The following is a 58,585-nucleotide window of genomic DNA, read 5'->3' on the forward strand; positions in this document are numbered from 1 at the left end:
CCGCCCGGGACAACGCGGGAGAGGGGGAGGGGCGGGACGGGACGGGACGGCCCTGGTCTTCGTGGAGCTGCGATCCGGGCGCTGGAACCTGGGCTAGGTCCACACCCTGGCCGGAAGTCTGGCCTGTACCCGACAGGGCGCCCAGCATGTGACTGACTGCAGCTCCCGAACCCAATCATCGCTCTATGGTTGATTATATTTTTCCAGGAAAAAAGAAAACAAGCTAAATATATTTACTTAGTGGCTTCATAATTTGATTCTGTATGCCACAATCTAATGCAATATCTAAACAACTGAAATTCCATTTGGAGGCTTCTCACCTCTTTAGTTCCTTGGCCACATAGTTCAAGCTTTAAAAACCCCGAAATTGGTGGTTTCCAAATTAGAAATGCCCTGATTTTAGGGTGGCAACCTTTGAACCCAGAATCTAACCTTGCGTGGCTTTAACGCTGCACCAACTGGAGAAGACACAACTTCTGTGGATGGATTTTTTTTTTGGGGGGGACATAAACTAAGAAGCTTATAGCATCTTCTAAAAATCTTCAACCAATGATTTAAAAAATCTCAGAAATGTAGTGGATACTGTAAATTATTAGATTGATCCCCGCGAAATCACTGTGTTTTTTGGCTAAAACTAACTGGTCCTTTGATAAGGTATGGATCGAATTTATCTCCTTGAAGAGAATCAACGCATTAAATTAAAGTCACTGAGTTGTCTGGCCACCCCTGCCCGGGGAACTAAGTGAACGTCTGCTGCACACCAGGCACTTCACAGAAGGAGACAGGTCTAGTGAGTTACCACAGCGCAGAGTTCCTGGGGAGCCTCACGTTCAGGGAGAAGCGAGACACACAGGCTTCACATTGCATGGTTTCCTTGCCGGGAGAAATCCGAAGTATACATAAGTTAAAGGGCAAAATAACAGAAAGATGATAAGAAACGGAGAGATGGGGGTCTTTTTGCAGTTAGTAAGGGGACGGAGAGGCGCAGGGAGGGGCAGGGGAAGGAAAGGAAAAAAGAATTGAGATGTGTTTTTATGTACGTGGACCAACTCCCCATGATGAATGTCGTCTTTATATACATCACCCGTGGACTGGTAAAAAAAATTTAATTTTTTTTAAGTGAAGAAAATTGTAGACTGACTGCCAAGTGGGGAGTCCTTCCTTATACTGCCTTAGGGTTACAAACAATTCACTAGACTGATGGAAACTGGGCTTGTGAGGAGAGTAGGGTGTCAACTGACCGTCCTTTCTAATCATGAATTGTCCGGTGGCAGCTCCCTGCGACTGAGTCCTTATTTGTCAGGAATGCATATGCCTCACCTCCGGGTCTCCTGTAACTGTGTGACGTAGGCATTCTGGGTGTGGGGCTGGATAGGACAAGTTAAGGCAGAAGTCGTAGCTGGTATGGGTGCCAGTCATCTGCATCTCAACCTAGTTAGCACTGCTCCTTTGCATATTAGAGCGGTGTGTAGTTCAGTCTCTGAACTTCAGCCTGACTGTGAAAGATGTAAACCAAAAAGAGCACAGGGTCCATTAGTGCAAACACAAAAGGTGCTCCACACCCAATCACCCCAAGGATGGCATTGCTTTCTGGGCAAAGGAAATCGCAGCCTCCAGCTCAGGAGCTCTGGGCTCTCAGCAAACTGTCGACCTTCTCAGGAGGGGGGCGTAAGAAAGAGATGCGGTGAGAGGATTACTACTGCTTCAGACATGTTTGCCGGTGCCTTGTTTGTCTTTAGAGGACCGGTCTGAGTCACCATCTCATTGTTGGGATACAACATCCAACAGCCACAGTGTGCAGGAGGATTGGTTTGTTTTGGTTCGTGGTGTTGAGAGATTCCAGTCCACAGCTGGAGGCCCCAGGGCAGGAAGCACATGGGGGTAGGGTCTGGCGGAGGACAACTGCTCACAGAATGGCGGATAGGAAGCAGCGAGCAGAACGGAGTCAGGGAGGGGATGGGATGCACCTTCTGGGTTGGGACCCATGCCCAGCCTCTCCTGGACTGACACTGCATCTGAAATGAGCAGCCAGTCATCTCTGCATTTTGGGGTGCATGAATTCTCTGATAAGTATAGCACCTCGACAGTCCAATCACCTTCCAAAACACCACATCTCAACACCCAAGACTTCAGAGGGACATTTTAGATCTGCACCATAACAGAAGCCGAAATAATTTTTATTTTTAAAATGTATGGAGAATAAGAAAGTAAAAATTAAAAGTCAGAACTGGAGGTGATATCGATATTCTTTTCTCCTTAGATATCCACAGGAATGGCTTCTGTACACACATCTGGCTTCGGTGTTGTTTTAGAGGCGTTTATATATGGATATCTCACAGTGGGTTCGTGGGCGGCTAGCACTGAAGACCCTAGGCAATGGTAGTGAACTGCAGCACGTGGGTCATTTTTTTTTCTTTGAAAAGATGTTAATGTATGTGTTGTTTTTTTCTAAACTAAAGCTTCACTATTCGGGTTCAACTGCAGTGTTGGCACTTTGAAGTAGTAAGTGGGTTTGGGGTTGCAGCTTGGGCACGGGTCTCCAGAAGGTTTGCTCTCCCTGCTGTAGGGTTTCCTATTTCTCATCTGTGTGGTGTCCTCACAAGGCCCCTCTGATCTCTGACTGCAAGTGGTTGTAGCAATCAATCATTTATAGTCAGGGACGGAGCTGTCTGGTTTTGTTTATTGTTTTTTTTTTCTTTGTGTGATTCCACATCTATTTAGTTGAATCTGAGAACATAGATGTATGTGTATTCAGGAATTATATATATGGTCTATTGAAGATGAGTGATTATACTAAATGGAAAAATATTTTAAATTAAATTTTACTTATAAGTTGCAACAAAATCTGAATTTTTATAAAGAAACATTTTATAACCATTTTGCTGGAAGAAACATGATTAAAGCTGTTTCACGTTGCTCCGATATCGTGCTATAATAAAGATGAATGCTTCAGTTGTTTACATTGGGTATTAAAATATTTTCCAAGTTGACAAATATACTTCACAAAAATACATAAATCTAAATAGAAGGACATCATTAGCTGTATTTTTTAAATTTTGGGGTCACGTTTCAATCCCATTCAGCAGTTACACAACATGACCTGCTGCTTCTCTGAGTTTGTTAAAATTCAGTTACCAAATTTCTTTTTTCCTCAATAGTAGTCTGTTCTTTCTTCAAGTAGTAAAAATTTGTGGTATTTTTGAAATTTTGTGAAGGGCTTTCAAAACATTATAGTTTGGAAAATTTTGAACAGGCTTTGTACATTTTTAAAATACATAGATTGGTTTTGTTTTGCTACTGACATATATTTTGAGGATGAGATCTCATCACGGTCACATAATTCCCCAGCATCTAATTCTAATGCCGCATAGCTAACCCTTTCTCCTAACTTGAGTGTCTCTCAAGCAGCTACTTTCTCGTTCCATGTTTTAAAAATACCTGTCTCACTTACTTTATTCAAGACCGAGACACAGTATCGGACACCCACAAATTAAAGGAGAGGTTTATTTTGGTTCAGGTTTTAGTTCATAGGCGGCTGCTTCAAGGCAGGGAAGCATGGCACAGGCATGCCCCTGTTGTTCATTAGACAAAGCGACTGGTCTCCCTTCCAGAACATTCGTCCTCAAATACTATTTTGTGAAATGAATTGTTTGGTATGCGGAGCCGGATCACTCAGCTCCGACTTTCTTTACAGATGGTGAAGAAGTCGTCCTTTGTCTGTTCCATGATTGAAACTGAACTTAGCAAGTGCCAGAAGCTGGATATATTGCACATATCTGTGCTCTAAGCCTACCATACCTCCACCCTCACCCAGACATGGGACTTCACTTATATGTTGCCTTTTCCTATCTTCAGTAATTTTCTTTTCCTCTATTTTTTTTTTTTTTGCAATGCTGGGGATTGAAACCATGGCCTTTGCACTGAGCTGCATCCCAATCCCCACCTCTTTTTTATTTTGAGGCAGCGTCTCATTAAATTGCTAAGTTGTCTAGGCTGGGCTCCAACTTGCAATCCTCCTGACTCATCCTCCTACATTTATGTGATTATGGTGTGTGTCATCATGCCCTGCTAGTAATATTTTATCTCCCACAATTGTGTATGCAGCATATCATTTTCTCCTTGCTGTTTCAGCCAGTTTCACTAGAGCAAGAGGGAAAATTACTTTATTAATGGATGTGATATTTTGTCCTTGTTTAGCAAGAAAGAAAAATCAGAAGAGACTTGTGCATGTACTCAGTGGTGGTTGCTTGTCTAGCAGGGGCAAGGTTCTGAGTTCCATCTCCAGCAAAACACTCACACACACACACACACACACACACACACACACACACACACTGCTTTTAATAAAATAAGGTGACTAATAAGGAACTTCCATTGAATCTAGCACAGTTCTGAGAAGGGTAGGATCGAATGGGAAATGTTCAGCATTGCCAAAATGTGATCAGCGCTGGTCTTGGAGTCTGGATGCTTGGCACCGAGTGGCCTACTGTGTTGGGTTGTGAACGTGCCCGGATAATGTGAGGCAGGAGAGCGAGGTTTATTTCACCACAGTGGCTGAAAATCTGTTTCCAGTTCTCCTCGTAAGGCTGAGCCTCCCTTGTGTGCAGACCTTGGTGGGCCTGAATCCCTTTACCCCGGCTTGGGGAGCAGCCTATGCCTGGCCCCGTTACCTGTGTCCACCTGTCTTCGAAGTACTGATACTGACAGAACGCAGAGACATGTAGAGGAATGATTTCCTGGTCCTTGTGCCCATTTGGGAGAGCTGGTGAGTTTAAAGCCAGATAAAGTAACCGGCACAGGGACTTTATCCAAGCCAGGGCCTGGAAGCAAAGAGGGTGTGGGTACTGCCATGGATACCCCGTCCTGCTCCTGTGCTGTGGACGTGTCACTCTTGTACCAGGTGGAGCAAGTGCGCTGGTGCACAGTCCTGCTCGAATGCTTGTCATCACGCCTCCATTTGCTTCAACAAGGTTGGTATGTTAGGAAAAATTAGGAGTAGCATGAATTTGGGATTTGCACGTGCATGATTTCATTCATAAGAAGCACTAGGTGAACACAGAACCACAGGAGAATGACTGACACTTAGGAAGATACAAGTGCCTGCACACACACACACACACACACACACACACACACACACATGTGCATGCACACTGGCCAGCCTCCCCCAGTGTGTTAGGAGCCAGCCACGCCTGCTGCTAGAATTTCCTCCCATTTCAGGTCTCCTTCTGTGTCAGTCAGTGCTGCTGTGTAACAAAGCACCTGAGATTCAGGAGCTTCCCAATCACAGATGTTTAGTGCTTACACTTCTGGAAGCCAGGAAGTCAAAGGCTGAGGCAGCAGTAGGCTTGGTGTCTGGTGAGGACCTGTACTTCATGGATGGCGCCTCCCTGTGCCCTCACCCTGCAGGATGGGGGATGAGCCCTCCTGAGCCCTTCTGTGAGGACACTAATCCCCACGATGAGGGTGCATCCTCCTGACCTAATCACCTTCCCAAAATCCCACCATCCCGCGTGAATGATCAATGTTTGAATTTGGGAAAGCACCAGCACTCAAGCCTCCATGCCCTCCTCAATTCCTCACCACTGCAGCCCTCAGGGCCCACCCGCTCTGGAAAGCATCAGGGCCTTTCCCGCTTCTGCATGTCTTCATCGTACAGTGTGTGAAGGTTGATGAGAAATACTATGGATCTGTAAAATTTACCACAGTAAAGAATGCATTGTCATTAATCCTTTTCAAGGTTTTCAAAATACTTGTCTTCCCTTCAAACACACTTATGCTATCATTCTTGGCAATGTGTTTTTTGCTACAACGAGGGGCTTTTTACATTTTATAAGTTTTTCATATTGTTCACTTAGCCCGGTTTATATCACTGCATGCTATCTTTATAGGTTGCAGTTTTTGTGTCCCTGACAGATTTACCACGATGTGTCCCTCACCCCATTTTCCCCTGAACCCTGTAGGTTTTGTTGCCCAACGTCACATGTGGTGCCGGCTCTTGGAATTGATTTTTGTAAACCTAAACTTTCTCTGTTCTTATCTTTTCTAACACTTGTCAACCGAAAGCATCCTCGCTTTTTCTGGGAGCTAAACTGGACTTGAGAGCCAGGAAAAGTTTCCCTGGAGCAAGTGGAATGGAGCAGAGAGAGAAGGGCGGGAAGGAAGAGGGTGCCGGGCCCAGAAACCAAGTGCCATCCAGGCCGAATCAGGTGCTGCATCTGCGGGAAGCCATTCACCTTCCCAGCGGTCTGGGATGTGGTCTGAGTGTCCCCTGTACTCAGGAAGTGGGGCCCTGTGTTCTCAAGGATGTGGCTAAGGTCATGCAGCTCTGTAATATGGATCACCACACCCAGGGCCACTGTGCTCCCTGTGCTGGGCTGGCATGGCTCACCATAAGTAACCTGGGGACTGACCCTCCCAATCGCCTCAGACAGCTACTGCCCTCCTGCTCAGAGAGTGATGGAAACACAGCCTGCTGCACCTCTGGAAGTGGGCGTGGCTTCTGCCGGCACTGCTCACCTGTCCGTCCAAGCCCTCTCCTGCCATGACCAGTGGGGGGCGGGGGGCTCTTGGGAACACAGGTGTCCACTGATGAAGGGCTGGTGTGGGCTCCTGAGTCGCACTTGCACGATGGCTTTGCTGACAGCACTCTTGGTACCAGCTCTTGCTGGAGATTCGTATGATGCCCACTGTCTGGGGTGACTTCCGCCAGGAGTGGATTCCTGGATTGCTCAAGGAGAGGTAAGAACACCTGGAAACAGAAGCTTCCAGTGCCCCAGTTTTCCCTCTGGCAAAACAGATGTTTTCTCTGGCTGCTGGCCAAGTTGGAGACTTCTTCTGGTGTGGCAGCAGGCACCAACTGGGCACTGAGGATGGTGTTTGGACTCTCAGCTTCAGTTTCTTCTGACAAGGATAGGAATAAGGTGGGACAGGATGGGATGGGATGGAAAGAACCAGAATAGATTAGAAATGGAAATGGAATGGAATAGAATAGAGTGGCGCAGAACAGGAGTTAAAGCTGGTGGGCAGTGGGAAGGTGGTGATGAGGCTCGGAGAGGGTGTGGCCATCAGAGACCCTCCCTGGACCCCACGCAGAGGGTGCACACGTGTGTGTGTGTGTGTGTGTGTGTGTGTGTGTGTGTGTGTGCTGGGGAAGGAGGGGTGTCTCCCCTCCCCCATGAAGGCCTTCTCCAGGGCAAGGGCTCAACTTCTCCCGTCACTCCTTGGTGACTCCACAGAGCACTCCATTTTGGTCAACTGCATTCTTTAGTCAACATTTTTAATAAAAGTGTATTTCCCACACACACACCTAAGAACATAATTCAAGTCTTTTCACTGCCACAGCAAAAAGAAGCAATTTATGGTGCCTTTTTCAGTATAGTGGGAATCCCCATGGGGTTAAGCTTTTTACAAATATCACTCAACCATTGGCAGCTCTGGAGAATGAAAATCACGCCGTAAATCACTTTTATGAAAAGAGAACTCCTTAGGAGGCACCCAGGCTTTCAGGGAGCACTTAGCTTCTCCAGGTGTCCCAGCCCCGGAGCCGCCATTTCTCCTGAGAGTCATTATCGTCACTGGAAACAGCAGCCCCAGAGCAGTGTGAGAAAACCCAGTCTCACCCACCATGTAGCCATGAGGTGTCTGTCACTCACGATGTCACTTGAACGCGTCCCTCCTCTCAGCATACACGCTGCTCAAGAAAAGTCCTCACACTGACTCTCTGAGAGTTACAGTCCAGCCAGGCACACTGGTGCACACCTGCAATCCCAGCCTTCTGGGAGGCTGAGGCAGGAGGATCACAAGTTCTAGCCCTGCCTGAGCAACTTAATGACACAGCCAGAACTTGTCTCAAAATTTTAAAATTTCAAGAGGGCTGGGGCTATGCCTCAGTGCAAAGGCCCTGGGTTCAATCCCCAGTACTGCCCTCTCCCCACAAAAGCTACTGATTGATAAATTAAGACATGAGGAGCCAGACACGGAGCTGACATAAACTATCTGTTGAATGAACTGTTAAAGGGCTAGACAAGAGCATTGTATTCACAAGTCAAAAACATTTTTAACAGGTGTACAAACTAATTTTCTGGTTTTATATTTGTATGAAATGCCAGGCCTTCTCTTCTATCATTATTCCTCACCTATACAAATAAAAGCCAGAGAGAAGACAACAAAATGAGAAAACCCTGATGAGTGTGAAAGAGAGGAGGAGCAGGGATGCCGGGCAGTGTGTAGTGGGTGACGTGGACCCATGGTGTCCAGCTCTAAACCCAGCTGTCCCCAAGGGCACCTCATTTGACCCTCACAACTATTCAACTTAGTGAAAAAAAATTTGCAGAGAAATCTGGATATTCACGTGTAGCTTTAAAATAATCTCAATGTCTCACTGTGGTGGACTAACTCATGGCCAAGTTGGAACGCCCAGCTGAACAGAATTAGCGTGGTCGGGGCATGGAAGACCCACCTGAGGATTGTTGCCAATGACATAAAAGAGAATTAGAGCCGAAGATCGTATGCTATTGATTTTCTAGGAGAAGCTTGCAGCTGTTGGTTTTCCTGGTGCAGACTTGATTGTTCTCTCTTTGGAGGAAGAACTCGGGGCCTCACTTTCACTGGGAACAGCTGCCATTTTTGTCAGGGGAGTCCTGGTCTTCACCAGGAGCATTACTTCCTGGCTCTAGTGCAGGGCACTCAGCCTGGTGCAGGTTTTCTGACTTTCACCACTGGCCTTTGAACATCCCTGGTGCAGATCCTCAATATGGAAAAGATTGAGGCATTGCCATAGTCTCTAGGTCACTGGCTGGGCTCGTGGAGGACATGGCTGTGGGCTCTAGGCCTTCAGCTGGACTTGTGTGGGACATTGCTATGGGATCCAGGCCCTTGGCTGGATTCTTTGGGCCTCTAGTGTGCAGTTAGATCTCTTGTACTCCTCTGCATTTGACTTTTTGGGTGACTATTATAAAATAATTCTATGAGTTATTCCTGTATTAAATCTATTCCCTTGCAAGCCCTGACTTCAACACTCACCTTATACAAAAATCAATTCAAAATGGACCAAAGGTTTTAGTACCAGAGGTTGAACTCAGGACCTTGTGCTTGTCAGGCGGGCATGATGCCACTGAGCTACATCTCCCAAGATCTATAACTTTGGAATTGCTAGAAGAAAATATGGAGGAAAAAAGTCATAGGAACAGCCAACGACTTCCTGAATAAGACTCCAATAACACAGGAAATATAGCAACAGTCAATAAAGGAGACCACATCAAATAAAAATTTGCTGAACAGCAAGGAGAACAAACTACAGAATGATCTACAGAAAATCTTTGCCAGCTATTCTGATAGGGAATTAATATCCAGAATGCATAAAGAATGCAAATAATTTAACACCAAGAAAACAAACAGCCTAGTCAATAAACAAGCAAAGGCCTTGAATGGACATTTGAAGAAATACAAATCATCAATAAATATATGGAAAATGTAAACATCTCCAACCATTAAGGAAATGTACATCAAAATTATGTTGAGATTCCATCTCACTCCAGTGAGAATGGCTATCATCAAAAATAAATAATAATAATAATAATTAATGATAATAATAAATCCTGGCCAAGAGTGCAGGGCAAAAGGAACTCTTCTATACTACTGATGGGAATGTAAATTAGAAAAGCCACTATGGAAATCAGTATGGGGGGGTCCCCAAATTCTGAAAATAGAACTACCATATGACCCAGCTACACCACTAATTGGTATATCCCCAAAGGAATTAAGGTCAGCATACTCTAGGGATGCATCTGCATGTCTATGTTTCTTGAGGTACAATTCCCAACCAAGATATGGAAACCACTCAAGGCCCCCAACAATGGATCCTTGGATAATGGAAATGTGATAGATAGATAGATTACATACATGCATATAACTGTCCCTCTCTGTGTTAGTCAGATTTTTATCATTGGAACACAAAACCTGACACCACAACTTAAAGCAGAAGTTTAATTTGACTTATGGTTTCCAGGGATTCAGTCCATGGCTGCTCCAAGGCAGGAACATTATGACAAAAGGATATGGCAGAGAAAAGCTGCTCAGTTCATGGTGAGCAGGGAGCAGAGCTGAACAGTGCCCCAGAGGAGGGAGCCTGGGGCCAGATGGAGAAGCCAAGGTCATGCCCCCATGACCCACCTGGACACACCCAGAAATGTGCTTGACTAATCCCCTCCACAGCTTCCAAGCCAATCAAATTGACAGGAAAATTTAACCACCACTTGTGCTGAGCTTCCCTTGCAGCTAACCCTGGGACAGAGCCCCATGGTGTGAGGGGAACAAACAGGAGGCTGTGTGTAGATATCTGAGCTCCCTTCCTGGCACTGCAGCCCTCTGAGGGCTCACCCTTACTCTTATGTATGAGGAGAGGCAATACCTTTCTTGCTTTCTCCTGGCACAAAGCGACTGAGTCTGTGGGGTGCCCCAATCCAACCCACTGGGGCGCTTGCTCCCTTTCATTTCTCGTCACCTGCTCAGGAGGGGGGCAACTGAGCTAATCACCAGCATCCAATTTCTCTCTCCACAGCCATCACCTTGTGGAGTGTGGAGAAAGTGAAAGTTTATATGACTTCCAGAACTGAATGAAAGCCACAGCCCATTAGGAAGGTAAATGCACCCAGTGACAGCCAACATACACAGTGGCACCATAGTGCCGACCCACTGAATTATCTGCCAGCACCTTGAAGAGGAGGTTAGCTAGGTCCTAAACCTGAAGGCTCCAGGAGGCCTGGTGGCTTGTCCAAGGTCTTATGAACAAACCGGCCAGGGTGAGGACACCGCCAGGCCCTGAGCTCCAGGCTCTTACTCTCTGCAGCGCTCCACCTCTGATGTTTACCTGGAATTTTTAGTGACTTTTGGATCCCAGGTAAAGAAATGGTTGTGTAGATGATGCATATAAGACGCCATGAGTAAAACTGATGACATTTTGTAAAAAATCCATGCAATCTCGGTGGTGAAAATACTTTGTAAATGATGACATGTAAACCATGATTGTTGCTGGTCATTGTTTCTTTCTTCCTGGTTGGCTCTCATGTGGCCTTTTGTCCCAAGGGCCCCAAGGGATATAGAACGGTTCGTTTGCCACCCCACCTTCAGTCCTGCACCCCATTCCCAGGCCAATCGAGGCCTCTGCACCCATCCCAATTGCGGATGCACTGCCACTCTACATGTGGTTGGCATCGCACAGTCACTGGGCATTGTATTGGGAGGACACAGCTGTGGCATGAAAAGAGAGGAGGCTTAGGAATTGGAGCAAGATGTTCTGCTGGGGTGGGGCTACCTCGAGCATGATTTCTGACAGCGAATGAAAAACCTCAGCAAACGCATGTTGAAAATAACAGTGTACTGTTCTGATGTGGAAATGCCCCTCTCCGCGGAGCACGCTTTACACCAGGGAGGTCCTGGGAGTCCCAGGCAGGAGGAGAATAATGAGGAGGGCTGGCCGCATGAGGAGCAGGAAATCCTAACGCACAGGGAAGGCAGTCAGCCCCTGTGCCTCAACTTCCCCACTGGCTTAGCTCTCTGGAGGACGCGTGGAGAGCAGCGTCCTGCAGGAAAGCCAGCTTTCCTTGCCCCACACAGACCAATCTGATCCTCCTCATGCTAACAGGGGCCGGGAATTCCATGCAGAATTTCTCCTGGCATTAGCAAAGCACTCATGCATCCCTCAGCGGAATTACAACCCTATTACATACAATTGAGTACATATTACTCCGTATTTTCATGTCATTAGCCTGGATAAGGCCATTTCTGAAGCAGTGAACTATGGAACAGTTAAATATAGACAGGAAAAGCTGAATTGGAAACCGACATACAAAATTTGAGTAGAAGCTGTTTTTTTAGAAATGCATTTCTGTGTCATCTGTGACAATTAAACACGTTATAGAAGGAGACAAAATGTTGCTTACCTATCACCATTCTTGCTATTGGCTGTCAACTCAGGATCTGGGTCCCATGGTCCCACATATACAAGACTTTGCTCCTTTCTCTGAGAAATGCAGGGATTTTTACTGCCTCCTGAAATATCTAGAAAGATCTCTTAGAAGAAAGAACAAGTCTCAGGGGCCAAATCAGAAGGTAGAGTTCTCCCCAGTGTATATAACACTAACTTTAGAAACGACAATAGCAGTATGTCCATTTCTGGAATGTATTTGATGCAGTGAGTAAGAAAATGGACCACAGAGGAAAGTTATAGTTCCAATCTTGGAACTATATTGGAACCTCCATCAAGGTTCCAATCTTGGCCATATCAGTGCACGTCTTGTCTTTATTATCTGCAAAGTGGGGCTAAAGGGTGTATACTGCATAGACTTCTTTGTTGCAAGGTTGGAGGAGGACTTGATCCAAGCGCCCTGCACATGGCATCTCGGTGGGCCCTGTGCCCAAAGAGGGGCAGAGGTCATGTCCCGAGCTCAAAGGGGTGGCAAGAGGAGCACAGCTGGGTAAAACAAGAACAGTTAGCCTGGTGTGCTTGGGATTCCATGCACAAAGGAGGTAGGGAACTGCCTTTGTGTACAACACAGCTCTCCTGCCGAGTCCTTCTTCTGCATCTCTCCAGGGCCTGTTGCCCAGTGGCCTCAGTGACACTTTGACCCATGACTGCTGTCCCTGGGCCCACAGGATGTCCAGAGCCAGGGCCCTGGCTTCCTAAGAGCTCCTGCTGAGCAGGTGTTCTGAGTTGCTGCTGAGGCAAGTGAGGGCTGGGGTCACCACCAAGTGCAGCAGAGATGTGGCCGGGGTCCCTGACCAAGGTAGTCCCTGGGCTGGGTACAAACACAGGGAGTGGACAGGGCCTGCTCTGGTTTCCAGGAGGAAAAGAGTTGGAGAGTTTTTCTTTGTTTTCCACGATCTGAAACTCTCCGGTCTGTTGGGCAGGAGAAAACCAAAACACAGTGGTGCACAGTTCCCCTAAATTTCCATTCCAAGCCAGATTTTCTGGATGCTCGGCTACCAAACTGGAAACCTGCACCTATGGGCATCTGAGGTGATGTCCCTGGCAGGCCGGGGCACAGTTCCCATCCTGGTTTGAGTCACACCCGTCCAAGGGCTGACCGGAACTCTGCCACACCTGCTCAGAGACGCTGCGAATCAAACAACCATGGCAGAATATGTGCAAATAGAGGAACCAAAGGCAAAATACAACTCCCCAGTGAGAGACTTTCTGTCCCCCTCAGTTTTCCAACTATGAAACAGTCTTGAAGGGATGCAAGAGGGAGAAACAAGAAAAAGAGAGACAGACAGGAAGAGAGATCATATTGTATCGACACAAGTTTCCACCAAAATTACCTGGTGATTTACCCTGGCAGTGAAAGGAAAGTCTGTTTGCCATTGTCACATCAGAATGTCCCTCTGCGATTTGTCAGACAATTGCAGAAGACGCCAACAAGAGTGTGGTGTGGAGCCCTCCGTCAGCTGGCAGTGGTGTGCGGCATATCACACACTCTTACATCCTGTAATTAAATCAGAGAGCCATTCTGCCTCTAAATTACACAAAATGAGGGCCCTTGCAATCACCACTCACATGCAATTTGTTGCTGTCTCTCTCTGACTTGAGAATGGCAATGAAAGAGGAGTCCATCGGGGAATTTTATTCAACCAGGAAATGCCAACGGATCGAAAGCCAGAGAGCTCTAAACAAGTTTTATAAATAGGTCCTCACTGGTCTCTGGCCCTGAATAGATGAATGTAAGAAGAAAGGATTTAGGATTTGCTTTCTGGTGCTCATACTTTTAAAGAAAGGGCCCCTATTTCATTTTGCATGTAGCACATTGTTATCCCCGGTAGCAGATGGAGGGTTCTATATGAATTATTAAGAATCCAGTGCAGAAAACTCTGGATAATTGCTTCAATTTGTCAGTGCAGTTGCAACTTGTGAGCTGACCAAAAAGATTTGAGATGAAAATCACAGAGAAAGGAGATTATACAGCACCACATTAAAAAGATAAGCCTGTTACCTATGTCAGACGCTAACACTACCACTTATTAACTCTGCCACCTTAAGCAAAAGCTGTTTGATTGCTCTGCAGTGTAATTCCCTTATCTGTAAAATATGACTTGGAGGAGTCGTTTATAAACCGCTCTCCCGAGATCTCTACAAGGTGTAGGATATATAGTAAGCATCCATGGTAAGGGCTCCACAAATATCATCTATTATTAAACCCAACCAGGTTTTAATAAATAGGGGCAAGTAGGAGACTTTCACAGAATTATGAAAAGGGCTTTGGTTTGTCACAAAGACAGTCCACAATTTAAATGTTGTTTCTTCCACTTCTCAACCTGTGGCTCTGGGCAAATTAAACTTTCTGATGAATTTCCAAAGTGGGTAGAATGATAAATGCAAAGAACGATCCCAACCTCTAAGGGTTCGCTATAATGGTTAAATAGATTGTGCTAATTTCCAAGCAGCAACTGGTACTCGTGTCTCTCTCTTTTTCTCCTTCATCAGTGGGAACAGGTGGGAGCTAAAGCAAAGCCTCATGGGTCTCCACAGAAGAAGAAGGGAGCACAACAGGATTTGTCTGCTTGTCATTCTTTAACATCGAATTAAATTGTGGCGACAAAGGAGAAGGCTCCTGAAGGACCTCGAGCTTCAAGGACTTCACCTGCTTCGTAGGCTGATCTCTCTCTCTCCTGCATATTTCTGATGCCACATGTCTGCAGAGGACTGCTCATAGCCTTTGAACAGCATCCCCAGTCATGCACACGGATCGACCCTGAAACTGCAACGAGGGAAAGAAACATCACTAAAATACATTCCAAGGAAAAGCGCAGGACTGATCTGAAAGTTCCTGCTGCCCACTATGTGCTTCCTTTGTGTCACAGTTACCTGGGATTTGAGCAAAGACCTACTATAGAGCCTCTGAGCCTGGATGCCCAGCCAAAGTCTAACACATTTCTCTGCTCCGAAGGAGGACCCAGGGCCTGTATTCCACAGCTGTGTGTCTGGCTGTCCTTCTCTCAGGCCTGCTGTCCTACAACCATTTTTCTTGATTAGATCTATTACCTGAATTTGAGGTGACAAACAGTAACTGTGCATATCCTGGGTGATTTTCTGGTCATGCGATCGTGGCCCCACACTGGGCCCTATAACTCTCAGCCAAATCCATGGCAGTTGCTCACTAGGTCCTGCTAGGTCCGAAGTGCTGGCCGAAGTGATTCCGTATAACTTTCACCATCGGATGGCTGTGACGGAGCCACACCTGCAACACGTTCAGCTCATAGCCCTCCCAGGGGCTGGGGCAGAGGCCACGTTGTCACATAGCACATACCTTGTGACTCAGTCTCCCCAGTAGTCCTACTGAGTGCCTTTCTTCCGCATGGGCAGGAGGAGCCTTGTGAATGGTCAAGCTAGACGACAATTGGGTCTCACAGCCTCAAAGCCCAGAATGTCTGTAACTCCTCCCTGCATGACAACACATCATGCACCTAGAACACTCATGCCCAGAGGCCGCTTAGGATTTAGATTTAAAATATTTGCCAAAAGTCTCCTGTGTGAAGCCGATGGATCCTGGGGCTTTATGCTCATCCGTGGATCCATCCATGGGTGAGGTCAGGGCTGACTGTGCTGTAGGAGCTGGGGCCTGGCTGGAGGAGGTCACTGGGCGTGACCCGGAAGGGCGCCTTCCTGTCCCCAGTGCCTCTGCTCTCGCTGCTTCCTGGCCGCCATATGGTGAGCAGGTTCCTCCACCAGGCCCTTCCGCCATGATGTTCCTGCCTTGGAGCAGCCGACCATGGACTAAAATGTGAGTCCTAAACCTCTCCTCCTTAGTTGTGGGTGTGGAGGGTCAGGTATTATACCTCAGCTACAGGAAGGTATCTAAGACAGTTCCCTGGGAGCTGGCACATTCACCCCCACAAAAAAGAATCCTAGAAGTTCAGCACCAGAAAGAACTTACACAGCCAGGAATGCAACCCCTTTACACTCAAGGTAAAGAAACAAAGTCTGGAAAATGTCCAGTCTTCTGATGCCTGCTATCCACAAGGAGAAGAAAACAAGAACCATGAAGAAAAGCACCACACAGAGATTGTTGGATAACAAGGGAGCCACCAAAGCCCACAGCCTATCTTTGCATGGTCTCCATCTTTAAAAATGTTTCTTACATTTACAAAAAAAAACCTGTAAAAAAATTAAAGCAAAAAAAAAAAAAAAAAACATGACAGAAATTCATTGTGGCTCACAAAATTCAAAATATTCAGTACCTGGCCTTTCCCCAAACATTTCCTGGGTTCAGGTGAGCTCCATGGTCTGCTAGAGATGATACATTGCAATTAAACTGTCCACCACTGAAAAACAGCAATGTGACCAGAGATGTTGCGGAAATTCCCCAGGGCCTCTAATAAGTACCTGGAGTGGAGGGGAAGGGAGCCCAGAAGAAAGGCCATGGCCACTAAGGGGAAGGGCTGCTGGTTCATTTTGGTGAGAGGCCTCCATGGGCTGGGAGAGGGCCAATGTGGAGGCATCGAAGGTCGGCACGAAGAGGTCTAGACCACAGGGATGAACTCATCTGCACTCTAACTGTGGCCTCCTCTCCAGGGCATGGCACACAGGAGAAACAGGGTGGGAGAAGAGAAGTTTTGAAAGAGGCAACAGGCTCATCGTCTGGGATCAGACTGGCCCAGAGAGAATCACCCAGGAGGATAGCCTGGGACAAAGGGGCTGGATCTCCAGGGCCACCTCTCACCGCCCTGCTCTTCCAGGGCATAGAGTGAATCTCCACTGCTTCCAAACTATCAGAAAATGCTACCCCACCGAGCCTGAGCCAGTGGGGTCTAAGGAATTGGGGGAGCGAGGGTCACGTGTTGTGACAGAGGTGAGTGGCTATGGACACAGGGCCCAGCAGGTAAAAGCTAGAGAAACCCCAGGGAGGAGCTGTGAGCACCCAGATGGGGGCATGGAGGGTGCAGCTTCGGCCTGGAGCATTGTGTTGGATCTCAGGGAAAGGGGACCCGAGGAACCTGGAAGCTTGGGGACACCAGTTGCAGAGGTGGTCTGTGAGTATCAACCTAACCCACCAGACTTCTCCCTGAGGCTCCATCCCAGGAAAGGCTTAAACTATCCCTTAAGTGATTAGAAGGACCCCCTTTCTTTCTCTCTCTCTCTCTCTCTCTCTCTCTCTCTCTCTCTCTCTCTCATCTGGCATATATATTAAATAGAAAGGAACCATGTGCCCGCCTCACTTCTCAGGAAGAGAGGGAAAGCAGGAGGGCTTGCTGAAGCTGGGTAGATTTTGAGTGTGCCCAGAGGTACCCAGCAGGTGGGCATCTAAGACCACCCACTGCATCATTAGGCTGAACTCTTTAATGATTTTTTTTTTTTTTTTGGTACCAGGGATTGAACTCAGGACCTTGAGCTTGCAAGGCAGGCAGCAGAACCACTGAGCTAAATCCCCAGCCCCTTCACTGATGCACAAGTGAGAATCACCAGCAAGCATCAGCACCTGAATAACTGAATAACTAGCTTATCAGTGCCAAGCCTAGTTAAGTAGTCAGGGACGTTTAGACTGATGTAAAAGAGGAGTCTACCATCTGGGAGCAGCGCTACAAAACCATATGTCAAGAGTCTTCCTAGTCACAATTTTTCAGTTAAATTCTCAGGTTTCAATGTCCCTCCCACCGATGGCCATCTCTATCCACAGCCCACAGAATCGATGCAGCACATCCCACGCACAGCTCGGTGAGAGCTCAGCTATAGTTGTTATCAGCAGAGGAGAACAACCAGCTCCTGGATCCGTCCCATCACTGTCATCCTGATATTTCTTGTCTCTTCCACACAATGCCATCCTGAGCCTACGCATGGGCATCCACACACTCACACCCCACAGCACATAACACCACGGGGACTACACCTGTGCATGTGCCTCGCTCTGGCATCTCACTCCTTTCTCTAAGGCTAACATTTGCACACCATAAAAAGCTCTCATACCTGAACATTTTTCCTTCCCAGATCCATTCCCCAGAGAATTCTGGGATCAAGAGCACATGAAGAAGCTCTGTCAACCCTTTCTGCCAGATTTTTTTTTTCAGAAAATAAGAAAGCTCTGTAAATGCCAAAGCACAAGTGCATCCCCTCTGAACCAATGGATTCCATTGAGATGGAGCCACACCAAAGCATGGTGGTTACATAGTACTGTCTTCTCCAGAAAGTCATGATGAGAGCTCTGAATTTCTCTAATCAATGAGATAGATTTGAACAAATGAAGAACAGGAAGCAGATTGATGAGGTACAGAGTCCTGGAAGATAACACACATTGATTCATAGGATGGTGGAGCAAAGAAACGTTTTGAAACTTAAAAATAGTGATGTGAAGGGCAGGAGATGTAGGTCACAGGTAGAGAACATGCCCGGCATAAATGAGGACCTGGTTCAATCCTCAACACTGCAGAAAAGAAAGAGAGAGAGAGAAACTGGACCACAGTCCTCTTCCGGGACACCCCCATATGAGCTTGGTTCATACCAAGCAACACTCCTTGAAGTTACCACCACCTCTTCCTAATAGTGCAAAGCTGGGGGCAAATCTTTAACCCAAGACTGTGGTGAGAGGCATGACAGACCCCAAGTGTAGCAGCTGTGTTTATTTTATGTAATAATGTGTAGGATACTGGGATGTGTATTTCCACATAAGCACTTACAGGAAGGTGAACATGAGTATCTGGCCAGCTCATTTTTCTCTCCTACAAAGATTGGGGTGGCTGTGCAGTCAGTGGAATAGCTCCACTGCAGAATAAAACCTGGGCAAGTCACATATCCCAGAAAGGGAAGCATGTGTCTTGGGCTAAAGGATGGTGTGCTAAAAGGTGTGAAAAATGTTTTTCAAAAAAATAACCTTCTGGGGGAGTGGAGAGAATTTTGACAAAGACTAGAGACAAAGGTTCCAGAAAGAGGGAAGCAGAAGTGAGAAACACAAATTAGAGCAAAAATCTCTCTGTGTGTGTCTCTGTGTGTGTGCATTTGTGTCTGTGTGGGTCTGTGTCTATGTGTGTGTCTGTGTGTGTGTGTGTATATGTGTGTATGTGTGTGCATGCGCACATGCATGATTATAAAGGCTACCAAGAGGTTCTAGCTTTGTTCTGGATATCAGGCTGCTTAAGAGATGAGGGAGCCACAGCCACTTTTCAGAAACTGACAAAATGCTCTGCTCTTTCTCTGAGAATCAGGGAATTAGCATCCACACAGTCTTGCAAAAATGTGTACGCAATTTGCAATGTTTTACAGTGCATCTGAGGCCAGTCTATGGACTCCTCCTCTAAATCTTCCTGTATAAAATCTAACAAGATAACATGACACCAACAAAGCAGGAAATGACATATCTAAAGATGACTATCATTAATTCACAACTATATGTTCAAAATTTTGTTATTTACATTTATACATTTCTGATATCCGTTGTTGCTATTTCCCAGAGAGTGAAACCTAAGGAACGGTTCTCTTCCTGAACATCTGGATCCAAAACCAAGATCCCTGATTCTTTCCAAAACTTCAATATACTGTGATTGCAATGGGAGAAGAATCAGGCAACCTGAAAATTGGAGGTTTAAAGTGAATATGAAGAAATAAAGACATTGCCTTGTGATGAGATAATGATTTTTAAATTTCCTTCACTGTCTTATGAATTTACAAGTTATATATTTTTATTTTTATCTGCTCTTCTATTGCACGCTACTAGAAAAAATAACCAGAACATTTCAAAGTCTAAAGTGACACTTAAGAGGACTTTTATCCAAAAGCAATAGCCCTAGATATATTTGTTATATAAAGATCCAGATGAACACCTATACAGGTAGACAACTTGCTTCAAATCTGAGTTCTCCATGGTGGAATGCATACTGTCCAGACCTGAAATTTTTCCCTTAATCTTCTTTCAAAAGTATGATTTGGTCCTTCCCACTGCAAATCAGAGAGAATGCACATATTTCCTATATTGTCTTAAAAAGAATAATAATATACCAGTTATTTGCAAATTTCTGTCAGAACCCACCTAGCCTTGGAAAGGTCTCGGATCCATTACCCACCAAAGTTAAAGCAACGGGCTCCCACACCATTTCTCATCTTGCCAAGCCCTCGTTTTCTGCCATATTGATTTTACTGTACTAATTATCCAAATGGGTGCATGGAGACAGGTACTCCCAGGCAAATACGCCCATCTTATTTACAGCTTGAAACTTCAAGAGGAGAACCTGCGAGTACATTTGATAAACAGCACTGGGACAATGGCGTAAATCAAAAGGGCCAGGGGTTCTTTCAAGCCCACAAGCAGTTTTATTGGCGTATTCTGCAATAGTCAGTCTTCTCCACTTCTCCTGGGTAAATTGCAAAAGCTGAAGCCAGCACTTAAGAGGTCAGAGTCATTCAGGGTGAACCATTCATAATGTGACTGGCAACACTGGGGCAGCCACGCGCAAGGGCACAACAAGGGCACCAGTGTCTCAGCCCCCCACTAGGACAGAGGGTCACCCAGGAGATAAAGACAGGACGAATGGTTCAGATGGCTTCCCTGTGCCCTGCCCTGCTCAGGCCTTCTGCACTCTGGCCACTGCATAGAGAAGAGGGGAGGGACTTGGGTGATGTCTTCCGCTTCCTCCTCCTTCATTCCACACCCGCAGCTCACTCTCTTCCTCTTTCACGTCTTTTGGAGGACCCCACCTACCTCACTGCTCCCTGGAACTGCAGGAACCTCCCAAGGAGAACACAGGAGGCTTGGAGGCCAAGACTTCAGTGACAGGCTAGGTCCCCCAGACCAGAAACCCAGACCGAGGGGAACCACTGAGAATCCAGCCAGATTAGGAAAAAGCTGGGAGGAGGACTAACGTGAACCCCAAAGCTGGGGAAATCTAGAAGCAAATGTCAAAGGTGAGAACCCAGGTTAAGAGAGGCAAGGGGCAGCAGGATATACCTTAGTGGTTTCGTCATCTGCCTTGCAAGCGCAAGGACCCAAGTTCAATCCCAGTACAATAGAAAGAAAGAAAGAGAGAGAGAGGTAAGGAGGGAGGGAGGGAGGGAAGGCAGGCAGGCAAGCAGAAAAGCAGGAATGCAAGAAAGAAGGCAAGGCAAATGGGTCATCACACTGCGGAGGGGCTGAGGGACCTGCATCTTCCTCTTGTTGGGACAGAGGCCTCAGGGGCCCTGGAAAGGAAGACCTCATCCGGGAGAAGGACCTGGCTTCCCTACGCAGGTCTTGGCCTGTGGATGTGTGACAAGCACATGGGCTGCAGCCCTGTCGGTGCTGGGATGGCTCCACTTCACCCTTGTGCTTGGGCAAAGTCCTCACTGGGTCCCAGTGCTGTGGACTCAGAGAGGAGCCCTGCCTGCTGGGTGTTTCCCTGTGATGAGGCCGAGGGCTGTGGTTCAGACCACAGCTGTCACGGCCCTGCATCACCATTTCCTTTGCTCCCCTCGGTCCCCCCGCAAGTATGGACTGAGACAGCTTGCCTCAGTGTCCACCAGGATTTCCAGGGGACAGGAGACACTGCTGGGCTGTCTGCCCTGCCTCTCCCCTCCTCCCACTGTTCCTGCTTGGCTACCTTTTTGAGGAACTGCCCATTACAGTGGCAGAGATCAGGGAGGGATCTGGCCTGTTACTAATGTCCCCGACCTCACCAAGGAAACTCAGGAACACAGGTAGCCTTCCTGAGATTCCCACCATTTAAAAAAATATTTTTAAAATTAGCATATGTTTGTGACACATAATGAAATACATTCATCATGGGGAATTTATACAGCACATTTTGATACTTTTAATTTCCCCTTTCCCATCCATTTCCTCCTATCTCCCTTTACTGTCCTGATACCATTTTTCAGTTGTCAATCAAAACTGTTCTCTCCATGTTCCCAGGAAAGGACACCACGACTATCCAGCTGTCCTTCACACCTAGAACCAGCAATGGAAGATGTCTACCCTGAAACAATGGGCTTGATTTGAACCAAGCAGCAGAATTGAATTTGGACCAATCAGTAGCTTGATTTGTGTTTAGACCAATCTGGACCAATAAGCAGGCTCTAATATGAACCAATCACAGGCTTGAATTCAGACCAATCAATGGGCTTGAAAATGGACCAATCACAGGCCTGCAGATGCTATAAAAGAGCACTCCTTTTCACTTTTGGAGCCGCTCTAGGATGGGTTCTCTTTGGGAAATGTTAGTCTCTGCTGTACCCTATACACCCAAGTGTTCTAGTGAGCCTGTAAATCTGCTTGTTTTGGGTATTATAGGTTCAGGAGGGCATTCTTACCCGGAGTGGTGCGGGCAGAGCAACTGCTTTACAAAAGTACTCCAAACACCAGGGGCTGCTGTCCCTGCAGAGTTCTGAAGACCCGAACCTGATGAGTGGTGCAGCAGCCTGCACAGCTGACTGCAGAGTCTGTCGTTAACTTGCGTCAACCTGTGCCAGAAGAACCCAGAGCTGTAACCCTAAAGGCAGCTTGAAGCAGAACTACGCTTTGCCAAGTCATGGTTCCCATAGGAATCGAACAAAAGAAACCTCAGGCTGAGGACAACACCATCATCTTTATTTACCTGTGTCTGACCTGGAGCAGATGACTACTTCTGCTTAATGTCTCAAAGTTCCCCATGTCGTGCTTGTATTCCTCAACTCCAATTCCTCTTCAGGCTCAGCTACATTAGCTGAGTATTGAGGACTTCCAGGGAGAATCCTGACTACAAAAACTGCCCCATTCTCTCACGAGTAAATGTCTCCACCCAGGTTTTCCGACTTCAGAAAGCAAGTTCTTCATATGCCTGATCTCTGAGGGCTCCCAGTTGCTGGTGCGGTAGACTAGATGGCCCCAGAGCCAACCTGGTCACTGCCAGTGCAATGACCTGGGGAACGTTGGATGAAGTGAGGAAGAGAAAGGTTTTGTCGAGTAATGGGGGGGTGCATTTTGGCTGACCTGAGCCCTGGGAGCAAAGACAGGGTGAGAGGGGCAGGGCCATGTCTGTTAGCCATCGTGTGAAATGTGGGGGCAGGAAAGGCGGGGATCTTGGCTATAAGCGGAGTCTGGACCCGAAGGAGGGTCAGGTGTAGTCAGCTGGCGCTGGCAGGAGAGCTGGTTACTGCTTTGCCTTCACCTAGCCCCATGTCTTCTTGGCAGGCTCTCTAAATGGTGGCTTCTGTGCCATCTGTGCACCTGCATGATCCTCGCACTGCTTTCCGTGGCTACCTGATACTGATGCAATTACAGCCCTTCAGCAAGACGCCTCAGGGATGGCAGATACTGACAGGTGAGTGGGTGCCTGCGGGAGCTGGCGGTGTCTGGGTTAGCAGTACGTGAGCAGTGGCGAGAGCTGGTGGCCGTGTCCCAGACCCACAGAGTTTAACAGTCCATGTAAATAAGAGAGACAGAGAAGAGGGGAACTGCTGAAGAGTGTACCATGTTTGGGAGTCAGGAAGTTTGTTTTCTAGCTGGAAGTGGTGTTTCACACCTCTAATCCCAGCATTCTAGGAGCCCGAGGCCAGAGAATTAGAAGATCATGCCCAGCCTGGATGATGCAGCATGACCCTGTCTCAAAATGTAACAGAGGCTGGGAATGTAGGAGAGAGAAAGCAAGTAAGGCCACGTCCATTCATTAGTCACGGGTGTCTGCACGGGGTTCGCTCCCCAACTACATATGAGGCAATGTTCACAGTCCCTCACTGTGGAAAGGTGGCTTAAGCAAATCCAGTTCATAATATGCCAACAGGATTTTCCATTCACTTCTGCATCTTTCTCTTTACAATGGAGGGAAACTGAGGTAAGATAAGTGATGATGATGTTTCCATGCTAAATCAGCACCCTACAATCCTCTGTAGGACACAAAACTTCCCCACAGAGGTCTTGAACCTGTGCGCACTTAATATCTTTCAGAAAACCTTAATAGATTTTCTTTCTCCATCTTCAGAAGGCATTATTTGTGACTGACAAATCGTGGGGAGTTTGCATTTGAATATACAATGGCTTTTCAGCAAAATGCCCGCTCCCTACACTAAGACACCAAGACACCAGCCTGTTTCCCCTCCACTGAATAGACTAGCACACAAGGTTCCCAGGAAGGACCAAGAGGATGATCAACATGCTGCAAGGAAATAATAAAAAATGCACCATATTCTGAGTTGCATTTGAAAGAGGGTTCAGGAGAAACTGATAAAATAGTGAAGCATCCTAGATTTTAAAATAAAACAAAGAAAGATAAACTCCAAACTAAATCTTTTGTTTGACAAAGACTACTTTCCTCTGACCTGTCCTGACCTGCCCGCCTACCTATCCTCCTCCGCCCAAATCCTGGAGGACTCCACATCCATCCCTTCTCTGTCTTTTTTTAGGGCTTCACTTCAAATTTTTTTCTTTTTTAGGAATCCTCATCCTTTTCCCATCTGGAAGCTCCCTTCCCTGACCCTACACTTTCCCTGTTTTCTCAGTCCTTTGGTTAACTAAGTTTAACTACTTTTAAATCTGCGTGGGGTCTTGATTCTTACCTTTCCTGTCTTTCTTCTGATTCTAGAGAGACGACCAAAAGACAGAAAACCCAAAAGCACTAAAGTCAGCAGAGGGGCCAGACATCTCAGAAAATGGGCTTCACCTGCTTTACAGAGAGCATCCCCTGGGCACCCTTCCTCCTTCTGACTGGATCCCCATCTAAATCATCAATGTGTGGAGGCACTTAGCCAGAAGGGAGAAACAGCCAAGAGGCAAGGAGACCCAAAGCGGCCTTTCCAAGATGGCGCCATGCCCTTCTCTCCTATTCACCAATTTTTGGGGCCAGTGAGCACCTCAACTGTTCAATATTGGGGCTGCAGATATAGCAGTGGAAGCCAGGGGCCTGTCTGAGGGAGGAGCCTGTGTGTAGGGGGATAGACAGAGGTGGTCCAAGGAGCCCAAGGGAAGCCTGGAGGGTGTGGCTGGGGGGCGTCCTCACCTGACAAGGGACTTCCATGCAGGAATACCCAGGCTTTCTAAGGCCCCAGGAATAGGGAGGGCTAAGAAGGAGGAGACTACAAAACTTGTAAATAGCCCAATTGCTCACCAACAGGAGGCTGAATAAAGAAGATGGGTTTTTCTATAGAATGGAGTACTACTCAGCCATAAAGAACAAGAAATTAGAGAGATTTATAGCAAAATGGGTGCACACTGAAGCCATACTCTTAAGTGAAATGAATAGGACACACATGTAAATAGCGAATAGTTTCTCTAGTGTGAAAAACTAAAAGTGTAAATAAGGTTTAAATTATATAATTGACGATATGAAATAGGAAAAAAGTCTGAAGGACTAGGAGATGTGGGAAGGTCAGGGAAAAGGAAAGAAGGAAACAGAAAAAATATGAGAAAAGGAAAAAAATGGAAACAAAGTCTTTGTAAATAAGGAAGGGTGCGGGGTGAAGGGAGGGCAGGGGTATGGGGAAAAATGAGAACCAAGACCTGTCATGTAAAGGTACAAGATCCCAATAATGAATGTAACTGCACTGTGTACCTAAAAAGAACCAATAAAAACAAAAAAAAAAAAACACAGGGCCTTGCTATGTTGCCAGGCTGAACTCACATTCCAATTGCCTTGGCTCAACCTAGAATTTGATACAAAAGAAAGATTTCAAAAATAAAGGTTTTGCTGGGTGTAGTGATACACATTAGTAATCCCAGCACTCTGGGAGGCTGAGGCAGGAGGACTGCCCAACCTCAGCAATTTAGCAAAGTGCTGTCTCACTTTAAAAGCTTTAGGGTTGATCTCCACTATAATCAATCAATCAATCAATCAATCAATCAAAAAAGCTTTTACAGAAAAACCCACAAAAAGCGTTACACAAGGGGGATAATGATTTTTTAGAACCAATAAACTTAATGGAAAAAAAAAAGAAGAAAAACTCCAAACTTAGCAAAAGTTCATCTAAAAGGCGGGGGGGTGGGCCTGGACACTGAGACAGGAAGAGGCAGGAGAGAGGTGTGGGCAAAAGGAGGGAGGAGCACCTTGCAGTGCCCCACCTGCGCTTTCCAACCCCACCCCTCCCCTTGAGGGCGCTGCCCTCTCCTTCCAGGGTTAGCAAAGCTCACATTTCAGCGTCATCATCATGAAGCCCTGAACGGAACCGACCAGATCACAGAGAGAAGGCACGACGCCTGCCCTGCACCTAACAAACGCCCCGGAAGTCATGCGGCAGTGGCGACCAGACTTCCGAGAGAGGCACTGTGTGTGCCCAGCTCACACCCATGGGGGCGCTACTTCGTGGAAATGTAGCAGGACGTTGTCCCATTGGGAATGGGACACAAGCACACAGGTCTTAAAACAAGCCGAGTGCCCGCTGACCAGCACAAGTCACTCCAGAAAGGTGCAGGGAAGACTGCGGAATGAAAAAATCAAGTACAGTGTGCGTCTGTCGGAGTGAAAACTCTGAGGGACACACTCAGGATATCTAGGGATCCATCAGTTTGACCAGGGCTCAGAAAGGAATGAGAAACATTTTTAAAGCATAGCAACTGGCAGTTGACAAGATGCCACCTCAGGCTGTGACAACAGGAAAGAACCCGATGGATTTCATTAAAATAGCCAGAAGGTTTGAATAATGTATGCCCCAAATTACCCCCACAGCCCCCAAACACTGGAAACATCATTGTCTTCATCAATTGGCTTAGACCATCACCTCAGTTAACAGGATAAGCGGGGATCCCTCAGCCAGCAACACATCCTGGATCTCTGAACAATATATTCACGCACTGCAAATGGAATTAATTCAAAATCTATTTTGTCTGGTCCCTACTAAATTAATGAGATTTTCATGCAGTGTATCAGGGTAACAGCTTCTCAGATGCTCGCGGCCCAAAGGGCTTCCACAGGAAAAGAGAAGAGACACCATATTGTGTACTTTTGTAAAATGTTTAACTTCCAGCCAGCTACACAGAGTTCCCAATGCCCTGCTGGGAACACTGTGAATTTGCTTGCCTGCAGTTTTTGCACTGTGGCTTTAAAGGTTCGCGTGGCCTCTTTTGTGATGAATCCTCACTCAGAGGAACTCGAATCCTGCACCTGGGCAGTGGTTAATTATACTTGGCTCAGGATGAGGTGTTTTCTCATTACTGTTCTTTAAGGCCCTGTTGTTATTTTACATGAAGGAGCCAAAAGGTAGAAGCTAGCCAATGTCTATTAAAAAGAGTGAATAAACAGATGTGGTCTATCCAAACAACGGGATAGCTCTCGACCTCAAAAAGGAAATCTTTTGTTTGTACATGTCTGCAGTGCATGCTTACCTTTGTTTTTTTGTTTTGCTTTTGGTACCGGGGATCGAAACTCAGTCCCTTACACTTGTGAGGCAGGCAGCAGCACCACTAAGCCAACCCTCCCCACTGCCGCCCACTTACATTTCTTGGGTGGACTTGGCACATGGACATAACATGTCTTAATTCTTATTTTCATTCCTTTTCCCTTTCCTCCTCTCTGTCCATCTCAACATCTCCTTCCCATTTGCAAAAGATCGGTCTCCTTACTTCCTACTGTCTGTCTTTTATTTTGCTCTTTATTTATACTTGGGGTTTCTCATATATGGGAAACCAGGTAATATTTGAGCTTGTGTGTCTGATGTATTTCACTTAACATTATAGTCACAAGGTGCATCCGTCTTCCTCCTAATGACTCAAGTTTATTCTTCTTTATGGCAGAGTAGCACTCCTCTGTTTGTAAACACCACATTTCCTTTATCCATTCATCTGTTGAGAGACATACGGGCTGCTTCCGAGATTTAGCTACTAGGAGCTGTGCTGTTATAACATGGGTATGCATGGATCACTGAGATATGACATCTTTAACTCTTTTGGGAAGATATTTAGAAGGGGACCGGCTGGGTTGGATGGAATTTCTCATTTTGGTTTTCTAGAAATCTCCATACAGTTTTCCACAGTGGTTGTACTAGTTTCTGTTTCCAGCAGCAGTATAGAAGCGTGCTTTGGAAAACTATGGTTGAACTTGCAAGCCATTATGTGGAGTGAAATAAGCCAGACATACACAAGAAGGTTCCTCCAGAGTAGCCAAGTTCAGAAACACAGAAAGCAGAAAGCTGACTGGAGAGGGCCAGGTGAGGAAGGTAGAGGTGTTTGTGAAGACGGAGATTCAGCCTTGCAGAATGGAAAGGGTACTGGGGTGGACTACACCTCACCCTACTGAACAGTATACTTGAGATAGGTGACATCCCCAGAAGGGGCCCAGCCGGCACTGGAGAGGGTAATGCAGGACCTGAGCCATGACACTCGGATGGGAGAAAGGTGACTGGGGAATCACAAGTGTCCAGTCTGCAGTGCTCAGAAGGCAAGGGCAGTTCAGGTGCGAGCATCAACTGAGAAGTGAACTGCAGCCAGAGAAAGCTCTGAGAAATGGCCCGACCACGGATCCCACAGCTTCAAATAGCACCCCATTTTCGCCACCACACACTGGAGAAGGTCTGTGAATTTTAGGATTGAAGCCATGGTCTCTGGAGGGAAAGAAAGAGAACCACAAACTTCCTTAGAAATGGAAGGGATACGGGCACCATTCCATCCAACCGGCTAACTTTTCAGGAAAGGAAATAGCCAGGAAAGGACAGCCGCAAAATCGTGGAGAAATGAAAGATGGTGTCCAGCCCCCTGTTCTGGGGCCCACACAGACTTCTGACTTCTGCATGGTTTGGAAAGTTTCTCCAGAAAGCCTGGAAGTTTGGTGAAGAGTAATGATGAAATGTAGGTATTTGAAGGAGGGATGGGAAGAACTCATCTTATTGCGTGGGCAATAAGAAAGAAATAGGGGCTGCAGTGAGGGCCACGTAGTCTTTCCTTTTTCGTGGGTTTACTTCCTCAGGAGGGAAGCGAGGCCTGGCTGATCCCACTGCCACTCTGCCCCACGGAGGTGTGGGGCCCAGGGGAAGGGGCGGAGGGCGCTGAGCCCATGGAGAGTCTAGGTTCCCATTCGTTCCCCCTCCCCATCCAGGAGGTGTGTCCCGACAGATGTGGAGAATGTTTATATTTCTTAAAGTGCATTACAGTAAAATACACGGTGCTGTGAGTCCCCCTCAGAATCCTCCTCTCCCTGTGATCACACTCGTCCTTTGACATTTAAATATTCCTCCTTTTTCTCCAAAATCGTGTTATCTGACCTTTCCACGAGTCCAGCAAAACTACAGGCTGATGGAGTGCAGCATAAGTACAGAGGATTCCTTCAGAGGGGCAGAAGGCAGAATCAAAGCCACTAGGGCCTAGGTAGACTATAAAATGACAAATGCCTAGGTCTGAGCACAAATGTTTCAGGCATGCGAGAGCAGCCAGGGAATCCTCTAGCAACTCTCAAAACAAACTCAGAAGGCAGGCGCCAGACTTCATGGGAGCGACAGAAAGCCAATCAGAAACTCTCGTTACAGATGTGGAAAATGAGGACAGGGCAGGATAAGAACTTTGCTAATTTCCCACCTGCTCTTGAAGGCAGAAGAAGTGAGGCTCCTGAAGATCTTCCTTATTTTATTTTTATTTTTATTTTTTCGCTCTTCTAACTGTGCTTCCAATCTCGGTGCAGCTCTTACAGTGCTGGTGTGGAAGCCGTGAGACCCTCGGAAGATTTCAAATCCCAGCCGAGTAGAATCAGGCTAGAGACAGAGGTCAGCCAGAGCCAGAGGGCCTGAGAGGAGGTCATTGTCTGGGACTTGGGGGTCGATGTTATTTGGTTCTTTTTTCTACTTTGGGTTTTTTTTTTTGTTTTTTTTTTTTGTGGTACTGGAGACTAAGCTCAAGGCCTTAACACTGAGCTGTGTCCCCAGTTCCTTTTTGATTTGTTTTTCTTTTGAAACAGTCTTGCTAAGTCACTAAGTTGCCCAGCAGGGATTTGAACTTGAGATCCTCCTGCCTCAGCTTCCCAGAGTACCAGGATCACAGGTGTGCACCATGGTGCCCAGCTCCCTTGCTGATGTTATCGAGTGCCCTTCCTGGAGGTGGGGGCTCCAGGTCTGCTGTGGACTGCACAGGGACATGGATGCTCCAGCCTCGGCCTGCTCGGCCCTGACCAGGTGTGACTCTGGCCCCATCCTTCCCCTCTGCTCTGTCCCTGGCTGGCCAGCATGATCTGGGGACTTGGAAGCAGGCCACACAGTGAGTAGGGTCCTCAGAGCAAGCTCATCAGAGGCTTCCTGCTTTGGTGGAGCCAGGTCTCTGAGTGTCCCAGCTGGGGCCACTTGGGACAGCTGTGCCTTCCAGGTTTAATCGTGGCTCATCCTGAAGCCAAACACGGGGAGTGCAAATGCGACCCTGTTGCACAGTGGTTCTATACACTGAGAACTACTGCAGGAGAAGACAGAGCCGTGAATGCCTCTCACATCTTCCCCGATTCTGGACACACTTGTCCCACCATCCTTGCCCTCTTCTGAAACAGCTCTGGAGTCCTCTTTTGTGAAAGTCTTTCTTATTTGTGATCAAAAATATGGCAGAGGCTGCTGCTGAGTGCCATCCATCCAACAGAAAGGCAGCTGGTAAGAACAGGATGCTGTGTCTTCATCCGCCTTAGTCACCATCTGGCACCGTGTGACTCCCGGCTCCTCCCCAAAGTCACAGTGACCAGGACAGAGAGACGTTTTGGATCCATTCAGGACATTGAGGCAGCCAGGACAGCGCAGCTAAAGACCCTCAGGAAAGAGGACCCCAGAGCTGTGCAGGAAGTGGTGAGGAGACGGGAGGAGGGTGGTCACAGTGAGGGGTGGATTCTGAGGGGGACTCACAGCACCGTGTATTTTACTGTAATGCACTTTAAGAAATATAAACATTCTCCACATCTGTCAGGACACACCTCCTGGATGGGGAGGGGGAATGAATGGGAACCTAGACTCTCCATGGGCTCAGCGCCCTCCGCCCCTTCCCCTGGGCCCCACACCTCCGTGGGGCAGATTGGCAGTGGGATCAGCCAGGCCTCACTTCCCTCCTGAGGAAGTAAACCCACGAAAAAGGAAAGACACCGTGGCCCTCGCTGCAGCCCCCATATCTTATCGCCCACGCAATAAGATGAGTTCTTCCCATCCCTCCTCACCCAGAGACACCAGTCAGATATGGCCCTCTCCCCACGCTGATTCCCAGGACGTGCCCATTCACATTTAGATGGACAGCTCAGTCCTTTTGCTAAGGTGCCCGTCACTAAGTGACAACTTCCAGGACTGCGGTGCATTCCTTACCACAAGTTAGGAGGCAGTGATCACTGGGAAGTGCAGGACAGTAGCCAACATGTGATGTTTCCGAGTCTGACCTTATCAGTCCAGGGCACAGAAGAGGTTTGAGTCCATCCAGCAAAGTACTCAGTGAGAAGTCTGCACCTCTAGGGCTGCAAACTCCAGAGTGGAACACTGGCCGGGCCAGAAAGCGTGGGTGGGAATGGAGGCAGGAAATCCAGGATTTGGGAAATACACGGACTTGAACTCAAGCCAGGTTCTGCCATTCTTAAGGCACACACTCTCAAGATTGTCCATGATTAGCTATGCACAGGTGTGTGTGTGTGTGTGTGTGTGTGTGTGCACGCCCATAATCCCGGGACTTTGGAAGCTGAAACAGGAAGATCACAAGTTCGAGGCCATCCTGGCACCTTAATGAGACCTATGTCAAAAAATGTTTTTAAAAGAAGAGACAAGCTGGGAATATAGCTCAGTGTGAAAGCTATAGGTTCAATCATCAGTACCAGAAGGGAAAAAAAAAGAGATTATGCACGATTTTACATAGAAAACAGGGATAGTAACATGTACCTTGCACAGTTGTTGGATATAAGTGTGCAAAGTATCAGACTGTTTGTCTGGCAGATAGTAGCTGTCCGGTGAGCGAACAGTAGCTATCATTAATGTGTTAGCATTCCTACCTGTTAGGGGTACTGCTGAATATTTATTAAACCAAAAATGTCTTACTTCAGTTGGTCAGTACTTAGTGCTTGCATGTGCCAAATATTTTATTACATCTTCAGAAGACTTCAAGTGCAAAATACAGCTCGGATATCAAATAAGCTTCACAAGACAGAAGAAAAGTAATGGGTATTTTAACCCTAAAATAATCTCAGATGGAACATGAAATAAAATTAAGAGAAGAAAGCACAAGCTAGAAGAAAAATAGCAGATTATGAAAATGTTCTTACAGCTGGGAGAACTTTCTCAACAAAGCAGGCAAACCAGAAGCCATTGAGGAAATGATGAATGCATTTCAGTACATAAAATGTGGTTACTTCTTCCGGAAGAAAAAATATCATCAAACCAGGCTGGGAAAATATTTATAGTATGATGGCATTTTACTGACACTTAATGAGGAGATCTTACAAATCGATATTCTAAAGTGTCAGAGATCAAATAGGTGTATGTTCAGACACAGGAAAAAAGAAATATATAAAAGAGCCAAAGACATAAATAAGTGACCAGATTCATTCATGTGAGAGATGGAGAGCAAAAAGGGGAAGGGGAGAGGGGAAGAAGTGAAAATGTGTATGTGCGTGTCTGGGTGCGTGCGAGTGTGTGCTATGCTGGTGCACCAACTTCTCATGATAAGTGTGTCATCGTGTAACTGGTCCATACACACCCATCTGGAGCAGCAGAGTTCATGACAGCTAAACCTTGGAGGAGGCCTCTATGCTACGAACAGATGCGTGGATAAAGAAAATGTGGTGTTTACACACCATGGAGAACTGCACTGCCATAAACAGGGATAGACGTGAGTCGAGTGTAGGAAAGTGGGTGCCTCTTGAGACCATAATGATAAGTGAAATAAATCGGACACATAAGCATGAATGCCGCCCGCTCCGTCTTACACAAGAAAACCAAAACAGAAACCAAGAACAACGTGTAACACAGATCATAGGAAAGTGGGAGACAGGGCTTTTGCAAAAGGGAAGGGGACTAAGAAATGGGGGGCGACGGGGATGAAAGAGAACACAGACGGCAAGAACGTTGGGGGGACCGAAAGCAAGCGGGGGGCTTCTGAGGGGTGTGGCATGGTGTCCTCTACTGCACTTTGAAAACTTTCAGCATACACCATAGCTGCGGTCACACTTCCTACATAAGGAACGTTTGCACCCCACCTCTGCAGGTGACAGAACGGCAGACGGGCACGGTTTCTCCTGTTTATGTCTCCAGAGGCTGCACGCTGGGGGCAGGGGCGCCGCCCACACACACATCAGCTTCCTCCCAGCTCACTAGGATGAGGCCTCTCCTTACCGACTAAAGAGGGGCCACGCCGGGACCTGGTCCCCGGCTTCTGCCCCGCCCTCCCTCTGGGACTGCAGCAAGGACCCCTGCCAACCCCAGGCCGGCCGCCTCTCCGCCAGAGCGGATCCGCTCTCAGCTGCATCAGATTTCATCCCTCAGATCCCGTAAATATCTCCCTGTTGTTAACCATTTTGCTTTACTAAAATTTTTGCTCCTATAAATTATGCTGGGATAAATATTTCTAGTTTATTAACTTTTTATTGCAGTTCTAATGATGTCTTTAGGGAGATTTCCTATAAATAAAATTCTTATGTCAGAAGGTAAACGCACTTAGAAAAATCTTGATACATTTTCCCAAACAACTTTCCATAAGGCTTGTTCGTATCTATTTACATTCCCACAGCAGTAGTTATTGTCTGGTCCATTTTTCTCAGCAAGCTAAGATTGTGTTTTCTTGAAATATTTGTTGGTTTTGATGGGGATAAAAAGTGTCTTGTTATTTTTAGAACCAGCTCACTAGAATTTCAGAATTTCCCGATTATGTCAAATACCATTTAACTTTCCACTTTGGAAGGAAGGAAGAGGAGAGGAGAGGAGGAAGGGAGAGAAAGGGAACATTTGTCTTACTCAACTACTTCCCAGGCTTACTGTGACAATAAAATGAGATAATATATTTTAAATGTTAAAAAGTGCACATAAATGTCAAGTGGCAAAAATGTATTTCATCACGGCAACTGGGAGTGAGCACTTATGAATCCTATTAATTAAAACGTCTTGTTCAACTCGGTGACACTTAACTGTACTACAGATAATTCACATATATGGACCCCAGGAATCTGAGATCTTCTGGGAAACTCGATAAAATGGTGATATGTGCGAGGAAGACTTCAGCTGTCTGAAAAAGATGACATTAAGCCAGAAGAACACGCGGGCCAGGTCTCAAAGAGAAAGCAGGATGCGGTGTCACGTGAGAGAGAACACGAATTCACAGAGCAGGGCCATTTCCTGGATCTGGGACGTGGACAGGGCCCCAAACCCATGACGGCTGTCACATATAAGCACAAGGCAGTCTGCAGCCCGGCACTCGTTCCACTCAGCCTGTAGAACCTGCTTCCTTTAAAAAAATACTGATGAGAGTGTAAATAATTTGTACCTGAAAATAAAAGTGTAAATCACTTTTGTTTAATTTATAAAACTTCCTACTGTGACACAGAAGCCAAATGATTGCTGAGCTTAAGGATCTCTCTGCTCCCTGCAAGGGGGGATCCAATCCTCCCGCAGAGCTCAGGCCTCCCAGCTGCCCGAGGCCTCCTCAAAGCTCCCTGTACCAAGCAAGGTATTTCTGTCACCTCGGCCTTTGCATTTACCACCATCCCTGTGAGAGTTCTGAAAAGCAGATGCTTGTCATCTGATACAGTTTATATCTAGGTGGCAAGTGATTGGATCATGGATGTGTGATAGTCACACAGGATTGGTCCACTGATGAGCTTATAGTTAAACACGGTGTTGAGAGGAGAAGCCTGGTTGGAGAAAGCAGTCACTGGGGGCGTGGCCTGGAAGGATTGCTCTCCCTCCTCCTCCCTTGATCCCTCTGCTTCCTGCCTGCCATGCTATGAGCTGTTTCTCCTCTGTGATGCCCTTCTGCCAGGCCTCCTGGCCTTGGAGCCAGCTGACTATGGACCGAGACCTCTACAAACTGTGAGCTAAATAGACCTCTCCTTCTTACAGTTGTGGGTGTCAGCCAGGAGAAAGTAACCAGGACCCATCTGAGCCTGGCTGCCCTTCCCCCTCATCCCCACAGGTGTCCACAAGGGGCCGCCTTACACACTTCCTGGTTTACTCTGCCCAGAAAGCCACATGAGGGCAGAGGTTTTGCCTGTTTCTGTCTAGGTGCTGTGCTTTCCCATCAGCCTCCAGAGTGGTTGATGGGTAGAAAATATCCTGAACATTCATTTAAAAAAAGGTCTGCAACTAAGCTGGGCATGGTGGCTCACACTTGTTATTCCAGTACTGTAGGAGGGTGAGTCAGGAGGATCTCGAGTTCAAGCCCAGCCTGGGCAAATTAGCAAGAAGTTGTCTCAAAATTAGATGACTGAATGAATGGATGGATGAATGAACGAACAAACAAATGAATAGCTGGGGGAGGTAGCTCAGGGCTAAGGCCGTGGGCTCAATCCCAACCATCACACACAGAAAAAATGTTTGTCTCTGCCCCTTCTGCACGGGGAGCTTCACTCCACTGGGTGGCGCTATCACTGCACCAGCCTACCTGGAGCTGTTTGTAAAGGAGCCATTTGTAAAACTATAACTGACCATGTGAAATAGGAAGAAAAGGGCTAAAGGTGTAGGGAAAATGGGAAGGGTAGGGGAAAGGGAATAAGGGAAAAGAAAGAATAATGTGACAAAATGAAAAAATGGAAATAAAGTGTTTGTAAATGGGGAGGGGAGGAGGGGGTGAAGGGAGGGCACGAAGAAGGGGAAAAAATGAGAAAAAATAAAATAAATAAATAAATAGCAGTACAGATGCCCTGATGTACGCATGTCAGTCTCCCATGTTTAGTTCTGAGCTTGGCTAGAACCATCACTTGGCACCAGCTGGGGGACCCCGTGGCTCACTGGCTTGGTAATGGGCGGCATCCCCCGGCTGGCATCAGACGCAGGTGGGGATTTTGGACCCGCATCAGCTGCCCCTGGCGGCTTTGGAACTGCTAAGCGCTAGAAAAGCAGCAGCAGACATGCCTGCTCTGGAGAAAAGCACTTAGTGCTGGGTGCATGGTGCTCACCTTTCAATGGCTGGAATGGATCTTCTCCCTTGGAGATGTGTTTGGTTTCTAAGTACAAATCAAAGGAGGCCTTCTTGAAGGATTGTAATTTATAAATACAGTCACTTGTGTGGTGTTGAACTCGTGCGAGCCGGATGGCGAATGTGAGATGAGCCAACCTTGTTCTTGACTTTGGGAAATTGCATTTGCCATCGCCACACTTTAAAACTCCTGTGTTGGGAGAAGCACCCTGCAGAAAATAACAGGCATTCTTAGCTTATGGAAACGTCCACAGCTGGTAAGTCTATTTGCCAGCATAGCAGGGAAAGTCGATAGTTGTGTTTCCCGCAGGGCTGGAAATGCTTGGAAATCTGATTGTGCTCCGTGAGAGAGGAGCGGGAGGCAGAGCTGACCTTGGAGGAGAAGGACGACATCACCATCCAGAAATTATAAAGTGAGGCTGGTGACGTCATTCCATGGTACAGTGCTTCTGGATTGCATATGCGAGGCCACAAGTTCAAATCTCAGTACTATGGAGAAGGAGGAGGAGAAGTGGAGGAAGAAGAAGACGAAGGAGAAGGAGGAAGGGGGAAGGAAGGAGTAAAGAAGGGAAAGAGAGGGAAAAGGAAGGAGGAGGACAGGAAGAAGAGGAGGCAGCAAAAGGAGGAGAAAGAGAAGAGGAGGAGAAGAGGAAGAGAGGAAGAAGCACAGGAGGACAGAGGGAAGGAAGGGAAGGAGGAAGGAAGAGTGTCTCGCTGAAGTTAAACAATGTGTCCATCATCACAGAGCTGACAAGAGCCAAAATTCAAATCTCAGTTCAGGACCGACAGATGCTGCGCAAAATTTGCTCATTCGTGTGGCAAATATTCACTGAGTGCCTCCTGTGTCCTGGGCACTGTTCTGGGTGCTGAAGTTGTAGCCACGAGTCCAACAGTCTCTTACCATGGCGCGTATAGCCCAGAGCAGGGTAGAAAGACACAGGTAGAGATACGAACCTGGCTATAATGATAATTCAAGCAGACAGGGACACAGGTGTCGGTGTGGCTGGGAGGCTCTGATGGTAGATGTTGGTGTAGGCATAAATACAGACTGGGTCAAGAAAGAGACAAATGGCTATGAGTTTGGGCCATGGAGAAATGGAGAAAGCAATTATTTTAGATCATTTTCTATCAGGAAGGCCTCTCTCAAGAGTAAGGCTAAACGGAGCTGTGAGGAACAGAGGTGGATAAATTAATTGGAGTGTGTTCTATGAGGAAGAACTCGGGTGCTACTCCGAGTATAGACTGTGGGTGGTGGTAGAGTGTCGGAGCAGGGTAGAGAAGAGTGTGATCAGTTTCCAGAGAAGGCCAAGAGTGCCGGACAGAAACGGAGTGGTGGTCACTTGAATGTGGAATGTCTCCAGGGAATCTAAAGAGAATTGTTTTTACCAAGAGACTGATTTACTTGGTCTGCAAAGGTACAAACACCAATTTATCAGAACTCTAATGTTCTGGTACAAATTACCCTGCACTATGATCCTATCAAAACGCATAAGAGACTCAGAGCTCTCAGTGAGCTCTCTCTGCCAGGCAGCTGAAGTCAAGGGGCCTACAGTGTCCATGGAGTCGGATCTTATTTTACAAACTGCAAATATGAAGTCCAGAGACAAAGAACAACTTCTCCACGAATCTGCTTAGCCAGGAATGATGCATCCATCTGCTCATAACCAGGAATTCCTCAAGCACCAGTCTGCATGTTACACACATCAAAGCATCATTGTGAATTGTAAGAATGGCCACCGTCCCGCCCATTTCACCGCAGAAAGTATCTACAAGTTCCCCAGCCCTGTCAGTGCAGGCTCCTCTCAAGTAAAAATAACTGGCAACTGCAGCTTGGCATATTCAGAGACATGGGGCAAATTCCTCCAAGAGAGTTCTTACTCTAGAAGATGATGAAAGAACGATTCTTGAAAGGCATCAAATAAGTTCACATTTCTTGATTTTTTTTTTTTTAACTACAACCCAACCCAACTAAAACTCAGAAAATAATCTCTGCTACCTCGGAGATGAACACAAAATGCACTAGGTCTGAAAGGTCTGATACACCAAGTTCAGCCAAAAGTGAAATTTGACAGCTCCCTAAGTGCTCTTATTCTGGAGAAATGGAGCCCACTCTCAATGACCGCCACATAAGCACCACCATTAATATCGTACATGCCAATAAAACCCCTGGGAACGTCATGGAAAAGTTAACAGTGTGTTTTCTAAACCCCATGATTTTGATGACTGCTCCATAACTACCAGAGCCAGGGCCCTGCTGGATCCATCGGCTGAATTCGGCATAAGTGGGACCCTTTGCTCGCCGAGTGATACAACGAGGGAGCTGAGACGCAGAGGTTCTAGGAGCAAATGGACTTACGGCCTCATTTTCCACAACTACTAAAGAAAGAGATGGAGTCCTACAACCACTCGGGTCTTTCGCTGAATATTTCTCTGACCCTGGGGCTGTTTAGAATTCTTGAAGCAAGGAATTAGCCACTTTTGAAGATTTGCTACTTCGACCTAGAAATGGTCTACGTTTTGTCCTTTGCTTTTCCACTAGAGCAGGCATCTAAATAAAAATGAAAGGAATCACTGCTGTTTTTCCTAGCATAGTTTGTGTGTAATGAGCAACGTGATTATTTCTGGAAAAGAGCTGCTCCCTGGGAAATGTGTAAAATTAGCTCATGTTCTCCCTCTAGTGGAGATGTCATGTGTTTGCTCTGCATGGAATTACATTTAAGTATTCATCCAACCCCCCCACCCCAAAAAGGAAAAAAGAGCTTGCATAACTAAATCATAGTCAGAGATTGAGGCAAATGCAATTTATTACAGGCTTTCCACAGAAATGTCTTAAATATTTCACTCACTTAAAGAAATTCAAGATTAACAATGAGAAGATACAAAGTAGATTTAGACCAAATGCATGATCTCTACAGGGAATACATGGGCCAAGTGAGACATTTTTTATTTAATGTATGCCCACAAGCATCTAAAAACCAGCTCAATTGTGCAAATTACAGGGCCAAAGCGGGAGAATACACAGTAAGTACTACAACGTGAATTCACTTGCTCTGGTAAGGAGGAAAATACTCAAAAACAGATCGTTGGCAAGAGATGCCCATTTCCGTTCTGTTTTCCACATGACATTCTGCTGCTTCCAGCTCCCTGGGAACTTTGTTGACTTTGTGATTGAGACAAAGTCAGTGACACCTTGTCATGCATCTATGACGGCCACAAGAGGAGGAGGAGGAGGAGGAAGGAGGAGGAGGAGGAGGACCTGTGCGTGTTTCTGCCACCCCACTGAGGGAATTTCTCACCTTTCTCCTCCTTACAGCTCGAGAGGACAAGCCCTGGAAAGGGCTCTGTGGAGTTCTTAGTTTTCTCATTAAGGCTGAGCAGCTGGTGAGGATTGCTAGAATGTGAGAGAAGTGTCTTTTCTGAAGAAGCAAACACCAGAGATGAACACATCCCCCTTCAAAGACACTGACATTTTGCAGGAAGAACTGTAAGCCAATAATAGTTAACCATTATGAGGATAACTAACGTGATTCCACCCAATAAAAAGAAGACATTAACAAAAACATCTAGGTTATGAGAGAGAAGGTGGAAAAGAAAAGAGGAAGACAGGGAGGAGGGAACAGGGAAGGAAGGAGTGAAGAGAGGAAAAGAAGCGGGGAGAAGAGAACAAGAGCCTTTGAAATGTAGAAAATTGATAACAAAAATGCAATCTTAAACAATTTTACAAAGTTGAAGCAACCTTACAAAACTGTAGCAAAGACATAAAGAAAAAAAATGAGAGGAAAATAAGCAAGTTAGAAAACCAGTCCAGCATGACTAACATCATAATTGTAGAATATACAGAAATTGAGAGAATGGGAAAAAAGTGAAGAGAAGAATTTATCAAGGAAGGAGTACAAGAAAGCCCCCAAGAACTCAAATATATGAGTTTTCCAACTGAAAAGACCCACCAAGTGTCCAGGAAGAAAACGCGTGAAAGCTGGGATTTAGCTCAGTGGTTCTGCTCCCGGCCTCATAAGTGCAAGGTCCAGAGTTTGATCTCCAGTACCAAAAAGAAAAAGAAAAAAGAAAATGTGTGAAAAGACACCCACACCAAAGGACATCATGGTGAAATTCAGCTCCTTCTAAAATTCACAACAAGAGAGCAAATAGAAGATTGTACATAAACTAAGACAGCTACAATGTCACCGGGCCACATCCTGGGTGATCACTACCATATAACTGGCCCAACACTGACTGGAACATTGCCGGCTGCTGTGTGGCCGCAGTTTCTTAATGGTCCCATGACAAAATGTCCCAAACTGGGTGACTTTTGAAAAACATTATTATTATCTTGCAGCTAAAATGTCAAAATCAAGGTGTCAGTAGTGCTAGGTTCCTGCTGAGACTCTGGGTAGAATCCTTTCTGCCCTTTACCACTTCTGGTTGTAGCTATCATTTTTTTGGATTTCAGTCACATTATTCTGACAGGTTTTCTATCATTACATAGAATTATTGCTACGTGCCTCTGACTCAGTCTCACTTTTTATAAGGATTATAATAAGGATTACTTTTAATTATCAGCATGATTTGCTTAAGAAATGAAATAAAGCACACTTCTGGCTGTGTCTGGGTGGGTGGGGACTATCTGTGGTCCCTGGCTCCTTCCTCACTCTCTGACTCTTCTCTCTGCTACTTGCTGCCGTGCAGTGAGCAACTTTCTTGCTCCAGACCCTTCCACCATGTCGGTTCTGTGTTGGAACCAGCTGAGTATGGACTGAACCCTCTGAAACCATGAGCCAAGATAAACCTCTCTTCAAGTTATAAACTTTCATATGAGTAGTTTGTCCCAAAAGAACAAAGCTGGCCAAATAAGGACACCAGTCATCCTGAGTTAGGGCCCAGTATATCCAGTGTGATCTCAGCTTAGCTTACTGATATCCTCCAATCTGTGCTTCCAAATGAGGTCATACACTGTGGTTCCAAGAAGGACATGACCTTTTTCAGGGTGCTATGCATACAGCTGTGATGTGCCTAATCATGATTTTCTTTGCATTTATCATGGGGTAGAGGCAGTTCACTGAATCTGTAAATTTCGGTTTCATCATACTGTGACACACTTCTCCATACTGTAAAAATAGTTTCTACACACACACACACACACACACACACATATATAAATTCCTCTTAGATTCTTCTCCTTTTCTTCCAGGATTCCTAATATATATCATGGGTTACTTAACCTTTGTATTTTGGAGATTATTTAGACTAAATAATTTTTATTAATTCAAGCATTTGGATTACTTTCCTGGTCTCTTCTGTTCTACTGGTAAATCCACCTAGTGATGATCTTTAATTTTAGACATAGCAAATTTTTGCTTTGTAATTTATATTTGATACTTCTTTAGCTTCTATTTCCTTGTGAGTTTTACCTTTTCATTTTTTTTTAATTTATGATGAGCATATGTTCCTTTATATTTTTGAGTGATGTTAGAAAAGTTGCTTTAAAAATTCTAGCCTGCGAACTCTAACACCCTGGGTCATCGTGGGATTGGTCTCCACTGGGTGACTGGCTTTTCTCTTGATAGTCTTCACCTTTCTTTTGCTCATTGTTAGTTGTGCCCCTTCAGATTGCACTGTGGATATCGGCAGGAAAATGCTGCAGGGACTCTGGGTTCTGTGAGGATTCCCTAAACAGTTGACTCTTCTGCTTCTAGCGAGTTCGTTAGACTCCAACTGAGGTCACCCCGCTGTCTGCTGTTGCGCTGTCTTTGACTGGAGCCTCACCAGATGTGCGTGGGGCGCAGGTGAGTCAGACATGAGGAGATCCAACATCCGGGGCATCTCCCACTGACTATCTTTGCAAGAACAGTCTTTGCTTTCTAGGAACCTCCTTTCGGAACACAAAGACTGTGGATTTTCTATTGAGTTTGAGGACATCTTTATTTTCCTCCGGAACTTACAAGTGTAATCTGCAGCAGTCCCGATATGACAGGAGCTTGCTGGGCCACACCAGGCGCACAGCCAATGTGGATTATCAGAGCAGGAAATGTATCAGCTGAGGGCTGTCCTCTCCCAACTGCAAACTGTAAACTTGCAAGCACCAAAAAGCAGAGGACAAAGAATTCGACTTAGAAAATAAAATGCCACGAAGCAAAGCTAAACTTTTCCTATCAGAGTAAGCATGTTTGTATTCCCCTTTCCTGCTTCTGTGTAACTGATTGATTCCAACTTTCCCAAGCAGTGATAAAAATGAGCGTGCATTTACCATTAGCAAGCCTGAGGCGTTTCATGTGGAATGCCACAGAGATGGAAGGGGGGAGGCTTACGAGTCTCATCCTCTGGTACCCACGGAACCCGCCAGCAGCTCTGAGTACAGGTAGCAGGCCAAGGTGAAGGGGAAAAGGCCAACGCCTCCTGCCACTTCTCACGTTCCTCCTGCTGCTGGGACGACCTCAGCTGGCTGGAGACGTCTGACTGTGAGACAACTACCAAGGACCTGGTGGCAGCCAAGCACCAAGCCAAATGCTGCTGCTGCAGAAGCCAGGGACAACGATGCTTGGGATGGCAGTGGACTCTCAGACACGGAGCAAGGTCAGCCCTGAAGAGCAGACCACATGAATGCATTCCTGGCATCAGCACGGGCAAGGAGGAGCTGCCCTACCTACCACTGCGGACGTCTTCCTAGCAAGGGATGGCTTCTTTTTTCTTTTTTGTTACAGGGATCGAACTCAGGTCCTTGTGCTTGCAAGGCAGGTGGCAGAACCACTGAGCTAAATCCCTGGCCTGGGATGGCTTCTTTTTCAAAATCTCTTTACTACTCAGAATGCAGAAGCGATATTTTGAACAAAACAATCAGGCTCCCTCCCCTGGGAAAGCCCCACCACCACAAATCCCACACAGCCACCATCTCACACCTTACAAATTCCCTCACCAAACTCTTCTCCTAGGTAAGAACTGTGCTGTATTGAAACAGGAACTTGGGGGGCGCTTTTTGGGCAAATAATACACATCTGTCACAGTGACGGCACGATGGTTTTAGAAAACCATCGTGGATTTATTCATTGCAAAAGACAGAGAAAGCTTTAGATGTTTGTTCCAGGTTGCTGGCCTCAGCTCTTCAAAAGGTCTGAAGGAAACCAATAATATAATCAGATACCGCGCTGCAAAGAACCTTAATGCTATCCAACAGCTTAAAAAATATTTTCAACTCAAACCAATTACGTATTTATAGACATAGATACATTCTGTACAAATTAACTCTAGGGCCTTTGAAAATTGGGTAATACTAAACTTTATTATCATTTAAGATCCATGGAGTAAAACCTGATAAGGCCTTAAGTTTCATTATTTTGAGGTAAAGTCTTCTTAAGAAATAGTAAACAGGATCAAAATACAGAAATTTACAGATTCATCTCCCTTAGGATGGAAGGAATTTTAGGTAATCATCTAGGTCAACACTCTCCTAAAGACAAGAATTATTCTCCCTTCTTAGGTCAAGCAACATGTACTACTGACATTAAATGAAGCAGTCAAGGCCACACAGCTATTAAATTTCCCCCTCTTCTCGGCTACTTTTTTTCCTTGCCAACCAGACCTCAAAACTGACTGCACGCAATCATTAAGACATTCATGTGCAAGATAATTTACGAAGAAATCCCATTCCAGGAACCACTGCGTTTATTGAGTGAGATAAATTAAATTTGTGTAATGAAAATACACAACAAACACTGCATTTAGCTTCTTGGCTCTGAGTTTAATTAGTGACTCATAGCTCCTACACTGAGGAAATGTATGATGTAAACATCAATATAAATAAATTGCTGGATTGCCTAAGTGAAATGAATCCAGTTCAGCTCAAACCGCTCATTACATTCAAAGCCATATTTCAGAGAAAGGGAAAGGAATATAAATAAGCAAAATATAATGACAGAAGGTTGGTACATTTGCAGTCAGAGCAGCTTGGGTTGAACGCCCTTGAGTGTGAAGTGATAGACTAGGGGACAATGTGAAGGGGCTGGGAGCCTCCAGCATAAAATCGCACTTTCTTCGCAAGTAACCCTCACCTGCCCACGGCACCTGGGATGCCATGGATGGCCAGGCTCTGGGCAAATCCTGGGGTCAGGATTTGGAGCTCAGGAGACACCGCGAGGCTGGGAAGAAGTCAGCTCTGGCCACGTGTGACTCCAGAGTAGGTGGAGGGGAAGCTGCAGACTTCCCGCTGATGTAAGGATCCTTCCGGTGCCTTCTGCACACGGGATATTTTATACCCCAGATGGCCCTCCCGGAAGTTGGTAGTGATGGGGTCAAACCATGCTACAAGAAGATGTTTTATTTCCTGGGCAGAAAGCAATCGCTACCCGCCAGTCAGGACAGGACAAGGCCCAAGTTTGCCAAGCCCTCAGCCAGCAGTGGGGACAGCGGCTGAGGAGATAAAGTGAACACACTGTTGGCTTCAACTGCCTGCCCCCAAATATGCTTCTGCAGTAGAAATCTAGGGGCGTTGCGCAGCCCAGGACAAGGACATGGGTTCTAGGATATGCGTTCCAGGATGTGCGTTCCAGGACATGCGTTCCAGGATGAGGCAGCATCCGGCCGAGCATGTGACATCAGTAACAAGTGGTGTGGATCAAGTGTGCCACTGTCTGCAGGACCTCTTCTCTCGAGGGGCTGGCATCCACCACGCAGCAGGCCGGGTTCTCCATCCTGAGGTACGACGCTTCCACCCTGAGGCAGGCACAAGGAGAAGGGTCGGTCGGCCCGCTTTTCCACACAGCTGTTCCCACAAAGCTGGGTGAACAGCTGGCAGCAAGGCCTCCCCTTATCCCTCCCACTGTAACCTCTGGCAATCAGCTCTGCCCACAAGAGACGCTTCATGTGTTCTGTCTGCTAAATGGTAATAATGCACTGTGTTTAACAGCCGGCAGGGACTGGATACCTATGTTCTGCCAAGCATTAGTATCCCGTCCAATTTTTCTCATTTAACTCTCCAAGTAGCCTTAGAAGGGGCCCACTGCCACTGCTCATTTTGTAGAAATCAAGGGAGGCTCAAAGAGATCAAGAAAGCAGTCCAGTGGAAAACTTCTCCCCTCCACTCTCCAGTGATCTTCGCAGAAGCCTTGGTCGTGTGCACAGACATCCCTCCCTCTTCAGCCTCTTCTAAGACTTCCCAGAAATCCTCCCAGCCCTGCATCGAGCCAGTGTCTGGCTGCACTGCCTGTGAGCACAGACACCCGGGGCCTGTGGAAGGCAGCAGCTCTGTGGCCTCATGGGTGAAACAGGGGCTGGGGACTAAGTCACCCGCTTTACCACCCGTGAGCCAGGTGAGCCTGTCACACTGCTCATCGTCCTGATCCTCGGTTTTATCACCTGCAACATGAGAACTGAAGCGGCCCCTTCCTTGCAGATCTGCAAGAAGGCTTAACTGAATTAGTACAAATAAAATGCTTACCACAGTATCTTTAGGTACAGCAAAGTGTTTTTTGTTTGGGTTTGGTTTTGTGGCACTAAGGACTGAATCCAGGGCCTTTGCATTAAGCCATAGCCTTAGCTGTTTATTTCTGTTTTGACACAGAGTCTCCTTAAAAGTTGCCTGAGCTGGGCTCAAACTGGGGATCCTTCTGCCTCAGCCTCCCAGAGTGCTGGAACTACAAGTGTGACTTGCCAGGCCAAGTTCAAAGGGATCATTTAATTCATTATATGATGACATTACTGTATCACAGCAATGCTATTTTTATTTATTTATGTAAACCACTTTGGTGTTAGTCTCTAAAAACAGTGCTGTAGACCGAGCCTCATGGGGCCACAGCTATCAGACCATCCTGACTCTTCCAAACTGGTGCTCATGAGCTTCTTCCGATCTTTGTCTTTGATTTGTTTTGGTTTTTGCAGTGCTGGGGGTGGGATCCAGCGTTTCACCCATGCTAAGAGAGCTCGTCCAGGGAACCTCACACTCCGCACCAGACAGCATTCATAAATTAAAATAAACACCGGCTCTGAAGTCAGGCAGATGTTGACTTTAATCCTGCTTTTGCCCTGAATAGCTATAGAAACTGAGGCAATTCAATCCTTTAAGCCTTGGTTGTATAAATTGTTAAAAAAAGAAATGACTAGCTAGGTGTGGTGGTGCACGCCTGTAATCCCAGCACTCAGGAGGCTGAGGCAGGAGGATCACTGTGTGTTCGAGACCAGCCTGGGATACATAGTGAGTTCCAGGCCAGTCTCAACTACATAGTGAGACCCTGTCTCAAAAAAACAAAAAAAAAAAAACAAAAAAAAGGCTAATGTTTTCCTTGCAAAGACGTGGTAGGTTTGCATTGCCTCATAAGTAAAGTGCCAAAGATGTGATGAGCACCTAATCTGTAAAGTTCACCCTGGTCCCCTCTGCCCAGTATATCACAACTGCGGAGGCTGAGGCAGGAGTACTTCCTGGCTTGCCCAGGCACACAAATAACAAGGCTGTTTGTGGCCCTGGAGTGACGGCGCACAGGCAGGGGCTGTCATCTTGTACTAGAAGCATGAGACAAGGACGCTTCCTCCCCAGCCCAGGGCCGGTGCTGTCCTGGCTCCCATGGACACCTGACCCCGGGCACCTACTTCTGCCGGAAGATGCTATTGGCCTCCAGCTCAGCCTCCTCCCTGGTCATCTCCAGGCCCCGGCCTTGTAACCGCTGCATCCTCTCCTCTGGACTCACGGTGAGCAGCACCACCAGGTCAGGCCTGAGCAGGTCCTGGGGCCACTGGTACACGGGGTCGTGGGCGGGGGGCAGGTGCTGCAGACCCCCGCTTACCTCGGTGGCAATGGCATAGGTGGCCGTGCTGTGCCAGTACCTGGGGAGCAGAAGAAGCAGTAAAATCTCTTCTCCAGAAGAAGCCCTTACAAAACAAATTAAATGTAAAAATAAACAGTAGTAGTGAGAGGGCTTAGCCCAAAGTTGCATTTACTTTGAGCTTGGATTCCAGCACTGCTCTGACAACGGGCTCCTCCCCTCTGTGGAGATAACAGCAGGTGGGCAGCGGACCACAGTCTGCCTGGCCCTTCCTTTGTGCTGAACACCGCTTCTTAGCCAGGTAAAACCTGGGACTTGCCCATGAAGTCCACGTTTAGGGAACGTGCCTAGAAGACCTCTTTGTGGGACTCCAGCACAGGGAAACAATCCACCACATGCACTTTGGGAAAAGAAAATCACAGCCACAAACAAAAATCACATCAGCCTCTCCTGCAGTGCTTTTCCACTGTGGACGGGAAAGGGCTCAGCCTTCCTGGGAGAAGCGGAAGATCCTTTCCACCCAGACCAGCAAAACGGAAGGACTCAGCCAGCGACTTTCCGCCTCTTCCTTCCCAGCTCACGCCAAGATGCCCCGAGCAGAATCCGGGCTCCCCTCCGCTCCCCTCACCCCTGTGATTTCAGGGGAGCTTCTCACTGTGAGAGCCCCCAGTCTGCGAGCAGGAGCAGATCGCTCATGGGTGTCACACCTTTCGTCTCCTCTATCAGCTCCTGGATGAGGAAATGTTTTCTACTCATCTCCGAAAACTGTATCTGTGACTGAGCAAGGTGCAGTAAGGGTTTTTGGGTGCACGAGTCCATCAGTGAATGAATGTGAACGATTTCATTCATTGGCACCGCTGATGACACCCAATCTCTGTTCACACCATAATCCAGTTTTCATGAACTCAATGCAAAACTTCAGATCTCGTATCGAAGGACTATCACTTACAGCAAATAAATATTCACAGCATAATTATAAACATCCTCGTGCAGAAAGGTATTTTCAAGTAACTGCTTTCAATTCTCCAAGATCCTAAATTCTTAATAACTTTAGACCTGAACTACTTTTCACAGTGAAGAAGACACAGTGGCCGCTACACAAGGAACTCACTATGTTACACACGCCAAAGGTGACTGTGCCTTCCCCAGCCCCTGACTTTGTGAACACAGGTGAAAGTCAGCGAAACCAGTATGGTCTCGGCTTCTGTATCAAGAAAGTGGAAATCATGCAAACTTTGGTTCCTTCTCCAGGCATTGCAAAAATAGACAGATGCTTTTTAGAAAAAAGAAAAGACCACATCGTCACTGTGCGACACTACCCAATGCTTACTGGACACTGGTTTAGCCATCGCTGTGCCGTGGAAAGGCTGACAGCACCATAAAGACAGTACGGGACAGGACAAGTTGGAAACTACATCTGGGAATGGGTCGGGCCCAGCCATCTTCACAGCCTGTGTGCACCTCCCGGAGTCAGCTCTAAAAACTGCAGCCCACTGCAGCTGCCAGCTCCACAGGCTCTCCTGGAAACCCTCCTGCAGGTCGCCTAACTGGCTCGTGCCTTGCAAGCCCCTCCTTTTGTGTCCTCTAATAGATGTATCAGGACAATCGGAAAATACGGTAAATGTTAAATTTTTTTAAATGCATTACTGTGAAAGACACATTGCTGTTGATTCCCCACTAAATCCCCTCCTTTGCTTCAAACACACTCATCCCATCATCCTCGCCACTTTCTGCAGCAGCTCTGGAGTCCTCTTTCTTCCAAGTCTTTAGCTGCACTGTCCTGGATGCCTCAATGTCTTGGATTGATTGGAAATGTCTCCCTTTTTGGTCATTTTGACTTTGGGGAAGTCACCAGGTGCCAGATCTAGTGATTAAGATGGATAAGGACACAGCATCATGCTTTTATGAGCTGCCTTTCTGTAGGCTGGCACTTGGCAGCAGCAGTCACCTTACTTTTGGTCTCACCTCTTAAGGACCCTCAGGAAAGGGGACAGCAGAGCTGCTGCAGAAAGTGGCAAGGATGGTGGGACGAGTGTATGCACTCATGAAAGGGGTCTTCCAGAGCTGCTTCAGAAAGTGGCTAAGACAATGAGATAGATGTGTTCAAAAGAGAGTGGGAGGATTCTGAGAGGGATTCAGGGCAATGTGTATTTTGCTGTTGTGACTTTTTAATTTACACACTGACTGTAGAGTTTTAGTACACCTTATATATGTGCTCCAAAAAGTTCAGGACAGCACAAGGGATCCCAGAAAGAAGTCCGGGCCAAATGGCACTGATGCTGTGGCTGTGTTTATGGGCAGTTCAGAGACAAGTAAAGCCCATCTGGGTGGGCAAGGAGGACAGCAGTTACCGCTGGGGAGGTGACTGCGGGTGATCGGGCGGAGAAGGAGCTGGTTTGTGGGATACGAGTCCCTCGTGCTCCATCAGGGTAGAGGTTACCTGGCTGTGCCCACCTGAAGTTCCTCGAGATTTACATATATGCTTACTGCCCTTCCAAGTAGGGTCCTACTTAACTGCGACTGCCTGCCTTTGGAAAAATAAGTGAACTGAAATGAACACTTGAGAGATATAAGAAATAATAGCCGAGGATTTAGCTCAGGGATGCTGCATCTGCCAGCAAGTGCAAAGTCTTGAGTTTAATCCCCGGTGTTGGAAAAACAAAAATCCCATGCCATGAAGCTCTTGATCTCTTTACCAGGTACCCTTCTATCTGCACACAGCCAGCGCACTTCAGATGGATGTCAACACCTCTCCACGCTGCACAGAACGTATTATATTACATGCATTTATTCTGTGGAACGGCTTTGTACAACTTGATTCACTCAACGTGAGGGTTGTGTCGTTCACGCACCCTTCTTTACACTGCAGTAACGAGGTAGGAGATTGGCATAGGCTACCCGGACAAAGACGGGTGGACTGTGTCAGGAGTCATACAAACAAAGGGGACATGCACAGAACACAGGGCCCGGGATGATGCCAGGGCTCATGAGTGCTGCCCAGGAGCCAATGAGAATTCGGTGTCTTTGATCCCTCATTGGAACCGGCACTGTTTGCAGGACCAATCAGAAGATCTATTCTTCATCAGCATGTAGACACACAACCAATCAAAAGATGCCATTCCTGGTCCTTCACTTACATCTAGGGGAAACCAAGCGATTCCCGGCAGTTTAAATCTGGCACCTGGAGAGGACTGGATGGGACAACTGTTTTGATGCCTTAAGACAGGGGGAGCCAATCCAGGAATTCTAGACACAAATGACCCCTTTCCCTTATCTCAAAGGGCCACTGTGAGCCTGTTCACAAGCCTGCTCTCGCTCCCTTCTTTTCCACTTCCAATAAACGTATGCCCTCGCTGTCTTCTGGGTCTTGTCTGATTCTTTGTTCAGGACTCCAAGCACCTGCAGAGAAGCCACATGAGACCCTCCCTCCAGTGACAGAATAGTGCTGTGTTCATAAATACACTACCAGTCCTCTTTCTGCTGTGCAGGGCTTTTGGTCCCTCAAACAGGTCCCTCCTGTAAACAAAGCTGGAATAAACTTTGGTACGTGTTTTGTGGGTGAACAGAAGCAACCTTCTCCTCACTGCACAGCCTCACCTTGCCCTGTAGGTGAGCGGGCCAGGGTCCCCGTGAGCCCCGACTGTCCCCAAGCCTGGGTGTCAGGAAATTCTTACTCAACCCTCTTCAACCTCAGGGGTCAAAGTGGAATCTCACTGTGATTTCTGTACTCCTGAGTCACGGTGATTTGGAACGCGGTTGAAATGGAATCTCACCATGGTTATCATCTCTGCACTCCTGGTTTTGACCTCAGGGCACTTGTTTGCTGTACCTTTTCATCGTTCTGGCTCCCCTCCAAGCTATTTTCTGTGTGCTGAGCTTCAGAAGTAGAAGTCAGAGTACGTGGCTCTCTCATCTGAAATCTTGCAGTGGCTCCCCAGTGCAGTCCCCAGAATAATTCCCTCTTCCTCCTGGCCCGAGAGCCCCACGCTTCTCTCCCCATCCCTCTGGAAAGCACTGCATCAGCACACCGCCCCCCCACCACCACGCCCTCACTGCCACCAGCTTCCTTCTGTGCCTAGCTCTGCTCGTGGTAGATCCCCTGTCCTGGAATCTTCATACCTGGCTTGGCGGGTCAGAGTCCAGTCCCAGAGCCTGCTCAGACAGGCCCTGTAGCCCTACCTGATGGGAGTTTCACTGTTTTCCAACCTATCACCTTGATATTTCCCCTTCCCAGTACTTATGCTTCTCTGACCCCATCTCAGGACTGGCTCCACTGTCATATCCCCCACTTTGGCCAGCACACTCCCTGAAAGCAGAACACTGTCCACCTTCTTGACTCCTGGTCCCTCTGGACTGAGAGCAGTCTGGCCCATACTTGGTACCCAATAAATGTTTGTCAAAAGAACCAGTGACCAGGTAAGCCACTGAAAATACAAATTTTTAAGGCAGAGATTTTTCAATACTATGCCCAGCACAACACATTCGGTCATTTTGGCAAGTTATTCAACCTGTAGAAGATCGAGACATTTAGAGAAGAATGACTGCCACTACTTTTGAAACTTTTCAGTGAAATCGAAAGGGAAGAGATACATCCAAATTCATTCCTAGAAGCAAGTGTTAACTTTGATTCCAAAACCAGGGAAAGACCCAATCAAGAAAGAGAACTACATGGTCTTTATCTCAACTTGATAAAGGTTATCTATGAAAAACCAATATCCAATATCATACTAAATGGTCAAAAACTGAAAACCTTCACGCTAAAATCAGGAACAAGACAAGGATGCCCACTATCACCATTCCTACTCAATATAGTTCTGGAAACATTAGCCACAGAAACTAGAAAAGGGACAGAAATAAAAGCATTAAAGATAGAAAAGGAAGAAGTAAAACTGTCATTAGAAGACCCAAAAAACTCCACCAAAAGACTTCCAGACTTAATTGACAGAATCATCACAGTAGCTGGATACAAGATCAACATTCAAAAATCAATAGCCTTCTTGTATACAAATAACAGACCACTGAGAGAGAAATTAGAGAAAGAATCCCTTTCACAATAGCAACAAAAAAAATGAAATATCTAGGAACCATTCTAATGAAGGAAGCAAAAGACCTCTACATTGAGAACTACAACACTCTGAAAAAAAGAGATTGAACTATGAATACATACATATTGAGGATATACTCCTAAGTGAAATAAATAAGTCACACATGTGTAAATACAAAATAGTTTCTCTGGTGTGAAAAATTATAACAGTACATAAGATCCTAATGAGATAACTGACAATGTGAAATAGGAAGAAAAGGGCTAAAGATGTAGGGAAAGTGGGAAGAGTAGGGGAAAGGGAATAATGGAAAAGAAAAAATAGGAGAAAATGAAAAAATGGAAATAAAGTGTTTAGTGAGGGGAGAGGGGAAAGGGGAAAAAATGAGAACCATGACCTGTCATGTAAAGGTACAATAATGAATGTAACTGTACTGTATACATACTGTATACCTAAAATGTACCAATAAACTCAATGAGGAAAAAAAAAAAGAGATTGAAGAGGATATAAGAAAATAGAAAGACATCCCTTGTTCCTGGGTAGGAAGAACCAATATAGTGAAAATGGCATACTACCAAAACTGTTATACAGATTCAATCCAATCCCAATTGAAATCCCAACAGTATATTTCACTGAACTAGAGAAAACAATCCAAAAATTCATATGGAACCAAGAAAGACCTGGAATAGCAAAGTAATTCTAGGCAACAGAGACATGCCAGGGGGCATCACAATCCCCAACATGAAACGATACTACAAAGCCACTGTGATGAAAATAGCATGGTATTAAAAGAAACAGATCCAAGGATCAGTGGAATAGATTAGAAGATGCAGAAACAACTCCAGACATATTGAGCTATCTCATCTTTGACAAAGGAGCCAACCAGACTCACTGGAGGAAAGACAGCCTCTTTAATAAATGGTGTGGAAAAAACTGATTTCAACTTGTCAAAGATTAAAACTAGACCCCATCTTTCACCATGCACTGGATTAAAGATTTAAATATTAAAACAGAAACACTAAACTTCCTGGAAGATAAATTAGGTAGAACTCTTGAAGATATCAGCACAGGAAAAGACTTTATAAACAAATCCTCAGTAGCACAGGAACTAGCACAAAGAATCAATAACTGGGATCTCATCTTTTGTAAAAGCTTCTGCACTGCCAGAGAAATCACAAGGAGAGTAAGAGACAACCCACAATGTGGAAAAAAATTTTTACCAGCTGTACCTCAGACAAAGGTCTACTATCTAGACTATTTAAAGAACTCAAAAAATCAGACCCCCCCCAAATTTATAAACCCAATTCAAAAATGGGCATCTGAAATGAACAGACATTTCTCAGACAAAGAAGTAAAAGCAGCAAATAAACATAATAAAAAATGTTCAACATCACTGATCATTGGAGAGATGCAGATGAAAACAACACTGAGATTCCACCTCCCCCCAGAAAGAATGGCTGCTATGAAGAAATCAACCAATAACAAATGCTGGCGGGGCTGTGGAGAGAAAGGAACCCTTCTCCATTGTTGGTGGGAGTGCAGACTGGTGCAGCCACTATGGAAATCAATACGGAGATACCTCAAAGAAGCAGGATTAGAAGTCCCATTTGACCCAGCCATCCCTCTGCTGGGTATCTTCCCAAAAGAATTAAAAGAATCATACCACAGCAATATGTGCTCCCCAATGTTTACAGTGGCACAGTTTGTAATAGCTAAAACTTGGAAACAGCATAACTGCCCATCAACTGGAGAGTAGATAAGGAAGATTTTATTTATATATAAACTGAAGTACTACTCAGCCATAAAGAAAGAGAAACTAAAGACATTTATAGCTAAGTAGGTGCACATTGAGGACATGCTCTTAAGTGAAATTAATAGGACACACGTGTGTAAATACCAAATAGTTTCTCTGGTGTGATAAACTAAAAGTATAAATAAGAATCAAAATGTATAATTGATATTGTGTAATAGGAAAAAAGGTCTAAAGGTGTAGAAGAAGTGGGAAGGGTAGGGCAAAGCTAAGAAGGGAAAAGAAAAACTAAGAGAAATGGAAACAAAATCTCTGTAAATAGGGGATGGGGTGGTGAAGGGAGGGCAGGGAAATGGAGAAAAAATAAGAACCAAGATATAGCATGTAAAGGTATAGGATCCCAATGATGAATGTAACTGCACTGTATACCTAAAATGTACCGATAAAGAAAAAAGGAAGGAAAAAAAATCTATATTTCTTATGGGCAAATTAGAGATAACTTTTAATATCTACCTCCCCCAGTTACTGTTCCAGATACTGACATAATGCTGTAATATTCTCAACAACATGCCTGGTACTAGTAATTAATAACATACCAGGCGTAAGTGATCAATACATAGCAGATAGTCTTATCATAAGAATGACATAATAGCATCATTTGCCAATAAGCACAATTGTGTACTTGCATATCTATGCACGTGCATGCACTCACACACACACACTGACATGTTAGGGAGAAAAAAACCTGCTTGGAGGCATCTTTGTACCCACCTGTCCACAATCACAGGAGAAATGGCGGATCGTTCAGCTATTTCTGATGCCACAATGTAATTGCCCAAAGAGTAAAAAGCTCTTCTGATGATACTAGGCTCCTCATCGAAGATTTTCCTCCACTGGCCGATGCGAGAAGGGGGTGACCGCAGGAGCACCGCCCCAAGCTCCTCAGAAATGGACCGCGTCACTGTGGTCTTCCCTGTGGGTCCCACACAGAACACAGTGAGTCCTCGTCATCACCCCTAGTGCTCACCAAAGTTCACAGCTACTTTGAAAAAGCGGAGAATGCTTTCAACCTGTCGTTTGCGGGAGACGATGAAATGATAAGATTCTTTATAGATCCTTGCAGACCCAGCGGGACTTCGGATTCTCCCGTTTGGTGTTAAACATTTGGGAAGAAAACCACCTTGAGGATGATCTGCCCCAGCACCCTCTTCGCGAGCTTCTGAGTTCCCACTCTTTGCACTTTTTTTATTCTCTCATGCTGAAGTTTCCAAGACCACATTTCCAACCGTTTATTTCCTTTATTCTCTTCCTTGGGTTGTTGAGATGGACCCTAAGCATAATGACCATTTCTCAAGCCCTAACAGAAGCTATGCACTCAGCACCGTGCCTTTAATCCTCCCAGACCCCATGCAACAGTTATAATTTAATCAGCCCACCACTGAAGAAACTTGGCACCAGAAAAGGTAATGCATTTACCCAAGCTCACCCTGCTAACAGGCCTGGACCCACGTGCAATGTGGGACCTGGAATGGTTTTCACTCCCTCTATTCTGTCTCCTTGTGAATCCCGCGTGTGTGCACACATGGGCTGGTGTTAAATGTCTGCATCTTTTGTAATCCCAAAGAACTTAAATTATCTCCTAAATGAATGACCACTGAGATCCAATCACGCTGTTACAATTCTCTCTGTGGCTATAAACACAACTGGGCCTGGGCCACGGCATAACGCAGGTGAGGACAGCTGGAGAACTGAGCCCAGAGATGCTTCCTCTCTGCACCGATCCCTCCAGTGCAGCCACAAAAGCCAACTCCGCCATCCGCCTGGGCCTCAGTCCACCTGGTTGTGACACAAAGGGCCCCAAATGGAAACGGCCTCTCATGTGACTCCAGAGAGAACCCTGCCTCCTCAACAAGAAAAGGAGAAAGAAGCCTTCGTGCTCCGCAGGACAGGTCTTCTCATGCTCGTCTCCTGCTGGCCTGGGAGCAGTGCCACACCCTCTGGTGCGCTCTGATCTCAGTGCTGTGTCCTCACATCTCTTTCAAAGTTTCAAAGGCTCTTTCCCTTCGTGTTAGGGTTTAGATCTAAAATATCCCTTCAGAATCTCATGGGATGCTACACTCGTCAGTGGATTCATCCCCGTTTGAGCTCAGGGCTGAATGTGCTGTAGGAGGTGGGGCCTGGTTGGAGGAGGTCCCTAGAGTGTGACTTGGACAGGTGCCTTTTTGTCTTTCATCTCCTTTCTCTCTGCTTCCTGTCTGCCAGGAATTGAGCAGCTTCTCCACACCAGACCCTTGAACCGTGTTGTTTCCGCATTGGAGCTAGTCAGCCATGGGCTGAACCCACGGAAACCATGAGCCAAAATAAATTTCTCCATCTTTAAATTGTGGGCATCAGGTGTTTTGTCCCAGCTAAAGAAAAGAGACTAAGATGCTCTATTTCCTCATTCTTTTGTCTGAGAGAAGCCCTCTACACTGCCCATGCTTCCAGAACACACCATGCTGATGGATGGGCCTACACCACTTCTTCCACTTGGAACACCCCGCCTCTCACCCCATTCCTTCACCGTACACTCCCTGCCTGCATCCTGTGGAGGCCGGGCTTGGTCCCCATGCTGCGCCCCCACAGGCAGGGAGCCTCAGCCCTCACTCACCTCACCTTGACCACAGCAACGGGCCGCACTCATCCCTGCAGCCCAACACCTGCCTGGCACAGCACTGCTGCACAGTAGAGGCCCTGAGGGCAACCAAGTCGTCACTCTTACCAGTGGCATCCAGGCCTTCGATGACAATGACCGGGAACTTTCCTTTCTGCACCTGCTGTGGACACTGGTCAACCAAGCTGAGCACCTCTCGGGCTTCCGGAATAAAGGGGGTGCACTGAAACCAAAAGACCCCGGTCAGCACAAAACACCGGGGCAGAAGACATCTCCAACTCGCTCAGGGCTCACAAGGCCTCAGCTAAACAAAGCCCTTCGCAGTAACTCTTCCTCAGTGTGGAGTCAGAATCTTTCTTCACTGCTATTGTTTTATGAAAAAAAACTAAAATAAAATTTCATAGCAAAATAAGAGAACAGCAATCAATACACTGTGCTTTATCATCTTACTCAGAGTAACAGATGTATACAAAAATGACTCACCCAGAAGAAACACAGATAATGGTACAAAACTTTCTTTTTCAATGAACTAAGCAAAACCAGTGGTATAAATGAAATAAAATGGCATATATATTAAAATAGTTTTGAAACTACGGAGTAAGTAATTTGGGAAATTACTTGAACTTCTCCTGACTTCCTCTTTATCTATCACATATGCAGATGGATGAATTTGAGGTTTCTCGCATAAGGGAAACCACGCAACACCTGAGCTGTGCGTCGCACTTCTTTCCCTTACCATTACACTCTCAGGTGCACCCATTCACCTCTGAAGGCCTCCAGTCTCCCTCCCTTCACTTGATAACGAGTAGCTAAGGCTCAAAAGGGCTGCGGATATCTGGATCACACAGCCTGCCTCCCACCACAGACAGCTTTCCCTCCCGGAGGAAAGCAGGGCAGTGAAACACAGTTCACCATGAACCTCAGGCCCTCCCTCAGCAGGGCTTGTCACAGGCATGGGAAATGAACTACCTCCTGAGCTCTCTTAGTTACTTAGTTTTTTTTGCTTTATTTGTTAATTGATTCATGTATTGAAGTACTGGCAAATGAACCAAGGTACTGTGTGTGCACTGAGCTACTCCTCCCACCCACCCTTTCCTTATATTAAGACTAGGCCTCCTTAAGTCACTAAATTGCTCAGGCCGGGCTCGCAATGCAGTCCTCCTGCCTCAGCCTCCCGGAGTGCTCGGATTATAAGTGCAAACCAACACACCCAGCTGCGGGCTTCAGCCAAGGCAGTCTGCATATAGTCACATTTGCTCCTAACTGCTCAGGGAGCTGAGGACAGTGGCAAAGCTAGCAGCCCAGTATCTCCCTTGCTGCTCCTAACTTCATCCCATCCTCAGTGAGTCCTTCATCTCAGACCCATATTTACTCATGTGATGGTTCTGAGGCAGGCGTGGTGGTGCATGGGCGCAATCCCAGCACTCAGCAGGCTGAGGCAGGAGGACCGCCAGCAGTTCGAGGCCAGTCTGGGCTACACAGTGAGTTCAAGTCCAGCCTGAACCACACAGTGAGACCCTGTATCATGAGGCAACAAGGAGAGTCGCAGAAACTTGCTGAAAGGGGATAATTCCTGAATGCAAGGAATTGAACCAAACCCCAACCTTTGCTCTCTTACCCATTCTGCAGCTCTAGCTGCAGGCCACAGACCTTGCTAGGATCTGAAAAACCCTCTTGATTTCTTTTCCTGAGAACCTGCTATGAGTCACTGGCTTCCTTACCCATCAAGGCATCGCTGCAAAGCCAGTATTTTGCAGACAAAGGGAGGAAACAAGGACGAGGAGGCAGGCTGGAGTCTGAGGATTAAGTCCAAGCATCTGAAACCCTAACTCGTGCCCCATGAGCTCTGAGACCCTGTGGGCGGCCGCTGCCAAGGACAGCTCTTCCGGGCTGCGCTCCACTGTCGCGGGGCCTCCTCCCTCCTCTCCCCTGGCACTTAACGACAAGCTGGGCTCGTCTTGGTCTTAGGGCGCCCTCTGCAGCAGGCCGGAAGCCCTTCCCAGACAAGAAGGTCAGAGGACCAAGGTCTAATCCAGAGCCCAGCAGGTACGATGCTTTCACTTCCTGATCTGAGCGCAGGAATAGACAAACTGCCCCACACGAGTGTTTTTATATATATTTTCTCTAGTGCTGAGCGCTCACCCCAGGGCCTGTGCATTAAGCTACATCCCAGGCCTTTTTAAACTTTAAAGGTGGGGTGATCTTCAGTGTCTACATCGCCCAAACTGGGCTCCAACTGTGATGCTGCCTCAGCCTCCCAGGGCCCAAGGGTGCCAGCTCCCCCGGGCTGCCGGGTCCCTTTCTGGTCTGGTAAGGTGGTCCACGCACCGCGCTGAAGGTCAGAGCTCTTACCTCCTCCAAAACAGCCCGGGCGGCGTCCCGGTTCGGGAAGACGACGGAACCGAGCAGGTCGGGCACCACCGGGTGCA

The 58,585-nt window shown here is 46.6% G+C and overlaps 1 protein-coding gene and 1 long non-coding RNA gene across 2 annotated transcripts; one reads left to right on the top strand and one right to left on the bottom strand.

Annotated features, from left to right (window-relative positions):
* The first annotated feature begins 22,663 nt into the window (after window positions 1-22,663).
* LOC104861295 lies at window positions 22,664-24,600 on the top strand. Its single transcript, XR_779965.2, has 3 exons — window positions 22,664-22,714; window positions 23,121-23,250; window positions 24,508-24,600. It is a non-coding gene; the product is annotated as an uncharacterized LOC104861295 (long non-coding RNA).
* Window positions 24,601-42,958: 18,358 nt separating this feature from the next.
* On the bottom strand, window positions 42,959-58,583 carry Cmpk2 (cytidine/uridine monophosphate kinase 2; the record flags this gene model as incomplete). The annotated part of the gene is made up of 5 exons (XM_010622687.2): window positions 42,959-44,669; window positions 46,539-46,772; window positions 54,275-54,476; window positions 56,265-56,379; window positions 58,509-58,583. Coding segments are annotated over 5 exons (744 nt in total), but the record flags the coding sequence as incomplete, so codon positions are not given.
* Window positions 58,584-58,585: the final 2 nt, after the last annotated feature.

Source organism: Fukomys damarensis, unplaced genomic scaffold (genome assembly GCF_012274545.1).
Source record: "Fukomys damarensis isolate Sample0158 unplaced genomic scaffold, DMR_v1.0_HiC HiC_scaffold_25, whole genome shotgun sequence".
In the NCBI taxonomy this organism is placed as follows: Eukaryota; Metazoa; Chordata; class Mammalia; order Rodentia; family Bathyergidae; genus Fukomys; species Fukomys damarensis.